This window comes from Channa argus, chromosome 22, assembly GCF_033026475.1.
Source record: "Channa argus isolate prfri chromosome 22, Channa argus male v1.0, whole genome shotgun sequence".
In the NCBI taxonomy this organism is placed as follows: Eukaryota; Metazoa; Chordata; class Actinopteri; order Anabantiformes; family Channidae; genus Channa; species Channa argus.
Window position 1 is genome coordinate 8,429,224 of NC_090218.1, and position 67,239 is coordinate 8,496,462.

At 40.4% G+C, this 67,239-nt stretch overlaps 2 protein-coding genes across 7 annotated transcripts; both read left to right on the forward strand.

Annotated features, from left to right (window-relative positions):
• Positions 1 to 415: 415 nt before the first annotated feature.
• On the forward strand, positions 416 to 32,139 carry aff4 (AF4/FMR2 family, member 4). 4 transcript variants are annotated; one of them, XM_067491921.1, is made up of 21 exons: positions 416 to 544; positions 13,842 to 13,971; positions 17,209 to 18,012; positions 18,344 to 18,382; positions 18,544 to 18,630; positions 18,971 to 18,998; positions 19,137 to 19,200; positions 19,475 to 19,567; positions 20,149 to 20,293; positions 20,393 to 21,146; positions 21,318 to 21,469; positions 22,297 to 22,382; positions 22,765 to 22,999; positions 23,455 to 23,552; positions 23,898 to 23,961; positions 24,395 to 24,531; positions 25,722 to 25,793; positions 25,991 to 26,084; positions 26,212 to 26,255; positions 26,554 to 26,774; positions 27,466 to 32,139. In XM_067491921.1, the coding sequence occupies exons 2-21, from the start codon at positions 13,846 to 13,848 to the stop codon at positions 27,591 to 27,593; spliced, it is 3,471 nt and encodes a 1,156-aa protein (XP_067348022.1). In that variant the 5' UTR covers positions 416 to 544; positions 13,842 to 13,845; the 3' UTR covers positions 27,594 to 32,139. The 4 variants fall into 4 exon arrangements, with proteins under 4 accessions (XP_067348022.1, XP_067348021.1, XP_067348024.1 ...); XM_067491920.1 differs by having other exon boundaries at positions 459 to 751; XM_067491919.1 differs by lacking the exon at positions 416 to 544 and adding an exon at positions 9,549 to 9,798.
• A 3,907-nt stretch (positions 32,140 to 36,046) lies between these two features.
• shroom1 (shroom family member 1) lies at positions 36,047 to 66,437 on the forward strand. Of its 3 annotated transcripts, XM_067492172.1 has the most exons (10): positions 36,047 to 36,249; positions 47,428 to 47,472; positions 55,217 to 58,094; positions 58,181 to 58,367; positions 58,593 to 58,645; positions 59,049 to 59,672; positions 59,875 to 60,450; positions 60,930 to 61,023; positions 61,518 to 61,790; positions 63,939 to 66,437. In XM_067492172.1, the coding sequence occupies exons 3-10, from the start codon at positions 55,435 to 55,437 to the stop codon at positions 64,191 to 64,193; spliced, it is 4,722 nt and encodes a 1,573-aa protein (XP_067348273.1). In that variant the 5' UTR covers positions 36,047 to 36,249; positions 47,428 to 47,472; positions 55,217 to 55,434; the 3' UTR covers positions 64,194 to 66,437. The 3 variants fall into 3 exon arrangements, with proteins under 3 accessions (XP_067348273.1, XP_067348271.1, XP_067348272.1); XM_067492170.1 differs by lacking the exon at positions 47,428 to 47,472; XM_067492171.1 differs by lacking the exons at positions 36,047 to 36,249; positions 47,428 to 47,472 and adding an exon at positions 53,210 to 53,408.
• Positions 66,438 to 67,239: the final 802 nt, after the last annotated feature.

Here is a 67,239-nt window from a genome sequence, read left to right on the forward strand (position 1 = left end):
TTGCTTTTTTTTTTTTTTTTTAATTACATTTCCGCCTGAACGTCATGTTTGGCCAACCTGTGCGTCACAGAATTGTTGCATTCACACTACATAGGAATTATAGCGATTGTTATATATCGTTAATTAGCATTACGCTTGATACATTGCCGCACGGCGACTGTAAGACTCCCTCATACAAATGTAAAGGGTTGCCTACTTTTGACATCGGTACACTGGAAAACAAAAATAGATTCTCTGTCAAATTTAAACGCTAATTTCCAAATAATAATAAATTGTCTGTTAATAAAACCCAAAAGATCTTTCCAAACGACCCGTCTTCCACGTTGGTCTAACAAGATAAACGTTCTCTGTCACGTTTACAAAGAAATCGCATGACTTTCTCTTTTCGTGTGTGATTGTTTTAACGTATTTCCAACTGCAACTGAAGGCAGCACCGCTTGATGCCATCCATGCATCCAGTTCTGTCTGTGGTACCTGCTGGCTACTTAACTTAGCTAGCAGCATTACCTATCAGTGACTTCTGTGCAGGAATAATATGATAAACGTAAGACTAAGATGATTTTATTGTGTTTTTCACTCGATGTACAGTTGCGTTTTGAGGAAAAGATGGAGACCACCCATTTGCTTTTAGTATTTTAGCTGTTGTAGCGTTTTGTTTAGTTCATTTTGCGTGTTACTGGAAGTGGAAAAGACAAAGAGAAAAGAGCTTTCCAATAGCTAGAATGGTTTGGGCCTAAAAAGAAGACAAGAGGTAAGGATGCTCCATACGGCAAAAGACTCTAAAGGCTGATTAACTGTACTTAGTGGGTATCTGGCGGTTGTAGCGGATGTTAATTGAAATTTCCGCGAAAAATCAATGGGTTTGACGCTAGCTAGCCGTTAGCCTAGCCTCCAGACCCTTGTAGCATGTTTGGCTAGCTAACATTACGCTAAAGCAAATATGCAGGTAGCTTGTGCTGTAGGTATCGTGTTAGCATCCTGCCTTTGATCTAGCTTTGTGCTCTGGTGGGATAAAATACGGATTGCTGAGAAAAACAAATAACGCTGTAAACAGACTCGTACGTGCTACCTTTTTATGTGTGTGCTAGTTTAGGCACACATAAAGGCAAACGTCGCAGTGGTTGGTGATGGTTCCTGTGATGTTAGCTAACAGGTCATGACGTCTGATGTTTATGTCGGTTTAGCCATGGTTGACATAAACTTCAACTTTAAGTTTGTTAACTGGCACGACTGTGTTTTAGAGACATAGTAGATGTAGTAATACATAGAAATGATAAACAAACAGTAGTTGCTCACCATTTATGGAAATAAACTTTATGAATTAACTAGAGTCTAACGTTAAATAAACAGTCGAAGTTGTGCAAATGAAATGTTTATTTTATTTGCCCGAATGTACTTGACGTGTTAGAAGTAGTATATTTAAACTAATTCGAGGCTCATAACCGTCGTCAGGTTGCTCACAGTGACCAGTAAAAACTTTTGGGTTGTTTTCCAGTAAGCACTGCCCATCATGTCCTGCTCTTACTATGTGAGATTACTGTCAGTGCTTCTCCTATCAGTCCCTGAAGGCTGACGAATTACCTCAGAATTGCTACAGTGCAGAATAGCAGCTCAACAGACTTATGTGTTTAACATTGGACTAGCAAATGGGCAGCTGAAGTGCTTCTTTAGGAAGCCATTTTATTTGCCACAGTTGGGAGGGGGGGAGGGCCAGAAAATACAAAAGTCCAGATTCACTCTCAGTATCACTGATCAATCAACAGCTTTGTCTTAGTTTCACATACTATTAATGGGGGGGCCTGAGGTCTTAAACTTACTTGGCACAGTAGGTGAAGATGGAGATTTTAGGCTGTTTGTGTTGTGGCTGCATTTTAAGCTGCAGATTGTTTGTTTCAATTTCATATGGACATAACAGGAGAAAATATTAGGCCTTCATAGTTAATTAAGACACAGAAAACATCCCCATAGTCGTTTAAACAGTGTCACTAACTACAGCATTTACAACATTAAGACACTAGTTTATTTAACATTGCCAGGTAAATATAATTTTCTGCTTAAAGTAGTATTGAAGTAAGGTCAGTCTATAATACGCTTTAAGTTTCAGGCTGTAACGGATGCTTGATATTGAAAATTGAATAATTAAAACAGCTTTACATAACTGTAGTATGCTCTCAGATGGATTTTTACAACATGTTATGAGAAAAGGTGGTCTAACTGTCATAGTACTTCATATTTATTTTTACTTTATAGAGTTTTACATTATGTTACTTTAAACAATTTTGTATTTGAATAAGGAGGATGGAGATGGAAGCAAGTGACTGCAAGATTATCGGGCTTGTGTTTTTGGATTAATTTTAACAGAGTGAGTGATGTTCAAAATGAGGTGACTCCTAAATGACAGTTTTGGTAAATTGTTGTAGTAATAAAATGGTTCAAAGCAACCAAAGTAAGAAGGTTATTGAAATACTTGTAATTGTTTGTTAAAAAGGTTCATAATAAGACTAATGTGGTCCATGTATAAAACCATGGAGATTTTCTACTTATTGTCTTGTGCTCCCTGTGATGCAGCTCGCAATAAAATCCTCTTCACTTCCTGTTTAGGCTCTGCTCTGTGGTTTTAGTGTAACTGTTTCCTCTGTAGCCAAGCAAAGGGCACATGTTCATGTTCTGTTGAGATGTTATGGTGACTTGTTTGTCCATTCCAGACAGAGGAGTGGGTTCATATTTTCTTTGGCTTAGACGTGACTATTGTACATTGTGGTAGTAGTGTAGCGTGGTCTTGCAGGTTGGATGTTTGAAATTATGCAACAGCTAGTTTTAGCCTGTTCAGCGACAATCAAGTGTACAAACTTCTCACTTAAAATGAATAAGCATTGGCTGAATTAACCAAATTGTTGAGATTACTACTTTATCTTGCCATCACAATCATCTGGTTTGTTTATTGTACAAAATCTCCAGTTAGTTTAGAACTCTGTCTTATTTCTTTTGCAAAGAGAACTTTGTACAAAGTTGTTTGAAGACTCTTTCAGAGCCTGTCAGTTTAATTAGCTCAAATCTAATCGGAAATCAGCAGCCCTTTTTTTTTTTTTTTTTTTTTTTAAATCTCTCCATACTGTTGCGCACACAGCAAAAAAATATGCTGCTCACTGTGTCCTGACCTCGTGCATTTGTTCTTCAGCTTTTGTTCTCTAGGACGTGAGTTAATCTCTCATGTGGCTACATGGTCCCGTGGAGGTGAAGCTCATTAAGGTCTTTTCATTTCACAGATCTGCCACGAGATACTGTCAAACAGGTCTGGAAATTATATTATCAGTAATAGCTTATTGCAGCGCTCGTACTTCCGATGCACTGCCATAAATTCAATTGCCATAACAATTTCCGAGGTAAAGTGCTGGGTAGGTGACATGAAAAGTAAAATATGAAAGTGTGAACAAGTAGTAATGCTTACATAAATAATCATGGATTTCATTATTCCTAACGTGAGGAACTAATGTAGTGCATGCACTGTAACGTGCAAACTTATGAATTATGCTATTTAATGTTCACCAACTGGTGATTTGCTTACTGTTTATGTTTAGCAATGGAATGTATCAAAGCATGTGGGGATGCAGAGGTTAATTTTGAGGCTCAGCATAGTAAGCTATAGTTTAGTGTTTCTATTTCTAGGTAGGACAGAAACTATAGTGTCAGATTTAGTCCAGACTGTTCACTGAGTAATAAACTTGTGACTGACATATGGAAAACTATGAAGCAATCCAAATTCCTCAGTAGAGATGGAGTAATGTTTGACCTTTTGTTGTTGTTATCTTGTGTGATAAATCTTGCTGCAGTATAAATTCGCATGGTGTCTGCAGTTTTAATGGCCTAGCTCATGTTTCAGCTGGGTAATCGTTATTAGAAGGTAAAATTACTGTGACTCAGGAGTGGTTACATGCCTTTCTTGGGCTGATAATGCAGAATGAAGTATTCTTGCTTCAGCTCTTAGTTCAACCTGAAATAACAACATCTAGGCTTGATCTGTAAAAGATGTATGTAACCATCAGCTACAATTGACGATGCTTTTGCAATTTAATGCAACTAACTGGGTTTCATTCCTGCACCTAGTACTCCTTTTATTAAAACAGTGGTCAAATATAATTCAGTACTTTAGCACCTCAAGGTGCTTTCACACCTTTGTGGCAAATGTTCCACTGTGAGACATGTCAGCCTCTGCTACTAAGACTTTTTTTAGAGTTTTAACATGACACAGGTTAACACTTTTTTACAGTTTTAGAACAAGAGCTATCCAAGATCCTAAAAGCCCAGTTAAATGTGCTGTACATGGAGATTTTTAAACTGTACTTACAAAATAGTATATTGAGTCAGGGCCTATGGCGCTATTGTAAATGTTAAACTTCACCATAGCTCACATATGAGTTAAGAGGGCCACGTAAAATATATCCTCATAAGCTTCATATCCAAGTGCCCAAATAAGTAGGCTCCTTGGAAAGGTGCCAAGATAATTTACGTTTGTGTGTGACACGTACTGTGAACGATTTGTGTCGAAAAAAGTGCCCTAAAGGTTTTTCCACTTGTGTCAGTGCAGCAAGTGAGAGCATTTCCATTTGATAAGGTAACAATCTTAGCTTTTAGGTTACAAAGGTGCCACCAACCTAGAGGCTTGCAGTTGAATTTCAAGCTGTACGTAGCGTCATCATTGAAATATTAAAACACTGCTAAATGAATGTGATTACTTGGTTTGTAGGTGAAGAAGTATCCCAGCACCAGGCTCTGATTGGTAAATGCTAGCAGTTCCCCTCCGATTCAGATAATGCATGCCTGCTGAGTGGAGACATTTCAGGCTGTGAGTCAGTTCAAAGCTTCAAACCTGCCTGAATGAATGGATATAAGCCGTTGTTTGGAGAACACGTCAATCAAGGCTTGGAGACCTGTTTTGATATGTTAATTGGAGCTAAGCTGAAGCCACAAACAAATATTGTCGAGCTTTTCACTGAAACAGGAACTAAGGAATTCTTACAAAACAATTAGCCTTAACCTAATTTTGCCATCCTCTTCCTCAAACATCCTCAGCTAAATTTTTTGACATTTGACATAATATTAATGTTTTTTACTCCTGTTCTGTAAATGAGAAGTTTCTACCACAGTGGTACTTTTTTTTTTTTTTAAAGTATCCTTAAAAAAGTAATTTGCTTGTGTAGTAAAGTGTTAATTCAGAATAAAAATTCAGTTTTCAGCAGTTTCTGATTATATTTGTCCTAACTGCATGGGGTCTTAACAGCACTCCTCCCCAAACAGCTGCTTATATGAGGCAGGTTTGCTCCATTTGAACGGACACTCCCTCTAGAATTCCTGCAGTCCACAGGTTTTTTTCAAAACCCCCACGGGTGGTGACACTGGCTGTAACCATTACCCAGAACTTGTATTTCAGATGCATTAAAGTGCTATTTTTACACTGCATCTATCAGATAAAGGGAATTCTTTAACAGGTGACTGGTTGGGGCTTGTTAACCAGAGGCAATATTTTGTTTAATATTGAAGGTTCTTCAAACGTTTGATCTTGTGTGGTCATCTTAGGCAGCACAGTGTGTCTCAAAGGTTGCAAGATTTCCAGCTCATCAGTATTACAATGCCTTTTATGTGCAGATACATTTCTGTTTAATGAGCTTGGAATATTCTTGGTTGTAAGCCAGCAAGAATAGTCACCTGCTTCTATTCATAAAAGTAAATTCCCTATAAAATTGATGTGCACAGAATAAGTGACCAGCCCACGGAAGTAAACAGAAATTAATAAGAAAATTGTTTTTTTAGATTACATTTCAAAAGAAAATGATTCAACACAACAGTAGTACATAAGACTAGTCAAAGGAAGTTTCCCAGTTTTGTGCTTCATCATTCTTTATCAGAGCTTTGTTTTCAGACTTGTTTTTACTCTTGTGCTCTTTGCAGTATCCTGTTTAACCACAATTAAACAGCACATCATACTGACTAGGTTACAAAAAAATGCAACCCAAGCAGTAATGTATGTTTTAGGGCAGCCGTGGTGCAGCAGGACCTTTGATTTCAGTCAGGGGAACTGGCACCTGGTCAGAGTGTACGGGAGGCACAACAGGAGACAAAATGTATGCTGCAGAAATCAGAGTTTTCTTTTATACATTAGGTCAAAGATGAGCCGCATGTAGCTGTTTCTGGCCTAGAGAAGTTTATGGTTCACGTGCTTGTTTGATAACTGCTTTAATCGATTAACAGAAAATGATCACCAGTTATTGCGACAGTTGATAAGTAATTGTTCAAGCAAAGTGAAACTCAAATAAGAAGCTTTGATTATTGTATTTGTCATATGTAATTGGAAACTGATTAATTGGTTGTCAAAATGAGACAATTGAAGGTATCATCTCTAGCTCTGCAGAGGAAAATCTCTGAAAAAGGATTGAAAAAGGCAAAAAATTTTAGGAACAAAACTAACATTTTGTATATATTACAAGCGTTAGAGGGTCCCAGAAAGTGGTAAAATGAACCCTGAAAGTGAGAGTACCTACAATTATAAGGGAGAAGGGAAATGGCATGGTTGTTGTCATTTGTGAGATGAGATAAGACCTTGCAACATGTGATAACACATTTGTTAACATGTGTCATCATCTTTTGTGGCTGATGAAAAGGTTTCCCATTTGTTAGAACCTGCACATTGGATACTATGCGCCGTCTCTTTAAGAGCCAGGACTGGTGCTTTGCCCTGTGCCCGGGGCATAATGGGGGGAGGGGGGGGAGGGGAGGTTGTTGACGGGAAGCTTAGCTCTGATTGGTTGGGGCTTGGCTGAGGGCAGTGACATCACATGGAGGAGAGGCCCTGTGGTGTAAAATAACATCTCCTTTTATGGGACAAGGTGGACCGTACCATTCTCAGAGAGAGAGGGGGAGGATGTATTCCCCCATCACTGCTGCCTCAGCGCTGCTGTCTTCCCGGTGGATCTTGTCCCTAATTGTCCTGTAAAGCTGTTTTGTAAATTTATATGATTGTAAGCCTGTCTTAGACTAAGCTTAGTTTTATGTAGAGTAATCCTCCTTTTAAACAATCTCTTACTTTTTCACTCTTTGCCTTAATCATCTTTATTTTATTCTATCGCTTCTGCATTATTATTAAATCAAAGACAAGTGAAGTAAATTAAACAGTGAAGTTGTGGGGGGAAATTAATTTAAAAAAGAATGTTTGCCTTTTAATTTAACTAGTATGTTTAACAAAATTATCTTTTACGTATTCCATTCTAATTACATTTACCTCTTAGTAATTTGCCAGCTTTTATCCAAAGAGACCTACAAGTGAGGTACAAAGTAGGCAGAAAAATCTGTCAGGAATAATAAGGTAAACGTTTTGATGTGGAACTGCAAGATTGGACCGATTGGATGTGTTTTTTGATAAGTTTGAATTCTATAAATATTTACAATCAAATTAGTTAAATATGTCAAGTAGGGTGGCTGTAGCTCACCTGGTAAGGCAGTTGAACATGGACTACAGGGTCAGGGGTTTGATTCCCACTCCTGGCTAAATGTTGAAGTGTCCTTAGGAGACACTGAACCCCAAGTTGGTCCTGGTGGGTCAGGTGAGCACATTGCATTGCCACCACCATCAGTGTGTGTGTGAATGGGAATCAACATGAGCTTTGGATAAAAGCGCTATATAAGCGACTATTTACCATTTACCAAGTCCATCAAATAGAATTTTCAAAATCAAGAGATGGAATACTAGCTACTGACATCCTTTAGCAGTTCAGCTGTTGTTTCTTTAGATCATGAAATAATTAAAACGTTGCTTTATTTACATATGTGGAAAAACAACCTAAATAAGCAAAAGGCCAGTTCATCAGAATACAGTGTTATGGATAACTAGGTGAAAACTAAGAACTAAACTTTAGTTTTAGCCGAGGCTGTTTCTCAAGCTGGATCGAGTGAAGCGGGTTAAATAAACGCTGCCAAGACAACATTGTGATGTCTGTCGGGCAGCCTGATGTAAAGAAGATGTCCGATACCAGGTGGTCCTTTATTTTAACTGAATGATGCCTTTCGGGTGAAATGTGTATAGGTGGCGTCTACTTTCTCATCTAAAGATGGGAAGATAGGCACTGATCGTTCTGTTAATACGCGGGCAAACGTAATATCGTGGCTCTTGTCACAGCCCCGCTGCTGCACAGACGGTGTTTTGTCAGTTTCTTTATTTTTTCATCATACTGATCCTCACTGTTGACGCTGAAAATGACAGACTGGATCAGCTGTCATTACTTGACATTAATTCTGGGACTGAAATGTTTTGTTGCACTGTGTGTCTGTGTGCTCTCAGTGGGGAAAACAGGCTTCAACACACCACCGCTGTGTGTACAGCTAAAGATTGTACACGAGTCAAGAGGCTTCGCTCATCACATACTGCAAACCTGATGAAAAAATTCTGACCGTCTTTGTGTAGTTGTAACCTGAGTAACACGTCTTACAAGAATGTCTCCGCATTTTATGTCTCCTTAAATCAGATTTATGATTTCGATAAACCAGTCAGATCAACTTTTAGTTCCTATTAGGACTTCTCAAACAAAAGTCTGTTGGAAACGAAGATGTGCCAAAATCAGCGCGCTCTTAATGTGTAAACATATATTTATTCAACTTGTGCTAACCAGTCATCTGCTTCTGTGTATACAGTATAAAACAATCTCTGGCCTCAACCTAGTGATTTGTTTTTGAGTTTTAGGTATTAAGAAAACTGTGAGAGCAGGTGGCAGTTTGTGCAAAACTGGGACAAACATGAAGGAGGCTCGTTGCCACAACACTAGACAAGGTTGAGACTTTAAATACATACCACTTAATATTATCTGTGACAGTTTGGAAATAATTTCTTTGTAGTACTGGATGAGTACATAGACGAGTAACAGGAATGACTCATTACTACGTACAGCATGTAAGGTACGTGACTGACAACTAGGATAGAAATAGGTGAAATCTGCAGTCAAGCTTGCAAGTAGGTTCCCCCCTAAACTGTGTAAATCCCCACCTGGTGTGAAGCATGGGGAATTCCCCCCCCACCCCACCCCCCATTTTGAAGATGAATTTTCAGGCCCTGATATCCATCATTACCATAACTGTGTTTTATTGTTGCATTGAGCCTTGTGCTTGCTTAAGCGCTTCCTTCAGATAATTCATATTCCTAATTAACTGCGGCTAAATGATTCCTCTGCTTCTTGCCGAGCAGTTTTTCCTCATGGCTGAAGTTTAAAATTGGCTCACCATTGTTCATTTAAGTTAAGAGGCACTGTTAGGACTGTCTGCTGCTCGTGTGAACAGAAGGAGCCAAATCTTTCTCCATTGTCCCATCTTTCACTCTTAACATTCACACACTCACCCATATACTTATCCACCCTCAACCCTCTTTTCACTTTAATCATTCTCACGCCAAGAGAAACAAAAGCTGAGGCTGCTTCTGTCGTTAGCTTCGCATGTGACTACCCCCGCTGTTTGCCGACGTGGTATCTCCCGAGAACAAGGAGTCACCTCCCCTCCCTAATTCAGATTTGTCTCCACTCCAAGGAAATACACTGTACCTTCGAGTTGAGTAAAGAAACTGTAGTTACTCTTGCAGCTGGAAGCCTACGGCCGATACTTTTAGAAAAGGGCCAGGCTGTCTTCCCTGAAGGAGGTTGGAGTAGAAATTTAGGCTGACAAGTAATGACGAGAATACTTTTGAATCCCTGGGAGATCCTCTGAACCCTCCTCCCCTCCTCCTTCCAATGTTTCAGTGGTTGGGGCCATGGCCTCTCAGTCAGGGTAAGAAATGCATAACTAGTTGGCTGCTTTACTTTTGTCTGTTGGTGTTGAGTAGAAATAAAGCACTTCCCTTTTCTACTCTCTCACTCTCTGGCTTTCTGTGTGTGTGTGTGTCTGTCTGTCTGTGTGTGTATACATACATACATACACACAAGTCCCAGTCAAATGTTTTCTGTTGGCCTTACATAATGGCTGTCACAGAAGGCCAGTCCTGTTTTCATGCTATTCAGATAACCATCAGTTCTTCCCCTTTTTTGCATGGGTTCAGAACATGGCCTAGCTCTCATTTTATGACTTAGAAAAAGGGAGATGAGCCGATTAATATAGGTACAGAGTGAACAGCTATTTCAACCCAACAGACTTTGACCTTTTTAGTCTGGCCCATACTGGTGCGGTATTAAGAGTAAACATAGCTGACCGGTACATTTTGATAGTAATCGGTATCAAGCTCGTGTTACATAAGATGTGATTTGCTTATGCAAACTTTTTGAAACTATCTGCATTGCTTACTTTTCTTTGCTGTGCTTTAAATCAACACTCCACTACAGCGCTCGGGCCCTGGATGCAGGCTTGGCCAAATATCCGAACCAGTGTTGATTTGTGATCTGTGCTTCTTATATTTTCACTTCTAAAGGAGTAAAATGGATGTCACGGTTTGCCTCAGGTGATTACCACACACAGCTGGTATTGGGATTAGCCACAAGTAGTCAACAGGTAAAGAGTGGCTGACTTTGAGCCACATTTTATGTCTTTGCTATTTTTGTTCTGCCATCTTAAAGGAATAAACAATACACTCAGTTTGGCCCATTTAATGGTGTATAGCTTACAATGCTTAGAAATTAAATTGGCAAGTATATTAGAAATACAGCCTGATATTAGCCAATTCTGGAGTATTATGTCTACAACTGGGCTCATCTTATCCACCATGCTGCAGAAGTTGCTTTGTCACGTTTCTTTCTCCATTGCATAATGTTTTTATGCAGTGACTACCCTGTTGTCTTTTTTGATGCTAGGCCACACTTCCACACACAAACCTCCCATCCACCATACAGTAAATAGTACATGTTTTGATGTGGGACAAAGTGGCAGTGAGTACAGAGGTTTAGTGGGTTGACAGTACTTCCAGGAGTCACACAAGTTCACGTGTGTGTGTGTGCATGTGTGTGTTGTCAGTGTTTTTGATTTGAACACGTTGGGAATCTGTTCTTGATATACAACCACTACAGAATGAACTTCTATTACATTTAGTCATTTAGGAGACGCTTTTATCCAAAGCGACTTACAAGTGATTAGCCCACTATGATAAAACAAGACTCAGCCCCACATTGTATTTCTTAAAAAAAGTCAGTGTTTTTCTATTTGGTCATCTTATGTAGAATTTTTGCTACAAATTAATAGAAAAGGTGTCTAGATATGAGTGGAACGTTTACAGTTACGTTGTAACTTTTTTCATTATTCATATAAAGGCTTTGTTGAACTGTGTTTTTATTTGCTTCTCCGTAACCTGGTTAGAGTTTTACTGCTGATCAAACTGCAGGCCAAATTAAAAACCAGTTCAGCTCAGATACTCGGTCCACATTCACACAGCCACATCATAACCCCAACAACAAGTTTTTCACATTCTTTACTCCATTTGGGCGCTTGGTGTACTTCCTTATTTATTCAAAACCAAAAGCAGGCTTTCCTTTTTTCATATGGAGTAGATATTAGTTTAACATGGGAAAAGCGAGCTTATGATTAATTTTTCATTTTTACCAAGATAAATTCTTGGGAGATACAACACTTGTCAGTAAAGTTATAATTATAAGAAACATCTGGCTGTTAAACTCTATAATGTATACACCCACATTGTTGAACCCAGTAACAATTGATCCTCCTATTTGCTGACACAGTAAGAATGGGTGTAACGCTGTAAGAACCAACAGATAAGGCCAATTAGTTTGGCAATGTACATAAGCAATGTTTACAAATGATTATGGGCCTGAGGCCTTTGATAATTTAGCACTCTAACAGTGGTCCGCTCACACATGCCGTCCTCCTCCAAAACATCAACAGACTCATGTCCATGCTTATGTAGTACCGGCAATACTAAAAACAACCTTGGAACATCATGATTTAGTGTCATATGTCTGAATACAATTGGTGAAACTTTTACTCCAGGCTATGACATCAGCTTTAGCATAAACCGCATGCGTGTGTAAGTATTTAAACAAAATAATTAACATCATGCAAAATGTGCTAGTTGCAGTAAATCTTCCACGCTTAGATTGAGTAGATGTGGAGTTGTTGCAAGTTTATATTCTTTCCCTCTAAAAGTGTGGTTTTTCCACAGCGTTCAGTCCAAACTGTGGTCACTCAGCAAAGGCAAACAAAAGTCCAGAAATGATAGCAGTGAAGGTGGTTATGAATAGCCCAGATCCTTTTTTTGAAAACTTTATTTCTTCACGGCCCCGTCTGATGAAACGGATGCGAGTGGCGCGTCGCTTCTTGAACTTTGGTTTAACGTGTGTAAATCATATTGTCTGCTATGAGTAACAACTGATACTTTAGTTGGGTGCTGATGATGTTAAAACAGGCATAAGCTTAGTGAAGGGCTTGGTTGGGAAATGACTGTTGAGATTCACTGATAAGCTTTCGGATAGCCAGTCAGAAGTTGCAGCGAACTTGGAACCCAACTGTTTTGGGCTCATTAGCTGCCACTTTTGTAAGAATATTAGATGATTGTGGGTCCTTATCAGTTTTGATGTTTTGGATGTGTCACTTCTGACTTGAAACTCACAGTTTCAATTTCCTAATCTAACTTGTCTTTCACAGCTGTAGTGTGACTTTCCTGTGTGTGTAGGGTTTTATTTTCTTTGGCAGGAATCTTCTGCTCATCTATTTATCTTGTCATTCATACCCAGTAAAGGTTTGAAGCACCTTTTGCGCTGTGTTTATAATCTAGGAGGTGGCTGCTGCATAATCGCACTCTATCAACAGCCTTAAAATCATTGTCACCTGCAAGCTTTAGGCAGAGCGAGAGGTGACACGCCTGACTGATAATTTGCTTGTAGCTTTTGTCGTTGCTTTCTGTTGAACAAAGTGTACATTTAGTTTTTTGTCAGGCTGGCTCTGCCCTATGAAGACTAACTTGTTCCCTTGTTTTGATATCCCAGATACCACCCAGCAGAACGTTTCGTGGGACGTTTTAAAGACCTTCTGCGTTTCCTTTTGTTGTTTGAGCAGTTTTATCACATGTTCGTGTGTTTAGTATTGTTTCTGTCTGTGGTGTGAATCCATGCATCTTTTTTAGGATACTTCCCCTAAATAGCTTTTTTTTTTTTTTTTTGTTTGCACCACACACATTATGTTCAGAAGGACATTGAGGACAGAGAGATGTGTTTTTGCACCAGTAAAGGAGGCAGTGGCTTCAAGGTGCAATTTGATAGCAGTAGCTTTTTTTAATTCTCTTAACAACCTCTTATTATTTTTATGCTATTCCTGTGAAGAATGTGATATTCTTTGGATGTGATGTTAATGAGTGTTAAACAAGAGCTTTCACTGTCTTTTCCAAAACACCTGTATTGTAAGAAGTAGGACATCATTGCAGAAGAAGTAGGCTACTCCACAGTGTCTAGACTGTCCTAAACCTATTAGAGACTACTTTCTCTGCAGATCATCTGTGTGATCCACCCTGTTGATGGTGTGTGTGGTGACATTAATGATGGTCTTGTTTGTGGCTAGCCAGAAAAAGAAAAAAAAACACACAACTTGAACTAGACACAGGAAAATGGCAGCCAGACCGTGTCATTTTTTGTGAATAGTTTAAAACTTTTATCAGTTGGTGTAACTTTGCAAGCTTTATCATAGCACAGGAAAACTAAAGATTAGCAGTGTTACTAAACTCAGGATCTAGGTAAATACTTAAAGACTTGTTACGTGTTTCCTTCAATGGCCTCGCTTTCATAATAGTGCAGTGACATCACAAATCTATTGTCTCCTTTTTTGTGTGTATTTATTTATTTTGTATTAATGCTGACATGTTGTTCTGCTTGCGCTTTTAGCAACATGAACCGTGAGGACCGGAATGTGCTCCGAATGAAAGAAAGAGAAAGGAGAAATCAAGAAATCCAACAGGGAGGAGGAGAGGCCTTTCCAGCAAATTCCCCTCTCTTTCCTGAACCCTACAAAGTGGTAGGTTTATGTACGTCTCTCAGTCAGTGTTAACATGTAGGTCTCATTGATTAGTCAGGTTAGAGGAATTTGTGGTTGAGACAGGAAGGGACAACTACTCATACTACCAGAAGTACAGCTTTGTCATAACTCATTTCAGTGGCTTTACGTTTTTTCCCTGCTTTGTTAAAAGATGAATGTTTAGCTTCAGGCTTGGTCGTTTTTGTGTATGCTTTATGTAGTTTGATTCAATTCCCGCATTGCTTGTCTGAAAATTCCTTTTTACTTTTACGTCAGTTAGTCACTACAGGAAAAATCTTAACAAAAAAGGTTTTGTTAGCTCCCTAATTGAAAAAAATGACAAAAATTCAAAGTTTTTTTTTTCTTTGCTAGTAATACCCCCATTTTGACAAACATAAACTAGGGGCCAGAGCCAGCAGAGAGCTGGTTCAACTAGCTCTGACCCAGCTCTAAACCGGCTCGGAGCTGTTTCCGCTAGTGACCCTTGTAAGAACTGCTTTGCTTCTCCACAGACTAGAGAGCCACCTCAGAGCGGAGTGGCCACTGTCATTAAGTCACTGTAGATGTCAGAGCTTTCCCAGCAAAACTGACGCTAAGCACAACAAGAAGCACTACGATCTATACAAACTGTAATTATCTAATTATATAACATTGTTTCTTAGAATAATGAATGTCTACAGTGTTAATGTTAGCCTCTATTAGCCTTAGCCTTTAGCTAAATAACTAGCATCAACTGTGCTGGTGTCAATCACATTCCAGTTATACAAATCTAGTAAATGATACTCAGATTTCTAAACTTTACATCAAAGCTTTAGTTGATTTTGTTGGTCCCAGTAATCCCACCTCCAGTTCTTGGTTCTAGATCAGCAAAGAGTGGTGCCATTCTCGAACAAGTTTTCCTGCCCAAGAGCCAGTTCTTGTCCTGTCTAATTGCAAAGAACTGCTTCAAAATTAGGCACTGGCTCTGAACCAGCCCTGAAACTGGCTCAGTGGAAAAGAGGTATATGACTTTCAAGATCCTTCTTTCTTTAGTTTTATGTCCAGCTGATGGAGTGAAAGTTAAGTAGGGCAGCGTTTGGATAAATAGCCGTATGAAAGTTGTTAAATGCGACACAAGCCCTTCTGACAATATAGTCCACCTTTTTTCAGACTGTATGCTCTCACATCGAGACTGACAAACTACAAAAAAGTTAGGTAAATTGACAACAGCTGTTTTTTGTTTAGCTCGTTTTTTTTTTTTTTTTTTTTTTTTAGTGCAACTGTACTAAGTAAACACAAGATCATGGCAGCTTGCCTTCCACCTGTGTCTTCTTTCTGTGTTCACACACACATAGATGTAGGCCAGCCAACTCCCAGCTCCTCCTCAGCCACTATAATCATAAAGAGGATTTTCGTTCTCTGCTCCTGTCTAATCTTTGCCACTAACTAGATTGAGCAGGGGTAAGAGGCTCCTCTCCTTAGTTAGAGCTAGCCATCAAAGTGGTGGGGAAGAATGTGTCCTGACAGGTTGGGGATAGAAAGGGTACCAAAGGTGAGTGATAAGTGCTGGCCTGTGTGTTTAGGTGGACAAAGAAGTGAAAAGTAAAACGCTGAGTTTGAATGAGGAAAGGCCACTGACCTTTGCAAAAGAAAAAGGCTTTTGCAGTAAATAATTTCTTTTTCCACGTTGGCTCTGTTTTTACAAAATGCTTTTAAGAAAAGAAACAGTGACATGATGTCTCCGGCTTGACTGAGTAACCCCCCCTCACATTTCACTAAGTGGAAGTTTGCTGTGTTCTGCTGTAAAGGCCATGCGTGCGCGCAGCTGCAGCTGTGGCCTCAGATGTAGACCAGCAGAGTAGTAACATTTTATGGTGCCGAGTTCATTCGAATGTAACTAATTTCTGAGGCTGACGCATATATATATTTTAAAAATAAAGATGCCACCGATATGAATGTCAAAAAGGTATTTTCAACAAACTGTTGAGGTCTGACCAACTGCAGAAACATCCATGTTTGCATTTTGACTGTCTCGAGAAGCATAAAGATGGGGCAAATTGGACCTGTAACGAATCTCACACTGATGAAAGGTGGAGGGGAAATCTGCATCAGTGTTTTGCGCTCATCATTTTTTGTTATTATTATTTTGACGTTTTACTGCCTCAGGGTTTGTGTTTCTTTTGTCAGTCAGTAACCAAAACAATGTTTCTGCAGTCAACACAATTTTTTCCTAAAAAAGGTTCCCAAGATTGTTTCAGTGGACAAAAAGAGCCACGTGGAAAAAGTTGTCAGTTTTTTTTTTTATTTTTATTTTTTTTTGCAAATGTTCATTACAATATGTACAAATTTGAATACAACTTTGTTTTGACAAAGTATTTCGTAAACACACTGTAAATGATCTGGTAACAGCGAGGTTTGTAGTAGCTTTTCCACTGGAGGGTTAATACGTCATAACAAAGCAAGTCATTTATGCTCATACTCCCGAATGAAACTAACCGCCCCCATTAATAAAAGTCGGTGATGCTACAGCTGCACACATATGAGCCAGGCCATGCTAGCAGGATGTAGTGCACACCATGACCAAGCTAGTTCCACTTCCTGCTACAGATAACGACTTGTGTCCTCACCTTCTGTGTGAATCTGTCAGACAAAGTACAAGTCTCTGTGGTTGCCTGTGAAACTGGATAGTCTGTGGAGGTTGATTGGTGGCAGGTTCCCTGGGACTCGCAGCATCAAAGTGATTGATTAACCTCTGTGTTGGGTAGACCCTTATCTGAGTTCACAGACGGGTGTGGGCTGATTTGGCCTCAGCTTGAACAAACTGTGTGATTAGGCCTCTCTCTCTCTGTTCATGTTGTATGTAATGGGTCATTTTTATATATTTTTTCCCTTCTTTCTGGTTTTTAAGGCAAACTGGGGAGACACAGGTTTAAAAAAAAAATTATGTATTTTTTTTATTTTATTGGATTAAAATCTGCATCTTTGCTGTGCACATTTTGGTTCTATTTAAGTTTCTGTTCAGTACTGATAACCTTTACTGCATTTTCAGTGTTTTTATTGAAAAGCCAAGTGTGGATACTGTGCCCATAATGACTGTTCTGTCTTTTTTCCACATTCCCTCTGTTCATTTCTCTCATTTACTTTCTTCTTAATTAATTGATTTTCTGGTATCTTTCTCTAATTCTGTTTTTTCTTTTTCTTCGTCATCACACTGTCCTCTGCCCCACCTTCTCCTTTCCCACTGTCTTCTCTGTTTAGTCCAGCAAAGAAGATAAGTTGTCCAGCCGTATTCAGAGCATGCTGGGCAATTACGACGAAATGAAAGAGCCTATTGGTGACACACTTCCAAAGCTTGGCGGTAAACCTTCTAACAGTTCGTCTTCCTCTGAGGAAAAGTCAGGCCCACCGTTGTTTGGTGGGGACCAGCGTGGTGTCAGTGGCGGTGGCAGCAGCCAGAGCAGTAAGTGGACTCCTATTGGCTCTGCGGCAGGTGGATCTTCATCCCAGTCCCAGAAACGCTCAGGTCTTCAGGGTGGGCACGGCAGCCAGCGGGGCAACGGTGGCAGTAGCAGCAGCAGCAGTAGCCAAAGACACGGAGGTGAAGTGCGGGAAAAGAAGACCAGTAAACACAGTGTAGGGTCAGAGCACTCAAAATCGCACACATCAAGTCCAGCCAAGGGCTCTTTGAGTTCCTCCAGCAGCAACAGCCACTCAAGGAGCTCCTTGTCTACCGAGCAGCCCCACAGCAAGGAGCGCTTCCGCTCCAAGTCTCCACGAGACAGAGAGGCCAACTGGGACTCGCCCTCCCGAGTTCATACGTCCTTTAGCAGTGGACAGCACTCAAGTCAGGCCTTTCCCCCATCTCTCATGTCCAAACCCAGCTCCATGCAACAGAAGCCCACAGCATATGTGCGGCCTATGGACGGCCAGGAAACGGCAGAACCCAAGAGCTCACAAGCAGAAAGCTACAGTGGACAGTCGCACAGCAGCACCATGGGTGAGATGAAGTCCAATGGCAAGGCCTCACTTTCCAAACTCAAGATCCCCACACAGCCTGTAGAGGTAAGGGTTGGTCTAGCTTTGCTTAATTTACTCTCATGCAGATAACTATCACTACTCAGTAAAGGGTATTTTTTTAAGGTAGTTTGTTAATTATAAATCTATAGTAGTGGAAGTTCCGTGAGCATGAATTTACAATGATGATTAATACAATGATGTATCAATTATTAAGTCACCTTAAAGTGTTACACGCGGTCTGACCGAACTCCCAGGCCCCGTAAAATGCCTATAGAATGACTCGCGGACATCGAAATAGAACTTACCTCTCGCCTGCTACACTGACATCATGTTGATCCCGAACACATGTGCTGAGCATGGTGTTTTCTGTCTTTAGGGATCTGGGGATGCCAACTGTGTGGATGAAATTCTGAAGGTATGTACATAATTACATTTTGGTAAAAATGACTCGATTCTACGGAATTGAGTCAGTGAAAGTGGGCATCACAGTGCTTACACCTGTGACAACTCATTTATTCTTTTTTCCTGTGTGGTTTTATATATTTTTTTATTTATTTATTTTATTCTGTCTTTCAGGAAATGACTCAGTCGTGGCCCCCTCCACTGACAGCTATCCACACCCCCTGCAAAACAGAGCCCTCCAAGTTTCCATTCCCTACGAAGGTCAGCATGGCTCCCCTGGTAGATTCTAATGATTATGTGTCATGATGAATTAATGAGGCGTAATTATTTGCTTATTACTTGTGTGTGGTGCAGACAGACCTTACACTACACATGGGATAAATCCAGAGAAACTTTTTTTTTTGGTAGTGGTCTGCAGAGATGGGATAAATATTTAATCTGATACTTCATTTACCTCTTGCATGTAAACATAAATGGCCACAAACACATTGATTTACATTTTTTTTTAGCTCCAGATTGATCAGACAGAATTTATAGAAAAGGTTTTAAAAAACAAAATAACAAGTTCAGTTTGTTTTGTTGTTTTGTGTTTTCGAATCAGGAGTCGCACCCTTTTCCAAGTGGACATAGTGAGTATTGCACACATTTCAAATCCATACCTTGACACGAATGGTCCATTATACTGTAAATTTGTACATTTTATCTTTCTAACGTCAAATATTTAACGGCATACATGTTGCTCATGTGTCCCTGCCTTGTGTTTTTAGAGCGAGGCAGCTCTTCTAAGAGTTCCAGCAGTCACCAGCCCAAAGCTTGTGAAGATCAACCCACGTACGTACCTAATTTTTTCCTTTTCCTTGTTTCTCATTTTGGGTTTGTAGGGGGGTTTTTTTGTTTGTTTGTTTGTTCATTTTTTTTTTTTTTTTTAATTCAGGCACCAGAGAGCAAGGCACAAAACCAAATATTTATGATGAGTTAAGAAGCCTAAAGTAATCAGACATGCATTGATTGCATAGCCTGTAGTCCTACTGACATGGCCCTTACTCCCAACCGGCAGCAGTTACGCTGCTGTAATAGAATTGAAAGAGTTATTTGTGTATTTCAGGATGCTAGAAGATGACCTGAAGCTAAGCAGCAGTGAAGACAGTGATGTTGAACAGGATTCTGCCAAGAATGTCTCAAGAAATACGTCAGCAAGGTAAAGCACAAAGCACAGTAAACTTGGATGCACCTTAAAACCTGGTAGAAATCTGGACACAAGTTAGAATTTTTAAGTCTGTATTTTACTTGCCAATTTATTTAATGTGTTATGTTCCTTATCCCATAGAAGACGGCAAGGTTTAGTAAGTTTCTCTCCTGTGTATTGTGTATTTTACGTATTGTTTCAGGGCTTTTGAGACATGGTCTCTCCTGACAATCTGTTTTGATCACAGATTTTAATATATATAAATTTATTATCCAGCTTATGTTGTAGTGTTGGGTGTTTTTGAACTATAGAAATCAAAAAGTCTTGGCCAAATAGAAAGTCAAATAAAATTAACTTTGGTAAAACAAAACAACTTGGCAATTAATGGCATTCGGATTTGCCATAAGTTTGGAAAGTTGGTTTGGACAGGTGATAGTGTAAAGACTTGTGGGATCTCAAGGTGTCCACCTTTACATGAACAAGGCTTGAAAACACTGGTTAGGATACAGTTGTTAGTATGCTCAATGTGACCCCTAACTGCAATGTGCAAAAATAATAATTAATAATTTTATTTAACTCTTCTGTAACAACAGCAATAACAGTGAAGAAGCGGATCAATCAAGGGATGACTCCAGCAGCCACAGTGGCTCTGAGAGCAGCTCGGGCTCAGACAGTGAGAGTGAAAGCAGCACGACAGACAGCGAAGCCAATGAGCCCCCGCGACCCGCATCACCAGAAGTAATGACATGACTGTCACATTCTACATTAATGATCACACACAGTTTTTGCTTACAAAGACAATTTATCACTTCTGTTTGTTGTCTTTTACCCATTCAGCCCGAAGAACCCATGGCCAACAAGTGGCAGCTGGACAACTGGTTCAAGAAGGCTAAACAGTTCTCCCCAGCGTCTCCAGTGGACAACAATAATGTTCCCACCAAATGCAAGAAAGAGGGCAGAGATAACAGCTCAGGGCGTGGCTATGGTAGCCAGGGAGGGGGGTCAAAAGACTCTGCGGTACCCACCCCCAGCAGGGACCTACGGGCGGCACAAAAAGGTGCAGAGGGTGGCCGTGGCCGGCAGAAATCCCCGGCCCAGAGCGAGGGTAGCACAAATCCACGAATCCGTGTGGGTAAAAAACAACCTAAGAAGTCTGATAAGCCTCCAGTGGTGGAGGAACCTAAAGGGGGGCTGCGAGTGGAGAGCGAACCAGCTCCAGAGATACCGCCTCATCGGCCCAAAGCTGCTACTAAGGGTTCACGGAAACCAAGCATCAAAAAAGAGCCCAAATCCTCTCCGAGGCCCACCACAGCTGCTGTCACCGCTACAGATAAACGCAAGGCCAAGGCACCCACTAAGACTTCTCAGAAGTCTCGAGAGTTTGTCGATACAGACTCTTCATCATCAGACTCTGAGGGAAATGACAGCATTCCATCGTCGTCGCAGACGCCCAAGTACACAGAGAGTATCAGGACTCCTGTGTGTGTGTTTTCTCCAATGGAAGAGAAAGAGCTGCTGTCTCCACTCAGCGACCCGGAGGAGCGCTACCCTGCAAGGCCGCCACAGCAGCAGGTTTTACTAGTAAAAATAGGTTAGTCCAAAACGCTGATAGGCAAAGTAAATCTTACAATAAAGTAACACAAATTCCCTCTGTAGTATGTGCTCTTCTTTTTTACGCTAGATGCAGAGCACGTGTTTACTTTGGACCAAGCAAAACCTTAGCGACCCTTCCTTTTCCCTTTCCTTTTTTTTTTTCTTGTAGATCTCACCTTGTTGTCTAGGATCCCAGGGCGGCCCTACAAGGAGCCTGTGGAGATCAAAGTGGAGCGGGATGACTCTCTAGACAAGGACAGCAAAGACTTTAGCAAGCAAAGCTCTGAGAAGAGCTCCAACAAGGCAAAGAGGAAACACAAGGTAGAGTCATTTTGAGTGTGTTTACATGCACTCAAGAAATGTGTTTATTAGAAATCCACATATAGGTGCAGCTAAAGATTAATCAGATTTATTTTTGAAGCCTGTCTTACAGATTTTAACTTTGTAGTGAAAATGCTGCTTCATGATTTTGTTTTCTTTGGCTGTGTTCATGCTGCTATGGTGCTGCAGGGAGAGAGAGGGGAGAGATCCACAGTGCGAACTGTCTGAATTAAAAAAAATAAAAAATCCCCAGGGAAAGTGACTTATGTTATTATGTAATATTTTCTGTTGGACTTTGAGTTAAAAACGAGGCGGCCTCACTCCGTTAATGATCACTCCCTCGTTCTTTTACTCAGCTGCCTGTAACCTGCATCTGCAACCGTTTGTTACACAAATGCACTGTCAGAGAAAGCAGATTAGAAACCTGGTTACACATATACATGGCAGAGAAATCGTTTTTCTCTGGAAAATTCTGCTGTGAGAAAGCATTTCGCTAATCCCTTACCTCAGTTTCAGAAACCCGGTTTCGCATTTGACGGTAAAGAAATCAGCTTTCCTGAGAAAGCTGACTGTTGCCTGGTTACTTAAGTTTATGTAAACGCACTGCATGTGTGTTCCTTTTACTTCAACATCATAAACACGTTTTCCAAGACAGGATATCTTGCAGTCATGTTTGAATGTAACAGCAGATTGCTGGAATAATGTTGGACTGTACGTTGGTAGAGTGCTAGGTTTCAATTTTATATAAATCTTCCGATCAGTTGCTGTAGCATTTGCACACTCCAATAAATCTCTCTTAATGTGTCCGTGCTTTTTGTTTTCTTTAGAATGATGAAGAAGGCACCAAGCCAGAGAGCAAGCGATGCAAGATAGAGGAAAAGTCTCTATCTCATCACAAAAACAGCAGTAAAGAGTGAGTATTCTTCTTTTTCCTTCTGCTTTTAATTTACAGTAAACCCTGAGCACACCAGGAATACGTCGTGTGATAGCAGGACTTCAGTTTGCCCTGGCAAAATGAAGATTGCCAGATGTTTCTTTCTCTATTCTTATAACTCTCAAAATAAACCCCATAAAGTCTAATAAGCATCATAAAATCAAAGCAATAAAGCTCAGTGAGGTTGCTTGTTTTAATGTGCCCCTGTTAACCTTTATCCTAACGTCATCTGTGCCGTGTTCTTGGTGTTAAGTTATGTGGAACCTTTAATATTTCAGTGGAATAATGTAGAGCTGCCACAATAGGCCTTTTAAATGATATAAAAACGCATATATTGCATTGATGATTTATATCGCACCAGGTCTAAGAGGTCTTTGGAGAAGAAAGAGGAGCCGGTCCCCTCTCCTTCCATCTCAGGTCCACAGCGGACGCCCAAGGCAGAGCAACCGAGTCGGAGGAGGACAGTAAGCCAGTCCTCCACATCTTTGTCCAGTGGGACGGGAAGCGGAAAAGAAGGCAGCCACAGCACGAAGGGCAACTCGACCTCCAAACACAGAAAAGGAGAGGACAAGGGACGCAGCACACGCGATGGCAAGGTGGGTGCGGGCAACGTTATTGCCGGGCATTTGCTGTCCGTGTGAATACCTGGCAAGTGCTGTGAACGCTGCCGAGTGTGAGTGTAATCTTTCTGTGCAGTATGCCTGCGGGAACTTTACTAACGGAGCAAGCATAGGAAAAGAAAGGTTGTTGCTGGGGGAAGACTGGGCGTGTTCAAGAACGTAGTTTGTGTATGTGTGCACTTTATGTGCGTATTAGTGCAGAAGATTTACATTTTTTGTATATAATAGAAGTCACTAATGAGTCCGTATTTACGCCACGTCGCTAACCTGCAGCTAACCACTGCAGACTGATATGCCCATAGAGCACACTACATTTCAAGCACATTTCCCACCTTCCAATTGCCACCCTTTTCTACATTTTATCATCCACTTCAAACACAAGGCCCCCTTTTTTCTGAAACTTTATTCCCTCTCGCATGCTCTCTCCACAGGAGAAATCCTCAAAGGGCTGCGATAACCAGCTGGCTGTGCCCCCACTCTCCACGGAGGGCTCCAAGTCTCAGAGATCCAAGCTGGTGTTTGAGGACAGGTAAGAGGAGCTCTTTCGACTGTGGATAACCCCCCTCAGCAGGACACACAGAAAGAACTGCTGTGGAGATCTAGAGTTGCCTTTGATGCATAAAATTGTACGGGATTGCGGGGGGTCATGAATAGATGTGCCTGCATGCAGGAAAGATTATGTAAATTTCCATTCTTAAGGGCTCGCTGTGGGGAGTCTGTCCTTTTCATGCTGCGGAAAAGAAAACAACATAGTTTTGCTTCTTTTTTTTTCATTTGAGAAGTTGGATTTTTATCAAAGAAATCATGTTTAAGGAGATTGGAGAATGTTTTTATTGCCATTAACTTAGTTTTTCTGTTAATAATTTTGTTTCAGAGTCCATTCAGCAGATCACTACTTACAGGAGGCCAAGAAACTTAAACACAATGCCGATGCACTGGTGAGAATCTAATTGCTGTAACTAAGATGTTACAATTGTTGCATAAATGAACATATCGATGTCCATCAATGCTGAACTGTCGTGATTGTCTGTTTATTTACTCAAGATTCAGTTTCCTATGCCAAATTTCTTTCTTTGTGCTCTCACAGTTTGTGAGCTTTACGTCAAAATACGAAAGGGAAAACTGTAAAATACCTTCGTTAACATTTTGTTAAAGATCCAAAAAAGTATAATTGACTAATCTGTTGCCAGTGTCATTGAGTTAAAAGATAGCCTTGTGTAATCTACAGTCACGTGTGGATAGCATTTAGCCCCCCCCCCCCCCGGCTGTTGAAACAGTTTGACAAGGAAATGCAGTATGTGACTCAATAGGTTAAATACTGTCCAAAACTAATAAACTAAATAAAACTTTTTTTTCCTTTTTCTTTCACAGTTGGACCGTTTTGAGAAAGCGGTTTACTACCTGGATGCTGTTGTGTCTTTTATTGAATGTGGTAATGCTCTGGAGAAGAGTGCCCAGGAGGCCAAGTCTCCCTTCCCCATGTATGCTGAAACAGTGGAGCTCATCAAGTAAGGAGAAAAAATAATTACCGTCATCCTTGTCACAGAACTGCAATTTAAAGGGGAACAGCAGTGTGTTTACAGACTGATCGTTGGAGACCACTGCTTTGTAGAGAAGTTGTGTAAAGCTTTTTGAGGGAGCTGTGCAAAGTCTGAATTGTCGTAACATTTGGTTGACCATTTGGGGCTAAAGACTGGAGTGACAAAGGCGTGAGCTTGTCAACTCACTGAATGAACTGTCAAAGGGCAAGTTGCATTTTGGAAAATGTAGGCATCAAAATTCAACAAGGATCAAGCTGCACTGAGTGAGTCAGCTGAGGCCACTAGTCTCTTATTGTAACCACACCTACAAGGATGAGGTGAAAGGGTATAAAATTGTCTTAAGTTGAAGCCTGGATGTTAGGTAGAAACAATGGGCTAAACAAGGCATAGAAATTGTAACACTTTAATATTTTATATCAGAAATCAGAATAAACCAGCTATTTCATAATACCAATAAATGCAAAGAAATGTATAATAGTCAAATTCAGATAAAGCAGAGTTCCTTCAAATCTGACCAATTCAAACTACTTCTACTAACTCCCTACTGTGGAGAGATTTGTGCTAGTAGACGACATTTTCTTATTCATTCTCTCTCAGAAATCCAGAATGCTCAGGTCTGAGTGCCTCTGCTGGGCTGGGAGTGGATCAGTTTCAGCAGATAAGGCCCTGTATTCTGGCTTTGTCCTTCCATTTTGGCCCTTTAGCAAACACGCGAGTGATTATGTCTCTGACATTCTTTTGGTAGTAGCCCCAAAGCTCCCAAGACTGATCCATACCTCCCATAGATCTTTCCAGCTGAAGGTAAAAAAAAAAAAAAAAATGATCCCAAGATGTTGGCTCATGAGCTGATCTCCCCTTTGTTTTCAACAACATAATTAACTCTGATCACTTGATGGAAAAACGCAGCCTCCTACCTATAAAGCAGAAAAATTGGGGAAGAATTTCTATAATGTACTGGGGCTGCTCTAACTATGCTGTTAGCACCTTTTTGACTTTTGTCTTTAAGGTGAGCTGTAGTTGGCCCGAATTTAGTTTGCTTTGCCTTTTTAAAACCAGAAGAGTCTCTCCTCTGTGTAGTGCAGAAAATCAGCGAAACACACTTCCAAACCAAATAGCTTCCCCTAAAGGCTAACTGTTTGTTTTGTCTGTACACTCAGATACACTATGAAGTTGAAAAGCTACATGGCCCCAGATGCCACTTCAGCAGACAAGAGGCTAGCTGTGCTTTGGTAAGTATGGTGACTGACAAAGGTCTTACATTTCCAGTGCATGTGCTGAAGGTGTTGTCTTGTCCGTGGGCTTCAACTCACAGTACTGAAGGTGCTTGCCATTTGATTCTATCGTGTATTTAAACGTGACACAATCTGTGGTCATGCCCTTCTTTTCAGAGGAGTTTTAGATCATTATTTACCATTTCCCTTTCCAGCCTACGATGCCAATCCCTCCTCTACCTGCGGTTATTCAAGCTGAGGAAAGACAGCGCACTAAAGTACTCGAAAACACTCACTGAACACTTGAAGGTACGTTTGTTTCCAGCAGACCGAAATCTACTTTTACTTGGCAAACCCTAAGACAAAATATTAATTTCATGTGCATGTGTTAACCCGCTTTCTCTCTGTACATCACGCTCTGATTTTGTTTCTGCAGAATTCTCTGAGTAACACCCAGGCTCCCTCTCCTGGAATGGGAAAGTAAGTCATGTCCTCCAGAATCTGTGGGGAAATTAAAAGTAAATGTAAAGGGGACATTTGTGTTTTCCACACTGTGAGGGGGGGATGTTAAGGAAAACTACTCTACTTAAAAGCAAATTTGGCGTTTTTAAAGTATGAGAACTCTGCAGTAAGTTCATAGGCAGCAATTCCATAAATTCTTGCTATCAACGATTTTCTATTTGTGTACCTTGTGCCATTTCTAAAAGTAACATTTACCTAACTGCTTCTAAGCCTCTACTGACCAGTCATCACCATGTTGGTACGTTTCCCAATGCAGTAAGGCAGCAGGTATGCCCTCTCCAGTGTCTCCCAAACTATCCCCTGGCACGGCCGGTGGCTACTCGTCAGTCAGCAGCAGCAGCAGTAGTGCCAGCTCTTCTGTGACCATACCTCAGCGTATTCACCAGATGGCTGCCAGCTATGTCCAGGTCACCTCCAACTTCCTGTACGCCACCGAGGTCTGGGACCAGGCTGAGCAACTATCCAAGGAGCAGAAAGGTAAGATTTTCCGTCATGTTTTTTTTTTTTTTTAATTATTGTTTTGCCTTTCTGTTAGCTTAGGTAGAGCCTGGTCATTGAGGATCTCTGCCCTACCCACTGCCTTGATACTACCTTGATCACGTGTTTTCAGTCAGTCAAACGTGGGAACATACCATCTTAGATGAGAATTGAGTGGGGGAAGATACAGTGAATTGGTATCTTCCAGGTTCCGAGTAGCGGCCCCTGAGGCCAGGATTGCCCACAGAGGTAGAGGTTACCAACTACAGTCTTAGTAAGGTGCTCAACTCTGTCATTTAAATTAAGCTTTTGTCGTCTTTTTGATATTACTTAGCTAGTCCCTCCAACTTAACCCACCATGAAATCAAAATATTCTATGTAAGCATGTAGGTATACTTCTCCACAAGGATTATTGACTAATTATGTGTAAAACAGACCACGTGGAATCAGTAGTTCATTTAGAAACTGGCAGCAGTTTGGTGTAATATAAAAAATATGACTCCCAGTTTTACATATTAGAGCATTTACATTTTATCACCTTCATTGCTTGAATGTCTGCGATCTATCAAACACAAATTAAATTGTTAGTATTTGTGTTTGTGAGAGGGAATAAGATCCCGACTTTAAACTTGGCTCATTATTAATGGCTTTTAAGTTGATGTTGCTCCTGTCTCTGTGTCTCCTTTCTCAGAGTTCTTCTTGGAGTTGGACAAGGTGATGAGTCCTCTGATCTTTAACACCAGCACCATGACAGAGCTGGTGCGTTACACACGGCAGGGCCTACATTGGCTGCGCCTGGACGCAAAGCTTATTCCCTAGCAAGGACTCGCCCCATGCAGACTGCTTCCACACACATCCACACCTCAGCCTCTTGTGTTCAGCAGCATGTGCTCAAAGACACATTCTTGACCCCAGTGAGACACAAACACAGTTATGTACTGTATGCACACAGACACACACACACATTTAGGGCTGGGTATCACAAAAATAAAAATTTGGTACAGATTCCGACCCCTTCAGTTCAATACGGTTCCCGCTCAATAGTTTTCTTGACGTATATTTAATAAAATCATTATTGACAAAAACGAAACTTGCATTCCAACTTACCAAGCATACGACTCGGGTTTTACCCTGTTCTTGGCAACTGGCAGAGAAGCTTGCTTATTTAACAGCTGTTATAATGAGCAATTTTTATGGACTTGTTACTTGTGAATGCACTTACACACGTTGCACGTGAGCCATGTCTCACCTCAGCTCGGCTGTCTGTTCTCCTCCTCAGCTGGTGTGTGTGTGTGTGTGCGGCACTGAGTCCTGCCCACAAACACACACACGGCAAAGATGGAAAGGACACACCCCATATTTAACCCCACGACTATATTTTCTGAACCGGATTATCTCACTTTCTGCGTTCTTCCACTACTAATAGGCTCAAACGCTGAGAATCCATCAGCATTCCTACTCGGTGTCGCACTTGCATGCCCAAACTGTTTTTAACCTTCACACACACTCTAATTTTTAGTCGCACATCTGAAACTCTTGCACTGTCCAGCGTTGCTTAGGGATTAAACTTTGCTTTTGTTGACAAGGAATTTTTCAATACACGATAGGATGGAAGCAGTTCGGTTGGTGCCATGAATGTATTGAAGTTCAATACCCAGCCCTACACACAGTCCACCTCTCCGCCTCCTAAACACACACACACACACACACACACACACACACACACACACACACACACATTATGAACTCCTCAGACATATCTCCAACACTGTGTCCATTTTCTACACCAGCTTGCCAAATATAAACACTGAGCAACTTAGAAACATGTCATACCTTCGACGGCACCACACAGGGAGAAGCATCCAAACTGCAACGCCACGCTTCATACTGAATATCGACATTCTTACGAAACCTTTCAAGGCCGTGTTTTTATCTCTCTGGCTTGAAAGTGCGGAAATGTTTATTATAAAGACACTAAAAATGGGGTTTGGTTTATAGGCTACTTTGGCTTTTTCTTTTACTTTGATTCACCAAAGTACCTCCGACAAACACCAAAGGTGCTTTAAAATGAAGGTTTCTCTTTATGGTTTTTGTGCCTTGTATGTGAGCTACAGGAACAGTCATTTGTCATATTTGAATAATTGTATTTTTATTTAATCTTTCCTGTCTTTTTGGTTTTTGTTTGTATGCCAACAGTTGTGATTTTTAGCCATTTAATAATTATTGGTAGCTGGCAACAAAGAATTTTTTTTTTTTTTTTTTTTTTTTTTTTTTTTTTTTTTAATATGTTGCAGCCTTTCAGTTTTTAATGAAGCCCCACATTTCAGAATAAAGGTGGTGGTGGGCATCACTTATTAAGCTAGAGGTTAAGGCACTAGAGGTTCAACTTGTATGCCTGCGAAATTTAAGGACTTAGAGCTACTGTGCACTGCAAATTATTACTTCTGACACACATTTTTATACATGTTATATTTATCAGTGTATTCGTCACCTTGTGTTTCAGAATCACAAACTACTTTTATTCCTGTCCGATATGGAAATGCTGGTCAAATGTTAGTCTTTATTGGATGTTAGGAGCAGTGATCACTAGTGTGAGCATTCGGGCTCTTAGCCTTAAGAAATTGGCCACGTTAATGTTCTCTCTAAGAGATTTGTTGCTTCTCTGAAGCTCCACAATACAAGTCGCCTCACTCATAAATGGTTTTAAATGTGTAGCTTGATGATTCATTGAGAAATTTCCTCCCAAGGAGTCACTTCCAGACAGTGTTATTCTTTTCCGATTCCCCTCGCTTGCTCAGTATATTTTTCTAAGGAACAGCAGGGAGTGTCTTTTTAAGTATTGAAGATTCACGTATACAATGCAGATATTTACATTGCAGTTTATAATTACTGGGCCTGTGTGACCAATAATTTGACAACGTCATCTAAAAGGAAAGATGCTGTTTATAGAAGAAAACCCATCAGTGACGCAGACTAGCAGTGTTGCATATATAACTTATTATGTTTTTGTTTTTTTTTTTGTTTTTTAAAGAACTCAAATTAGAAGTATAACAGCTAATATAGATTTTATTATATATATATATATATATATATATATATATATATATATACCAAGCAGTTGTTTTCCTTCTGGCCAAGCAGAGGTATAACTTTACAAATGCATATGTTTAAAACAGGGTGCAGCAGGGCTTATAAGATGCAAAGTATTTGTATATGAAATTGTTCCTATTTAAAATTTAATCATACTTGTATTACAAGACAGTGGGTAATAAACGCGTCAGGTAGTTGTTAATATGGTTGAGCAGGTGGGCCAGAAACGACAGTAACTGTGTGCGTCAGCTGTCCAGATGTGAACATTTCTGTTATTTAAAAGCCTCATCGAAACAGACAGTGGTTAAAAATGAAGACATTAACATTGCACCCAGGATTTTAGTGGACCTTTCTGGAGTTTTGCAATGCTTAATGACATGAAGGACTGTCCTTTCTTGTTACTTTCAGGCCTATTCCTACGAAAACATGCTGGAAATTCTAAAACCTGGGCTGAATTGTATACGTGGAAAACAATTGGCTGATTAATGTCCTTGACGGCGGATACGTTTGAACAACACTAAAAGTGCCAGGATGTGAAAGAACTGTGTGATTCTTTACTTTTCTAGCACTTTGTCGGTGTTTTAAACCTTAAATTTTTTAATTTATTTTTTTACACCATCTTGACAAAATGAATCCTAATGATTACGGTTTGGCCCAGGTTTGACCTGTTTTGTGTGTTTTTATGTTTTCTTGCCTGGCTCCCTGACCTTTATTGTAGGAGGGGATACTGTTATTTCCTCTTGCACTTGAAAAACAGAAAGTCAGAGGAGGTATTATTTTAATCTATGCAGGATTTTTTACAAAAAAAAAAGGATCAGTTTCTGTGGAAACAAAGACATTATTTTTAGGCTTGGGATTTTTTTCCCCACCTTTTTTTTTTCTTTTCTTTTTTTCTTTTTTTTTTCCTGCCTCAGCGAGAAACCGATTTAACTCAGTCCAATGCCTTTAGCTTTTGCAATTTTGTGTACTGGTTTAGTATATAATATGTGTATATAGATCTGTTTTTATAACCAAACACAGATGGCTTGAGCCATTTTGTACTTAAAGCCGGAGGCCACTTTTCTCATAGGAATTCCTCTGTGGGTTTTGCCAGCCCAGTCAATGTCTTCATACACTGGTACACTTTGTAAGTACAGGTCTGCGCCTTGTGTTCCCTACACTATCTTATAGTCAGATGTACAAATTAGCATTAGATTCATTTAACTGTTTGCTACTCACAATTATTTATTTTTCTGCCCCTTTTGCTTAATGTTTTTTTTTTTTTTTCTATTTTGCCTTTATAATGAGCACCATTTTATGAAATAAGAAGATGTAAATGTTTTGGGGTTGTTTATGATGAGATTTCATTGTAAGTAATTAATATTCTAACTTGAAAGAATCCAGGGTAACATTTTTTTTTCTTTTTTTTTTTTTGCCATTTATTAGGACTTGCATGTTTCTATTTAAATACAAATGTATAAATTGTAAATGTAACATTTCTTTTGAGGGTGAATTTCTACTACAGGATAAAATTTTTATTAAATTTAAAAATGCTGTAAATACATTTGTGAGATACTTTATGCAATCCCCCCCCCCCATTTGTGGGCTTTTTGTGTTCTTCTTCCACGCTCCTAGAGATGACATCCCAGTCTCCTAAACTCTGTATATCAAGTTGATTTCTCTCTCATTCTATTACCGTGCTTGTATACTTTGTCTTCTGCTTTACTGTCTCAGTGTCATGTCACCACATAATCATTAATGTCTCTAGATCCAAGTGTGACTATTTTGTCTTCTCTGTATTTGATATGGAGGCGTGTACTTTTCACGAAATGTATATTGCTGATTTCATGGGATGGACGGGTGGCATGTACAGCCTGTTATGTAAAACCACATCTGTTTCTTCCTCATGAGAGAGATGTATTTACTGACCCTTTTAAACAATTGGTCCAACATGTCTTTTGAAACAGAGGTATTTCTCTACGCATCAGAACAGTTGTAGCAGTTTATACAGTATGTTGAGTGACACCTTTTTTCTAAACGTCGTCTCTGAAGTGAGACCAGCAGCATACGCTATGTAAAATAGTCTAAATTGGATTAGTTTTAAGAGAACCGATGATAAAGATGCTATATATGATGGATGCAATATGATTAAAGGTACTCCTTGAGTTTGACCTTCAAACTTAGGTTATGTAATTTAAAAGCATTCTTGTGAAGTGAGTATTAATTGTGACTAATGAGAGTCTGTCCTGAATATTCTTTGTATTTTGCCGTATTGAGAATAAAATATATATATGGATATGTTTAATGGAGGCTCATTAATTTTGATTTAATTTGAGGAAAGCAAATGTGTAACGCGTGCATGGAGTGTTCCTATGGGCCAGGAGTCATTGTTCACATTTTGCTTGTTTGACCACAAAGCAGTGCAAGTTGACTCGCTAGGACTAAAAGTATTTTTAATCGCGCACGAATGGCTAGAAACCAAAAGGAAACACCCCAAAACACACACACACACACACGCACAATGTCCAACAACAGGGATTAGAGAGCTAGAAATGTTCACACAGTGACTAGAAACAGAGACACAACATCCAAAATCGGTGACTAAAAACAGACCTGAAAAGCCTGAAGACTGCCAGAAGTGACTAAAGGCAAAAACAACGTCCCAAAGGCAAATATAAAAAGACCACAAACATACTCCAAACGCCTACAGAGAAAAGGTGGGGGAGCCCTCCCCCCTGTCTGTACTCAAGGCCCCATTTTCTCATGATCCATCCACAGTGTAATGCATTGGAAAGTGTGCCAACTGAAAGAAATGTTCTGCTCTGTGCCTTAGGACAGACTGTGAAAAAAAAAAAAACTTATATAATGAGCAGTCATGGAAGAAGTACTCAGGTCATTTAAATAAAAGCCATCAGTACTACAGTGTAGAAATACTCTTCAGGCAGAATGGCTCACTTCACATCAATAAATATGATATTTCAGTAAGTATGCCAGAGTTAGCCAGAAGGCTATTTTTAATCTGCATTTCCTGCACAGATGTTAAAAGTCACCGTAAACGCAACAAAAAGAGTTATGTAATTACAAAACATATTAACATTCAATAAAAAGTACCGTGTGCTGAAAAATTACAACCGAAACACAACAGCGAGCATCCACCAACAGGAAATATAAATATTAAATAATAATGTATTCTGATTTCGAATGGTGGTGGGATTAAGATTCCAGTCAGAAGCAGCTCGAACAGAAAGAGCTGTTTGGCCAAACAAGCTAAAGGGCATTTAGCTTGTCCCCTAAAGGGAATAATACAGTGCCCCCCCCCTGGCTGCACCAGTGGTTCTGCTATGATCAGTTGTTCGTATAATAAACTGACCAAGTGGAGGACATGACAGACAATGAATAATTTTATAAATATGATAAAAAAATTATCATATTTGACCATGTTTTCCCAGCTGAGTAATCTTTATTTCTGTAATATCGAACAATGATGATAAGTGTTTTTTACAGTTCATTTTGATTGTAAAGGCTTTAGGGGTGTAGTACGAGCTCGTGACCAAATGATCAAACAGCAGTACATCACGTGTGACTAGACCATGAAACGCATCTTTGCTTTCTCGGGTGACATTTGATGTCGAATGTGTCTAAAGTTAGAAAGGCTGGATTTGATCCGATCACAGACCAGTTTTACAAGTGAATTAAATGACATTTTAGAATCAATTCAAACAGCAACACGCTTGGAGCTGGACACAACCTGCAGCCTCCCTCTGGACGCCAGGCATCAGACATCAGGTTCAACACTGGAGTTACTTTTCAACTTGGTGAAGAACATTGTAGAGACGAGCACAAGAACAATATTAGCCTCTAAAATATAATGAATTCAAAGTGGGAAGGTGAAGAAACTTTATTGTATTATTGCAAGGCATGTGGATGTTATAAAAGAAAGTAGCACACTAAGGAAGGTACATTTCAGTATTGTTGTACACATCAGTGAGTATTAACACTGCAAGTGGTGAGATTATCATTCTTTGCAGTAGTCAGTAAAATAGTTGATGTATTTTTATATCAGCATTGTATCATGTCTTTAAATACAGAGTACATGGTGAATGATTTGGCCTCTTAGAAATGAACAGAACCCTTTGGATTTAGACCAGTTACACTGGGCCTGCAGCCGGTTCAAAGAGTGACCTTCAGTTTCTGGATTTCTTGAGGCCACAGTAGCCCGTTTCAGATTTGCTACACAGGTGCAGTTTACAGCAGCAGTGTGTGAGCGATCATTTGACTCTGACCCGTGACAGCACGGGTTTAAACAAGTCCTAAGCTTCAAAGCGAACGACAGAGTTACATTATACGGGGTATAATGTTGTGACGGCTGACAACTGGCTTCAGTTCTCAGTCAAGAAATTGCCACCAAGTGGTCATTAGTGATACTGTCATTGCTGTCATCTTATCAGTTTTAGGCGTTTGGTAGTTATGTCTTGTCTTTACAATCACTGTGATTGTTGGGAGCACTGAGAGCAGTATAATACCAATTTCCTTTTTTTTCTTTTTTTTTTAATCAATTTCATCAATTTCATTTTCATACATTTTGAAGCCTTCTCAGATTATGGCAAAAGCTTAAAACAAACTATCTTGGCTAAGTATTGGTTTAAAGTTTGATTCAAGTCAGAGTAGAAATACTCATATTTAGACATACTCCAGTACAGCTGAAAGGCAATGTTATTATTATTATTATTTATGTATGTTATGAGAAAAATGTACTCATAAATGTACTTTTATGTACGCATAAAATTAAAAGTACTCTATTATGCATGCTCTGTCAGAGTTAACGTATTTATGTACTGTATTATGGTATTGATTTACCATAACGCTTTAACGTTCATGTCAACTTTGGTTGACTTTGGTCAGCTGTACTACATTCTACTTCCTATTTACCTGTAGTTTTTCAGCTCTGCTCTGCAAACTTACATTGGTAATTGAAGATGCTAAGTAAAAGGAGTGAATTAAGAAAAGTACACTGTAAAGCTTAAGTGTAAGGCATAGAATAAAATAAATAAAGAATACTTCAGGAAAGTACAAGTTCGTGCCATTGTGTTTCTTACTAATTAAAAGCCATTTTATGTGTAAAAACACCTTCTGAGATCTGAGATTGTATAACGAATTACAACAATTAAACAAAGGTATTCCAACTAGTTTACGTAGCTTTGCATTGCAGAGCCTCTTACAAATGATTAGCTGCTTCCAATCCAAAACTGTGCAGCCCTGAGAACATTAACTCTCATGTAGAATCTGACAGGTTTTGTTATTTTTCTTTTACACTTTGTATGTTTGCTTTGCTTTTAGTTTTTGTAGTTTTGTTAGTTTTTACTCACAGTTGTATTTAAAAGGTGAGCATTCTCACTGATGAGCCTGTAAAAAGCAAAAAGCTAATTTCTAAAGAATTTTTCCATCTTTTGATTTGTTTTTTACTCCTACCTCATTACATTTTGAAGCAAAACATTAAAACATTAATGTACCAATAATACATTTCTTTAGTCATATCCATGTAACAAAATAGTGGCCCACATTTTTTAGCTTTACAAAAGTAAAGGTAAAACTTTATGAAAAGAATAAGCAGAGGTTAACAACAAGGCCAGTTTAATAATTTTGTTAAAGGGAAAGAAAAGAAGTCTTAGCAACAAAATGTACGTAAAGCAGCCTTTTAAACGTAAAAGTATTGGTTGGGCAGAATGGCTCCTAATTATTAGGCTATATGATAATATTTTAGTGTCACTTTAATGTTGCAATATACTTGTTCTTTCAAATGTAATATAGTAAGACACTGCAAAAGATGGAAATGCTTAAATTATGTAAATGTACATGTACATAGTTACTTTATACCACAGCATTTAATACTTTAAGGGCCTAATGTTTTGCAGTTTTAGATTTTCCGTCAATGTAATCTACTTGAAACCGGTGATGGTTCAGGTCAGAAAGAATTACTTCCTCCATCACTGATTAAAATCCTGTCCCTTCGGTTTCAGCTACAGCCTCTTTTTAGTCAAGCACATCAAAACAACACAGCGACGTTCCAGGTTTCGCTGCTCCGCCATTAACACTGACCCACCAATGGGATGTCGTGTTTTGCCCAAGGTGCCCGCCTCCCGCCGCATCTGATTGGTCGACGTGTTTCCCATTACCTTTCATCCACTTGTCTCTCTCTCTCTCTCTCTCTCTCTCTCCGGGGAGTAAAGGTAAGCTAACTGCGCCGGGGGAAAAAAGGAAATCTCATTACCAGCGGGGGTGCGCGACAAGGCAGGCGGGTGGCTAAAAGTAAACTCAGGTCGCCAGTTTATGAGTGTATTTCACTGCTGCTCAGACGGGGAGAAGAGTAACCCGAGAGGACGACAAGTTGAACCCAAGGCAACGGCAGGTACGTGAAGGCGACTTCGCTAGGCAGCAGGTGCGATGGCTCAGTTTCGGGCTGTCAACTGTCAACATGTTGCTCGCTGTTCAACGCGGAGGGACGCAGCTTTGTCCAACTGAATTAGCTTCTCTCTTTAAGTTTGGAAAAGTTGTCCCTGCTGACGGTGACAAAGCTGCAGTTCAAGTCTGTTTCGAGCTAATGCCAGAGAACAAACAGTTGTTGTTGCTCTTTGTGACAGAATATCACATAATCCGTGTCTCTAGAATCTAGTACTGATTACTTTGGAGACATACTGTCCATTTTCAGGTATTTCCTAGCGTCCTAAAATGTCCCTCTGGTGAATATAGTGCTTATACGTTACAGTAAGCTTTTAAAATTATATATAATAGTCATAAAGTTAAAATGACAAACTGTCTTTTTTGTGGGGGGGGTGATTGGATAAAAAAGACACCTAAAGACACGTGACTTTTTCTTTATTCTCTTATTTGTCCTTGTCTGAGCGAACAACTAATAGACTAGTGAAGAAAAATTAATGAAATAAATAATGAAATAAAGGTGTATGCAGGTCGTGTAAATAAGTCTTTCAGTGGTGCTGTTTGCCTTTATCATCTGTTGGGCCTTTTTTTTTTCTTTTTTTTTAGCCTATTTGTGACGTTTTGTCCAAGTCGCTCAATTCCACAGTCACAGACATGACAAATAACAATTTGGATAATTGTGTCATAAAAGCAAACTGCTCTGTTTATAGCCTAAAGCCTAAATATTTTGCACTCTTGGTGGGACAAAGTATGCTTTAAAACAATCCAGATAAATGAAAATGATAGTTTGTTGCATCCCTCTAATGGCTAGTGGGGACAGGAGGGAGACAAACAAACCGAACTACTGTTATTGCAGCATTTGGTTGCCATTGGCATTGGCATTTTTTTGTGCGTGTTGTACATTCCTTATGTGGCATCCGTTGAGTGTTAGTGCTGTAAGAACAATCCCTAAACTATGTCCATCCACTTTATACCCGTCCCTGAATTATGCACATGAGGGCCTTTCTAGCTAATGACTGGGCTATGTTTTATTTAAAGTGGGAACAAAAGGCCAGATACACCAGATACTGGTGTTTTGTGCTGGGGCTGAAACTTAAGCACTCGTGCGGTGCGTTGGTCCGATGGTGGGAGCTGCAGGCGCACACTGGCCTCTCTGTGCCCCTGGCCGCTGACCCTGCTCGACCACCGCTGCACCCACAGAGGCAAGACCTGCAGGCTGCAAAGAGACCCTTTTTATCCCACAGATGTTAATGCAGAGGAGATGAGCATGTGGTTGGAAGACATGGATATTTACACAGACGGTGACAAGACATGTGAATCGAGGGAGGCAGAAACGCATACACACAAAAAGCAGGCCTCCACCTTCGACATGCAGGTACCCTCATAAACAGCGGGAGATCTGAAACGCATCTTATGTTGCACTTTTTAGTTTGGATGAAGTACTGAGTCACAGACGCGCTGCATGATAATTTGACTCAAAGTTAAAACGTGCTGACTGCACATTTGGTAATTGTAGCATATAAAGATGGAGGCAGAGAGTAAATAAGGTAGGAAGCCAAAACAAATGATGGAGGCAAATAAAAGGACAAGGCTTTAAGATAGTGGGGCACAAAGCCTGTGGGCCATACATGTAAACTTACCCTGGGTGTTGTATCATATCTTTCAGTCTCTGTCTTTCTTCTGCTCCTAAATGTCTGCATAGTATGGTTTACTGTGAAAAAGGCTGTTCCTGTTTTGGGACTAAATTAAGTGAGGTGTTGTTTGACTTGATGGGGCTGGTCGTTTTTCTAAAGCGCGGAAACGTACTTGTACGACATGTGATTGTGTGCTTACAATACAAAGTATGTTTACATCCTTTCAGTGACCTTTCACACAGCCCATCTCTGCAAGGATGAACTAACAGGTTTCACCTGACATTGGTAAGGTTAAATCAGGTTGTGATACGTCGTGTTCATTTCTGAATACGCTGGAGGCGCTATAGCAATGGTTACATGACATTTGAAAACGTGAAGAATGACATCCAGGTGAAACGGTGGATTTGCTGTGAAATAAATTTTAGACGGGGGAAAAAAAATTAATCTAAATTAATCCCAGAGATAAAGCAGCTAAAATGAAGACAGAACTTTGCTGAATGACTTAATCTGCTCTAATTAAATCACTTCCTATTGTTTCGCTTTGAGCTCTGTTGAAGATGTGAGAGTACTAGACGTTACCAGCTTGTTGGTTTCTTTTTAGTCCTACCTGTATTGTTCGTTTTCCTGTAATGGAATGATAATCTTGCTGTAATCCTACCTCTTCCTTTGTTACCCCACATGACGTGAGGCTTTCATTGGTGCATTTGCTTTTTTTGAAAATAAATGCATCTTGCATTTATTTGCATGCATCTGATTACTCATTACAGTAAGGACTTGGAATTCAGTGGCGTTTTCACAGTGAAATAATTGACCCGACCTGGGTGTAATCAGATGAAAGAAGGTACTGGTAACTGTATCATGTGTCAACTACTAGCGTGTGACTGTAAAAACCAGCAGATGTAGTGTCTTCACAAGAATGTGAGAGGAATTAACTTAACAGGAATAATTATAGTGGTCACAAAGAGACCTTTTAATATAAAAAGAATGTGCTTGTAAGACTGCAGCTGACTAAAAATTGCCTTGTTGACCAAAGTCCATCAGACTCAGACAAGGACGACATCTATTTAGGACGACATATTGTCGATACTGGAGATAAGACTGGGACATTATGTCTTGCTGAAGTAACTGTATATTTTGGATTACATCATGTTATAAGATAATATTTAAACTGGTGATAACGTGGTGACGAGTTAGCATAAGGCATGCTGTTCTGCTATGTGAAAGTCACCGTGACGTCACTTTATTTCTGAAAGTAATGCTGGTGGAAAACACGATAAAATGATGGCTGCATGTGTTTAGGGGGATTAATGCACAGGTAAATCAGGTAAGTGTGAATGCACTACCGAAGAGGGCACAGGCCAGGCCACAGGGGTCAAGTTGGTGTTCACATGTTGTTTTAAAGAATTCTGTTCAAGAGATGCAGAAACCGAGGTAAAAAGACTCAAAACTGATGAAAAAGGCTTAAAGTTATCAAAAACAGACACAAATCATCAAAAAAAAAATAGAGGTAAAACTTCCCAAGAAAATGTAAAATTACTACAAAAAGCCTCCCTACAATCAGAAAGACTTCCCTGCCTGGCTGGTTGACACATTTTCTCATAATTCCATGCAGGTACGTAGCTACATAGCTCATTTGCAGTAACCAACGGGAAGGTCACTTTAAACAGTAACAAGGGCTTAGAGGAGAAAGAAAACAGCATGCTTGAGATGCAATGTTCATGTTGAAAATTCCCCAAAGCTTTTCTTAAGTACGTATGAGCCAACCAGGGTTTCCTCTATTTTTTGTTTATGTTGTGTATTGTAAGGCTAATTTGATGAAGTACATGTATAAACATTCTGATGATGTCATTAATGACATCATATGGCTTTGATGTTTGCCGTTTATAGTTTGCCCTTGTAAGTTACCTTTTATAAGTTTGTTGTTGTGGAAGGAAACGATGTATACCAATGATTTTGTTGCAAGAGAGTTCAGTTCCGCTCAGCTACTGAAAGGAACAGACGTGGACCACAAGAGAGACGGGAACTGGAGCAAAGGAACTGACTACAAGGTGGAAGCGAAAGGTTCAGTGTGAAGCTGTGGAGGCGAACCGTTTCTAACCGAGTTCTGTGGGTTTAGCCATACTTTGGGAAACGTTTTTGATGAAACTGTTCAAAGTTGGTCATACAACGATCGAAATATGAACAGTAAATAACAACATGTTAAAAAGAGGGATTGATAATTGAGGCAAAAGCTCCAGTTACTAATTATCACTTTATATTTATGTTGATTTTTCTTTTCAGTTTCACAGAAGAAAACAGGGAACAGTGTGCTGCATTGAAGTGAATGTAATGTGGCTCAGTATGAGGCAGAGATGCAAAAGGAATATACTTATTCACGGTTTTTATTCAGTTTCGCTGCCCTCATCAGTTCCTGTTTTACAAAGCTCTTCAACCCAACTGGACCTGCTTAGCACAAAACAGCAGATAGGCCCAGTCAGCTGATGAAACATAAGTGGAGCATTGCACAGCTAAGAAGCTAAAGTTTGTAGCTAAAAGAATATGAACCTTTTTCTCCAATGGCCAAAAGCACATCTCTATGTAAATGCTTGTGTCTGCTGGACTTACTTACTAAAATAGTTGTGATGTGATACTTTGATATCTATTTAATTTCAATTCAGTGGCATTACATTTCATCGCTAAAGAGTCAGTAAGTCAGTCTTGTTACAGAGTCAAGTATTGGTTTAGTTTTTTCCTGTTCGCTGTCACACCCTTTTGCATGACTGATTGATTCATTGTCACACACTCGCAGCCTTTGCCGGCCAATTTCCTGACCTTTTGTTTCATCTCCTCAGTTATGTCCGAGCTCTTCCCTGCAGGCAGGGGTCTTTTTTCTTTTTACCTGGGTTTGACCAGTCAGTTGCCTGCAGCCAATCTTTTGTCAGGGGAACAGAAAGGCCTCTTCAGATAGATGTGAAGGAGACAAATGAATGCCAGAGGTTATCTCGGGCTCATACGTGACTCCCTGAGGGCAGCCTGGCAAGCGTGTATGGTTATGTGTGTATGTCTGCCTATTCTGGTTATCTGACATGACTACACCTACACTATTGTAGGATTGTAGGCAGTGTGATATGTCATTAATGTGTCAGGGTGTGCGAATCAAATTTAGATAGGCAGCTTAAATAAATAGTTAACCAATTTATTATTTATTTAATTTTTTTTAAAAGAATATCTGTCGCAGCAGACAAAAAAAAACTGCAGCAGTGTCGCAGTTACAATAAGAAGGAACTACGCCTGCCCTCTGGAGCTTTCTAATAAACAAAAATGTTACATTTTCCTGGTTTAGAAACATGTTGAGTGCATTTAAACTTGGCAATCAAAGCTATGACAAGTGGCTGCTGGCAAAAAATGACTTGACTGAGTGGCAGTGCCTTGAAAAAATCAAGGCCTTCCGATAAGTCACAGGGAGGGAGAGGTGGCAATGAGAGAGAATATCTTTTGCCTGGGTTTGAAAGTCCAACTATAGGGTTTGTGTACTGTACCTTCACAATAAAAAGTGCCAGCAGGTCTGCTGAAGGGCCCCGTTTCATAGCCACTGATGAAAAGGTGCGAGTGAGGGGTTGTCACTGAGACTTGAACCGACCATGGATGCTGTAATATTGACTAATAAAAGAGGCATTTACAGTTGTCTGACATGACTGGAAGTAGAGGTGTGTGTGTGTGTGTGTGTGTGTTTGTTTGTGTATGTGTGTGTGTCCATTGGAAAATGGAATGGTTTTGACACCTGGGTTGTGTCTGTTTTTTATTTGGACTATTAATTGGTTATTAAAAATAATCCATAACTTGGATTAATTTAAAGTAGGGTCAAAATATTGGTCTTACTCTTTAGTTATCCAAATAGACCGACAAGTGGTCATTACATTAAGTGTACATTCAGTACATACTTCGAACCTTTGAGAATTTAGTTTCATGCCACTTAAGACTAATGTTTCATTAATTTTGGAGCATTATTTTGACATTATTTCGATTACATTTTCGCATGTAATAGATATAATTAATTGAACAGATATTCAGCAGACTGATCGTGGAAATAATTTAGATTTGAAGTACCAAATCAAGTATCTACAGTCTGACAAGACCAAGGCAGAAAGATACAAGAAAAATGTAGCATGCAGTCAGCTCAGACTGTTTTGTATATTATTAGCAGTAATAATAGAAATAGTGGAAACAAACATTTTCCCATTTTAAATGGCCTGACAATACAGGAGTCTGTATACAGTATTTCTAACGTTTTGACTACCACACTTCATTTTTCTCTCCCGGGTTTCAAAGTCCACAGTGTGTTGCACAGTTTACTGGTGAATTTTAATCTCTGTGTGATTTGTTTTACAGCCTTAAATCTCCCCTTAACTCCACCGCCCCTCCTCCTCCCGCCCCTCCTCCTCCTTCGACCCCCCCCCGGAGGTCGGAAACCTCTGCTGTCTGTAGTAAAATGAGCCCCTTGTGATCAGCTCCCCAAAATTACCCACGGAGAAAGACACAATGGATGTTAAAACTCATTTGACTCCTGAGTGTGATGATCAGTACTATTAAGTTTCCGTATAAGTTTCAAAAGCTGGACAGTTAAAAAGTTTAATCTCACCAGAAGTGTTGATACAATGAGAGATCATCTCCAGCCTGCCGTTTATAGCCTGATGTGTAGGTGGGTTTCCGTAATTATTAGCACATTATACATTTTGTTATATCAGTGGAGCTCCAACATGTGCCCTACCAATTGATAATACCTAGGTGGAGGTGGGGTGAATGCAAAAAATGCATTTTATTATTACAGTGCAGCGTAGCAAAGAACTACTGTAGAGTATATCGGATAAAATAATAATTTTCTTTTTCATTGTTAGATCATTTTCATTGTATAGCTTTCTGCTGCATAAAGCAAACTTCTCAGGGGCAAAGCGCTTATCCGGGATTACTAGTTTGAGAGAATTATCAGGGGGAAAAATGTTGGCCGTGCTACATTGATCATCTGCTTCTTAATGGCGTGAAGAATGACAAAAGCAGCTAAATGCTAAGTCAGGGTTCACCTGGACTTCCATTTATGCGATTCCAAGAGCTGCTTAAATTTCAGAAAGTGCTGCTTTTTTGTGCAGTATAGTTTTTTCAAAATTTCCACTTAGTCTATTTTATTCTGCATGTATTTTACAGAATTCTTCCCCTTTAGAGCTGATGTGAAGACTGAGCGAGAAAGTGATTGGCTGCATTTGGCTTCATAGATATGATGGGCGTTACACAGGCTTTGTTGCACAACATGTTAATTTAATTAATGATATACGGTTAGGTTTCTTTTTCTAATTGATCTGTCGTTGGCTTTGTTTTGTAGAGGTGTCCCTAGCTGATCGCTACTGGGTCAGATCCGGGCATATTTTAAAGGATTGGTGTTAACTAAAGTAAAGCCGATCAAATGCAGATCCGTCTTTACTTTTACCCTGCTGCAGCAGTTTTTAACCTGAAGTTGGAGACCGTTGGGTTAAGAAGTAGAAGGCGGTCGGGGAGGTACACAGAGTGGAGCAGTACAGAAAAGAGCTTCTGCTGTATTTACCTGATATGATCACAATGCTCATTAACCGTATGTGCAACAAAATTCACCAGTAATTTATTAGACAACCGCTAAACAGAAATGTAATGTCTTTGCTGCTTCGCCCACGGTCAAATCACTGATGCCGCCTTTTTCACCCCATGCACCTAAATGAGGGGCTACACAGTAATGCTGGGCTTGTTGAAGTAATTTTAGTGAATCATTGTGAACAAGCTCAAAAACACACACCGTACTTTTACGAGTTCCCTTCCTGCGATGACGTGATTGCAACAATTAATTCAACTAGTTCCCCTGTGAATTCTGTGTTAACCTTGCAGTTTAAAAAATCATCATTAAAAACATCTGTCACAAAATCAGGAAAAAAAGGTTGGTTGAATCCCAGAGGAACTGATTTATGCAGCGGTCGCCTCTTACTGTGGATGAATATGTTGTTCAGCAGGATTTTTTATCTAAATTAACTTACTGGGAGTTAGGGAATGCATTATGTCAGTGAGTGTCATAGCTCCGATCATCAAATGATATTAGCTTTTTTTTCCTAATCGAATTCAAGCAATAAATAACCCAGCAAGATTCACTGTATATTTCACCACAATTGCAAAATGTTTTTGCCATCAAAATGGAAGATTTAGCAAAAACGGATTGAGTTTAAAAGCTCATCAGCAGCCTCCGCCTTAATTTTTAAAGTCTCAAAAATAGTGTCTGTCCACTAACTGTGATAGTGTGAATTGATTTGCCTAGTTATTTTCTTTCTTAACCAGGTGAATAAAAAAAGCAAAGTAAAGATTTATCTGTCAGATGAAACATCCACTCTAGTCTTAAATAGTAAAACTCAGCAATAGTTAAATGAGAAAGAAACATGTAGGATCCCTTTTACCCACAAGAAACCCTTGACTTCATCTGCTTAATTATGGATCATCACTTCCACTTGGATTATTCTAGTCCAGATCTGCCAAAGGTAATTTTGCAAAAAATTTAAAAGTGAAAAATGTTGGTCACTTGAGTTTGGTTAATTTTACCTGATGTTTGGAGTGTGTTAATCTGATGTTGCTCGTCCGTGGCCACAAGTAGATTGTAAGAATCTGAATTGTAAAAAATATGTCTTGTCTCAGATCTGTTCTTGACAGCAGTGGCAGACATGTTGGGGGAAGTGCAGGAGGTGAATATTAACCACTTGTCCTAACACAGTGTGTCTCTGTCCGTCTGGCAGGTTAGTTTGCAATTCAAATCTCTGGTGCAACACAAGCAAATGTTTCGTTGTTGTTCGTCTGCTGCTGGTGCTGCTCTGCACAGCAGCATGTTGTGTATCTCTTCTGTGCTTTTCATGCGTCTCTTAAAGGAGTCTGCTAAGTATAAAAGGAGAGTTTAAAAACACACCTGCTCACTTTCATTATCCTGTAGTGGACCCAGTTTCAAAGGGAGTTCACTGGGAAGGTGTTTCCCTTTAGAACTGGTCCGTGTATAGCTTCTACTGTATTACTATCCATGGCCTACAAGTGTCCATTCATTCACTGTAATTGCCTGGTATTAGATGGGCCAAGGGAGCAGTAAGGCCAGACGAGGAATGCTGTTGTCTTGGAGCCCAGCCGGTCATTTAGTACTGTAACCTGACTTTAGCCACTCCAGGAGGTCGAACGATTACAGGACGGGAAAACACCCAGTTCTAATTATGTAGTCTGTGTCTCAAGGTGAATAGGGTAGTGTGGCCTTCTGTGACTGCAGGAGGGAATGTTTTTAGTGAAACACGGTGTGAAATAAAGAAACCAGGGCCATGGCCACAGTGCTTTCAGCTGATGAAATGACTGTTTGAAGAAGCCCTGCTTAAATCAGATTATCATGCAACTAAATCCAGCTTGCTCTATGTCATTCATTGTTCTTGCTAAACATTTATTTTCAACTCATGCGTTAACGATTGGTGCGTAGGCGCTTAAAACTTACCCATGGTGCGTTATTAACCTGGCACTTCTTCCCTTGCATATTCCCCTCACTTAAGGATTAAATATCTAATTAAGTCATTATGTAATGGGTATTGGTACTAAAACTTTGTCCTTATGATATAACAAAGCCTCATGATATGAAATAATCAAGTTGTCTTACTAAATATGAATAGCCTGCCTGTTTTTCCGTTCATTGCATACGTGACATTAAAAAAAGCTAAACAAATTTGAGTGGTATTTGGATGGTTAAAAGGTCAATTACTCCGTAGTTACTCTGTTACCCTGTAGATAGAGCTACACTGATTAGTCATCAGAGAGTTTATCTTTGACAATTGTAATTACCAATCACAATTATGGTTGTTTTCAAATACACATGGCTAAAATGAAGGGATTCCATGGTACTGCAGGTAATAATGAGCTGAATAACTTCATACAAAACGAGACATTTGCAGACATCACCTTGGAGTCTATTGCACAGATGGTTGGATGGATTTTGTTTTAATTTGTGGATAAACAAATAACATTTAATGAAAATCATCATTTAGAGATTTTTAATAATGGAAAAATGGGTATTTGCATTTATTTTCTTTGAAACTCTTAAGTCCCCACGTTGCTTTATCGATTCCACCCCACAGGTTTATGTTCCTGTGATCCTTCTGTATGCACAGTTGTTTGTTCTACCAGGAAGTGTCCTGCAGACTGTCCTCTTATCAGGTATGTTCACCTGCTGCCTCCACAGGGCAATAGATGCCGGGTGAGATCATTGCACAGATGAATGTCAGTTATATAAGAGATACTTGAATAGAGCAGGTTACCTGATGCTGTTTTGAGCACAGATTTCAGTGTTTTGAATTATGGCGTTGGATTTGGGAGCAGACAGCGTCTTTGCTGTTTGCTCAAACATGTCGACATGAGCACTAACGATGCCATTGTGTTATAACTGCTTACCCAACTGAATCTCATACAGTAAGTTGCTGATTATTTGAATTCAATTTGCATGTTTAGTTTTAAGGTGCGCTGTGTACAAAATCTAGCATGAGGGCTTTACCTGCTGTAGCTGCGGTAGATGCTTATCAAGCGCATTCCTTTCCATGTGCCAAGCACCCAAACCAACCAACCAGTAATAAGACACAGAGGGTCCAGAGTGCCACGCTGATGGTCACCATGCGCACTCGGTATAGACGGATTAATCATTGTCAAAATACTCACATGTTCTGTTCCTGTTCTGTGTAACACGACAGTCACACTTACACAATGAACTGTTCTCTGAGGCTAGTGAGGGCGATGATGCTGATGATGGTTATTGCATTAAACTTTGGCCCTTGCAATCTTAGCTCTTAGATTAGCCTTTTAGCAAGTTTTTTTTAAATTAAATAAAATTGCTTTAGTATTTCGGAACATATTTCACTCTAATTACTCCATTTAACTAATACAAGTGTCCTAACTTGGAAGGCATCACCATACTCTTTTGAATGCATCATCTGGGGATGATTCATCATCTGCTCTACCTCAGTGTCAGTATAGAAGCCCTCGAGGAAATTAAGGAGTATATACTAAGGCAAAAATCAGATATTTCCTTGTTCATGGTCCTACAGTATAATTTCAGACTGTGTGCATGAGATTTCCAATAACTACGTAACACTGTTTGCATAGAAGCCATAACATGGTAAAGGTCATTAGTTTCACAGCCAACACAACCTTTAAATTGTTGTAGCGATGATTGTGTTTTTCTCATAATATAACAATATATTGTTCCCGTTCAGGGGTCGCCATGGGTGAAATCCTGCATTTGTTGTGTATCAGCGGTGCCCGACCATAACCCATTGTATAACAGGCTAGAGATCATTTCTGCAGCCCTGCAGGGTAGAGAAGACTGAGCGTTAGTGCTTCATCCCTCAAAACTAAAATACTAGAGGATTTGTAATATTGTTTGGATAAAACGAGCACTATAAAGGAGCCATGGTGTGTTCTGGGAAACAGTGATGGTCTCTTTTTTTTTTTTTTTTTTTCAGGGATCACAGATATTGCAAGATGCAAAACAATGGGATGATATCCAGGTGAACACCATACTGGGCTCAACATTATGTGTCCTGCATTTTTTCTCTTCAAGGACAACATTCTTCTGTTATGATTGCGTCAATGAGACCCTTTCCCCTTCAGAAAAGGACGTAGGCCATTTGTTGTGTGTGTGTTTATTTTTTTCGTTGGTTTATTCTGCGGTGTTTGTTAACAGTTTCCTGCCAGGTCAGGTCTCTTCTTCCTCACTTTCTGTGTTTTTTCTTTTCTTTTTTTCTTTTCATACATTCCTTTTCCTTGACCCGCCTGCTCCCTTGATTTTGGAATTTTCTCTCTTAATTCTTAATGTCCTGGTTTGTAGAGATCCAGTGAGATGCTGTATCTTGGGCATGACACTAGTAGTTACCATCTTTCATCAAGAAAAGCTTGGTTTTGCTTCTGCACAAAGTGCAAGACAAATTTGCTGATGTTGTTATGATGCTGCATAATTTTGTTCATCTATAAAACAGGGTACAAGGTGGCACGTTAACAGCATCTAGTTTTTTTATATAGTGCCATCCTGGTTCGTGGTTATCCAATTGCTGCCATAATTGCCCATTTATAATCATTTTACCTTTGACTTTGACCCAGTTTATTAAGGTAATTCTTAGAAAAATCTGTGCTGCAAGGATGAACATGCACACATACATGCACACAGTGAAACCCGCCTTCAGTTTTGCACTGTTTGAATGCAAAGGAATTCCTACAGTATCCAGTTGTCCTCACAGTGACTAGATCATATTGCAGCCCTCTGGGGGGTTCCTTAATACAAAAGTAATTGTCTTCTCAGAAGCCACTTGAAAGTACTAAGAAGTTTATCATTCACAGAAGCCTGTGTTCATTTTTTTGTCTAATGCTGGCAGGCATGATGCAGTTCCTGGTTAATGGTTGACCCAGGAGGATACAATTTTTTTTTCTTTTTTTTTAATTAAAGAGTGTGTTATTTTATACTGTTATTGACCTTGTTGCATTGTGTGAGTGTGTGTGTGTGTCATTATGTAACTATTAATTGCTTAACTGAAACCTACATGCTGTACAGATAGCAGGGCTGCAAATAAAAGTGTGTGTTACATTTGCACACAACATGCATTTGTGTGAACAGTTAGGTGTGTTCACATTCACTATTAAATGAAGTAGACTGAATATTAATATTGTTAAATTAAGTATTTGGGAAAGATTATTAGAGGAATGTAGAGCTTATTAGAGTGTGACAGCTTGTCTTGGTCAGCTAAAGGCTTTAGACGCAGTTGTGAGCACTGCCCAGCAACATGCAGTCACAGTTTCCTTCTCCTGCACACATGGACACAGTTATAGCTCTGTCTTTTTCTGTGCTTAACACAGACACACACACAGCAGAAATTGCACTGCAGCCATTGGTGATAATTCTGCATGGCAACACGACCTTCCCTTTCCCTCTACTAGATGCTCAACACCCGGCCATTTCCACCTTTTCAAAAACAGCTTCCTCTCTGTTTCTGTTTGATCGAAGACAATGGGAGTCATGTCTTTCAGGTCCTGTGGGAGACTTGATCCAGAAGTGAAGTCATACCCGGGCATTTGTGCATTTGTGATTCCTCCTTTGCCCATTTTATCCTCACATTAGAAAGGATTTCTGGTTTGAAAATGAAAATAGCAAGTCAAGATGCAGAATTATAGTTTTAGCTTAGGAAGCAAATCAGTGGTTGATAATGGAGGATCACATTTTGAGTTGGTAAAGGATATAATAACTCATGTTCCAATGAAGGCCTAATCCAATGGAATTAATAATTAATAATAGTGTGCAAGTGTGAGTGGTTTCTGTAGGTTGAGGTTAGTGTATAATATCCTACTTCTGTAGCTTTGTTCCACTTTGGGGTCAGAGGTATCTGATGCAGTTGTTTGGTATTCTGGTCTGTCAGTATAATCTTTATCAGGACAACTAAAGTTCAAACATTTCCTTTCCTAGCAGGAGATGTGTTCAAATGTCTGTGTCTGCATACTGTACAACCAAAGAACACGTCCTCCTCTTGTTCCATGGACCATGGAGCCAAAACAATGCAGGAAACATCATTTTGACTCCATGGTGCATCGTGCTTGCAAAGACAGAGCTACCCTACGAAAACATTTTTATTAAAATGACCATTTAGGGAATTGCCATCCAAAGGGTATGCGATTTGCCCAGTTAGTGTTGTCTCAGTAACTCTAATCAATACTGTAAAACCTAAAGTGATATTCTGTAATATTATAGGTAGATTTGAAAGAGATTTTGGAAGTAGCTGAAAAGTAGACTATGTCTACCACAGGCATTTTTTACCTCACATGTATAATTATTAAACTTCAAAAGATCAATGGTTTTCAGCTTGTCCGTTCAGGGGTCGTGGCCACGGTGGAACGTGTTCCGCACGTTGATTTGGCATACGTTTTTTTATGCCGGATGCCCTTCCTGCCGCAACCCTCCTATTTTTATCAGAGCGGCACCAAAGTCACTCTTGGTGGCTGGGCGGAGCCACGCCTGGTGGGGTGGGATTCAAACCCGTGACTCTCTGCATCCCAACCCAATGCTCTACCACTGATCCTCCAGGCCCCCCCTACATGTCTAATTATTAAAGTTAATAAATCTCTCTGCAGTATTATTTGTATTTAGTATTTTATTGGTCACTTGGCTGGGACAAATAAAATCCACCTTGGAAAAACCATCTCCTAGGCCTGAATGCTTGTTATTTGGCTCGTCCTACTGAGGAACATGGATTCATTAACAGGTATTATTATTATTAAAGTTAATGAAACTGTAGAAGCAGGCTTACTGAAAAAACCTCATTTAACTCTATGAAGCTATTTGTTACCAAGTGGCTTACTTCCAACTCTGTTACCATGTTATAAGTCACGGGTTTTCCCCCGTAGTTGTAGGGAGAAACCTAACCTGTTTCCCATTTGGATTCAGCTCAGCCCTCCATCTTCCCGGACTCTATCCAAAGACTGATTACGTCTGGTGTTCACAAATCCACCGATCACCATGTAAAGTTCCTCAGTAGGCCGAGCTAGATAACATGGCCTAAGAGCTGGTCCTACCAATATAGACTTGATTTGTTAAAGCCAAGTGACAAATAATTATCAGACTGCAGGAAAAAGTTAGCTGCTACACAAAGCTGTCAAGATCCAAATAAAACAGTCTTGCTTGCATTGAACAACAGGGAGTAAAAAACAGACTATGGACTAGTCTAATTGATTTTTCTGAACGGGCGCCCAAGTTAAAGTTAATATGTGGCCATTTTAAGTCATATTAAAGGAGTGAGTACCCTAAAATATCATTTATTCAAATAATCATAATTGAAAAGCTTCATATGATGTTTATGTAAAATTTACACATGGTAAAAGATTCTGCTAGAGCTGAAGCAATGCTGATGTTGGAGTGGCTTTAAACTGACCTGCCTGCACCTGCTGTGTTCACAGCTCAACAGAACAGATCCCATGTTCTAGGCTGGCAAGGTGCGTACTGACACTGACACTGCTAGCTCAGCTAGAACAGTCAGTGAGTCCCAAACGGCCTTAAATGTTCCTCTAGTGACTTTAAGCTGCACCAGCTAAGACAACAACAACTGTTCATGGCTGCTCAGCTGACTACCATCTGTAGCAGCTACAAAGGGTGGTGCTCAGTCAGTCGGCATCATGTCTTTCCCATTATGTCACCCTCAGTCTCGCAGTCGCCCTCCTCCCTCTCGACTGTTGTATTATGCTGGATGAGAGGCTCCTTTTTGAAATTGAGGGTGTAGTTACATTGTAATTAAACCAGTGGTAATTACATGCCCATGGGTTTTGACCAGTGAAACCTTTACTGGGATCAAAACCAATCCATTTACCTCCTCAGTCAGCTGTCCGAAGCAAAATCATTGGTTTTTACCTGCTAGTTGGCTGGTTATGATGGAATCAACCACTTATGTTTCATTTTATCTTGTTGTCTCTGTCTCACCTTTGTCCTCCCTGTTTTTAGTTTACATCTTGTTTTGTACAGTACTTGCATCTTATCCTCCCAAGGTTCTGTCTTACATCTTTGTGTGCATTTTCTCAGACGCATTGTGGTCCAGTCTTGTGGCTCCATGTTGAAGGTCATGCTGGAACACATAATTGATTTTTTTATTTATTTATTTATTTATTTTTTAAATGCCCCCCTGCCTCTCCCCAACCTCTCCATTCAGTGTTCACTCTCCCATTCATTTGTTTTATACATCTTTATGTCTTTGGCTTTCAAATGTTCCTCACCATGTGAGGTTACTTTTAAACATACTGACTTCTAATTGTCAAAGCTTAGTCTTTTCTCTGTGTCCACCATGACATAGCTGTGCTCAGTTGCCGGGCAGAAAGTGGTCATGAGCTTATCCTTGTTTTTAACCCTTTATTCAATCCTGACCCCGGTTGTTGAGTTATTTTGTAATCATGCATTTAATCGATTTCAACGCTACATCCTAATTAATAAAAATAATAAATAATAAAAAACATTAAGGTTTTGGAATCTGACGGTGTTACAAGCAAGTTTGTGTGGTGCAACAGTGCATTTAAAGCTCTCATAATGATTTCCTCTGATTTTAATTTGATAGCAAGTGCTGATAGGTTAGTGGTCCCTAAAATGGCCTTGAATAATGAGCCCTGCATGCCCATTCCATTCTAATTATTTCTAAGTTGGTTTGTTCCTTGTACACCAAACATACTGTAAACTTCATCTAATTAAAAACAGGTCCGTGTATGGCAACTTTAATTAACTCTATTGAATTTGTCGAATGAAGTGTGATCCAAAAAAAACATCTAAAAAGAAATTATATATATATATATATTTATATAAATATATATATATATATATATATATATATATATATATATATATATATATATATATATATATATATATATATATATATATATATATATATATATATATATATATATATATATATATATATATATATATAAATATATATATAAAAAATAAAAGCCACAACATTGATACTGATGGTCTTAATATTATCATGGAGGATAGGGGCCAGCATGGCTACGCTGAGCAGTCAAATATCCAGGCATGACAGTCCTGCTCCTTGTATGCCTGCCATCCACCCCCAGTCACCTCTTTGCAGCCTGAATTCCTTTATTAAATATAGCAGTTCATTCATTTAATTCCACGTTTTAAATGGAACAGGATTTCTGTTGTTTACCTGGGAAGAGATGTTGATGAGGATGGTGGCCTTCACCCTTTCTGCGGCTGGATAATGAATACCTGTGCAACATTTTTATAACTATTAGGTCTTTGAAACACAATTCATGTGTTTAAAGTACAAAGCGGAGAGTGGTAGATGTAAAAGGGGGGGAGGAGGGTGATGGTAGGGGATAGTTAGTCTTTGTGACAGTTGTTTTTACTTGGGTGGAGGCTGGGAGGTCACCCATCCACCCACCAGTCCCACCACCACTGCCCCCTCCTCTGCTCTGTCCTCCCCTCCTGCCTTGGCTATTCTCCATGTGCCGGGCTCAGGGCCTTGGGAATGAATGGCGCCCGGGCTCTGCTCCGTCTTTGAAGCCAGCCAGGAATGCGAGGCCTCTTTTTTTTTTTTTTTTTTTTTTTTTTTTTTCCCCCTCTCTGTCTGTTGTTGAGGCGGCCGGCAGCATTAGCAGCTATCTGCAGCAGTGAAATATTCCCTCCGCTGTGCTCATTGTGCATCGAAGAACCGGACGTCATCGGCTGTCCAATCAGTGGCTCCCACCAGGCAGCCTTGGGTCTCGGTGGGGGGAGAATATACCGCTAGAAGTCTTCCCTCTAATATCTGGCTCTCCTGGTTACTTGGTCTAGTCCCTCTTTAGAGGTAGAAAGATGTTCCCATAGAGAAACAAGGATGGACTAATCCTTATTCAGGTTGAAACTTAGGAACTTATTTCTTTCTAGGATGGACACCAGTAAAGTCAGTGACTTTAAGTTTGGGTGAGTTTTTTTGTTTTTGTTTGTTTGTTTAGTTTTTTCTATTTGTTTCTTGCTAGGGGTGCTCTCTAAACTTTATAACCGTTCATTCAAACCAGTCTGCAGGAGTTTGATCTCTGAGTTGTTCCTAGCCTGCCTCGCTGTTTTCGCTGTTGATCAAGTTACAACTTGAGTTCAACTTTCCTGCTGTCATTGTTCAGTTCTCTTGTCTCCTGTTGTTGTAGTTTGCGTGTGAGGGTATTTGTCTGGGCCGGTCACCCCCTGCCTCAGCCTCCCTCCCTCGCTCTCTCCTCTCTGTACATTTTGTCACTGCCTGTCCCCTCCATCACTTCCACTTGAGCGCTCCCCTGTTTGGGAGCCTCTCACTGTTCGCAGGGGGAAGAGGGCTGCAAACCACACACACAGACACGCCACAGATCGGAAGGCCCTTCATAAACACATGGAATCCCCTTTTAATACTGTAGTTTCAAAGGCTCGTGGGAGCTGGGTTTTGTGTGTATGCAAAGCGACCACCTAGGATCATCTTTCACTCAGGTTTTTTAGCTAAGCCAACAAACTTGCCAATACTAAGAACATTTTAATAATTGGAATTAATTACAATATAAAGGGGTTTACAGTTGTCTGCTGTCATTTTTTGTTGGTTGGGATTTCTTTCATGGGCAAATCTAAAAAGAAAAGAGTGTAAATAATTTAATTGGTTTATTCTAAATGTGCAAACTTTTATGCATCATCAGTTGTAACACCAACACTGTGGAAACCACTGTTAACTGTAACAGGCTTCCATGTGGTAAAGAATTACAGGAATTTTATATCTGCAAATTATTGTATTCTCTGCATTCTGACAGTAAATAGAGGAACTACAGTGAAGAAATCCCTTTTAAGATAATGTATTCAACACAAACTGAAATTAGAATAGACGTACATCAGTATTAAGCAGTCCATAAATGTATCCAAATCTTAATAAATGAGTGCTGCGGCAGAGTTTTAAAGTGTTACATTATAGGGATTCATTTGACATAAATGTATAACGCTACACTACGATGCCCTATATATTATAAAGTGATATGTGAAGTATAAGATGGACCAGGACAAGGAGTCATACATCTGTCTTGTGACCTAATCTTCCCATATTTCTACTGCTCCATATGAAATTCCTGACATTTTTTTCATGCACGCTGCCGTGTGCTCTGCCAGCCTCAACGTTACTGACTTACTAAACAAAAAACAAGCAACAGGAAACTGTGTGAGCTGTGAAATGAAAATCACATAAATTGTTAGCTTCACATACTGTTAGTAGTGTTGAATATAGTGCAAGTGGACGTGGATAAACTTAAACCAGGCAATTATTAGTTAATATATGTAAAAGTTCTTAACCTACTCTGATATTTTTAATTGCCATGTCGTGTAAGTGAACGATAAGCATAACATATAAGAGATGGAGTGAAATTTCTCACTTGAGAAAATGTAAAACGTGTCACTCACGGCTTCCTTAAGCAGAAAGCACTTTCATGAAAAGTGCAACGTACGAATACACTTTTCTTCAGTGTTCTCATTCAGCCACGTGTGTCAGTAATCTAGTGGACATGCTAAAACACACTGGCAGCAGGGTTCTTGTGACTACACAAAGCCTTGTGATATACTGATTATCTGTCATTCACTGAGCTTTTCAATTGCGTTTTTAAAACCTATTTTGCCAAACAATTTCACTCATGAGCAGTCATTTGCCTCAGATGAATAACTGCAGCCTGTGTCCTGAGTTAAGATTGCCGGCTGATAACCAGTCTGTGCTGTGTTTGTGTTTCCTCCCTCAGGAGCTACTGAAACAGCTTTGGAGAGGCTTTTAATAAACAGAAAGGAGGCAGGAAAATGGCCTAATTAGCCAGGAGTGAAGCAAACAACCTGGTGCAAATGTGTTGGTGGTAATTTCCCCAGTTTCACCCACGAGGCAGACGAATGCATCAGAGAACATACGCGTACGACACATTAACAAAGCCTGCCCTTCCCTTCCTGCCGTCCACCGTGGCCCTCCATGGATTCTTACAGCTTCCAATTTGAGAGAATGAGCAACGTGGATCTGCATCCTCTGAGCGTGCCGATCAGCCGGCTCTCCCCTGCCAAGTCCAACAGCAGCATTGTTGACCAACTTGCCCACCATCAGCACGGTAAAGGAGACTCTGCCTACAGCTCCTTTTCTGGTGGTTCCACTGCCCCAGACTTCCCTTCTCCCTTTCTCACAGATGACCTACAGTCCAGCTCCTTCAGCCACTATGCTGATCTGAAGTATGTTAAGTCCATTTATCATCCATCCCAGGTACTGCACTCTGATTCAAAGACCATGGACCAGCTCTATCGCTCTGTAGAAGCTATTTCTCAGCAATATTGCACCAGCACTAACGTAAACCACCACAATGCCAATGCCAGCTTACACACAAATAACAAAATGCTATCTAAAGAAGAGGTGCCTTTGGGAAATTCATCCCAAAATGCTTATGCTCGTGTCCATCCCCCTCCAGTCCCAGCACGCCTGGATAGTTTCACGGCCACAAAAAACCTGGAGAACAGCAACGTGCACCACCAACAGCCACAGACTCAGCTACCGCCTAGACCCTATGGTCGACTCTACGCACCGCCCCATGGTATGAACCTTACGAGAACTGAAACACCAAACCCACATATAGGGGACTCTAGCTTAAATTCTGACCCGGTGTGCTCAGTTTGGAGGGACTCCCAACAACAGCAACCACCAAGCTACCACCCCCACCTCCAGCATCATGATCAGACTAGAGTGCCGTTGACCCAAGAATGCCTTTTCTCGGATAGCAAAGCTGCGCCTGAGCAGCAGAAGTCAACAAGCATCTTAAGTCGATCACCTCCCCGAAGCACAAGCCAGCCCGAGCACTTGAAACCCAGACAGCGCTTAACCAGTAATGGAGACCATCACAACAAGCCTTGCGGTAGCCATTTTGAGAGTCGGCGAAAAAGAGCACACTCGGCTCACGATGGGCTTGGGTCAGAGCAAATGCAAAGCAGCCCCTGGAATGCTGATTTTATCAACAGCAGCATACAGCATAAGGGTCAGTTCTACTATGTTACAGGAATGTTTAAGCTGTCTGATTCTGGTATAAGGACACACTCTGCATCTTTGTGTGGGTCCGAAGCTGCGAGTGACAGCTCCGAGGTGTTGGAAAAGTACCAACTCAAAGAAAAGCAAAGAAGCCACAGCACAATGGATAATTTGTTTAGACCTTTCCAAGGGAGCTCTCGGACTTCCAGTTGTACGATTCCAGATGAGAGAGAGACTTTCATGTCTGCGCCCCAGGAGAAGAACCTGTCCTCCTGGAGTCAGAATCAGGAGAATCATAGACCATCACTCATCTCGACACAGTCCTCTGGAAGCCTTGACTCATTAGAAGATGTGGACATGATGGAGAGTCGAGACATCAGCCGTCACACTGCCACTAACCCTATATTCTACTGTGGGCCTGACAGAAACAGCCCCCCGCATGCAATTGTGCAAACAAACGAACTGACTAAATCGATAAGCAACGGACAACCAAATCAGCACAACAGAGAGGAGCAAGCAAAGAGAGGGAAACGGCAGCCTTTGGGTGATGTGGCAAGTGAAAGGATAAACAAAGAAACCACACCACTCCTATACCACCTAACTGGGGCCAACAGGGCAGCGTTACAACTTAAAAAGGATCCTGATTTCAGTCAAAAAAGCATGGAACCAGTCCTTAACAAGACAAGACAGAGAGATGTGGCAATAGACGATAATGAGAGATCTTTACAAGGTGACACAAGCAGCAATGATGGAGGCAATGTTGAATCTGTTGCCTGTAACACTTTGGACGACTCCTATAAAAAGTACTACAAAGAGAAGCTGAAAGATGCCCAGTCTAAAGTCCTGAGGGAGACATCATTTAAAAGGAGAGACCTGCAGCTGTCGTGGCCGCACTGTATCAGGCCAAAACTTGAGCTGAGGCCTACAGTGATTCATTCTTTCTCCTCATCACAGGACTCTGAAACTTCCACAGACACACTAACTCCTTCTGTCACTTCTGAGGAGACGGAGAAGGGAAGCATCAAGGAAGAGGCAATGGAGAATCAGAAGAAAATGGAGAAAGACACTGAAAAGGAAAACGGGAGGCCAGCAAATGTAGCCCAGCCCCAAGTGGCACGCGTTGGAGGTAGGAAGAGACTGACTCCAGAGCAAAAGAAGATGTGTTACTCTGAGCCAGAGAAACTCAACCAGCTTGGAAGCACCCCCAGCCACTCTGCTTGCCGCTCCTTTGGCAATGAAAGCGACAACATGTTTGCAGCTGAATGTCAAGGAGAGGAGCGTGAGCAGCACAGAGAACAGGGGCTGGTTGCAGCACGTAGGAAGATGTTTGAGACTAGAGGTCGAGCCCTTTCAGCCTCAAGTGCCTCAAAGACTAACCTGAAAAATCTGCAACACAAGGCCCTCGTTGAGTACATGGAGCGAAAGACTGGACAGAAATTGGCAGAGCCGCAGCAACCAGCATCCCAGCTTCTACCTCCAGCCAGACAGAGGCACTCTCTTGGGGAAAAACCATTTGACTGGGGTTCCAGGCCTCTATCAGGAAATCATGAAGGCAAAAATGCAAAGAAAGTGAACAGACCCCACTCTGCAGGGCGTATCCTTGATTCCTCCACCAGCTCCATCAGGTATGAGACGGACACACAGAGAGCAGGAAAAACAGTTTGATGCATTTTTCATCAAGCATTCAAAGTGTTTCATTTTCACCAAACAGGTATGCACAGTTCTTCTCAGCACAGTCTTGTTCAGGCCAGTATGCTGGCCAGTCAAATCAGCCCAGATGGAGGGAGAGCCAGGGTCCATCTCAGGTGAAGTCTGCCTCAGTGGAGAGTCTCTTGGACCAGCCAGAACCACTTAGTTTCTTGAGGAACAGATCTACATCCACGCCACATGCATTTCAGGTAAGTCTTTCTTAATTGAGATATCCTCTATAAATAGGTATAACACCTTAACTTTACATTTTCACTTATTCTAAAGGCCACAGTCGACTGTTTATTTTACCAGAAAGCATCTAGTCTATATCTAATTGTCCAGTCGAATGTTTGTTTGTTTTTTAAGTCATGTGTAGCTTTTGCTGTGTGGGACTAATTTCACACTTATAATTGTTGTCTTTTCTGGGTCTGCAGAATGATGACTGTGAGGGGGATCCACTGCCAGTTAATGCTACGAAAACCAGGAGGTATGTACCAGCACTGCAGACAGACTGGGGCATTTTTGTTGGTTTTAGGTCACGAGAGTATTGGGTTAGTAACGTGTGCGACTACAAATCTCAACTTGATTTCCTTGTGGTTCTGGAAAGTCAACACCCGCCTGCTCCTGCAAACCAGCATTCCTTTCAAAAGACTTATGCATAGACTGCAAAATAAAACCATTTTCAAGGAGTTGCCCGACTTCTCATAACTATGCTGTGATGTTTTGGAATGTCAAATTACATTTCTATGATGCATTTGTTTTCACCCTCAGAACATGTACATACCAAACGTTTTTGTTTTCATTTAAAAGGCAAAGACTTCTAAAATAATAAATGTTTATATGGTATGCATGGATTATGGAATACATTTAACACTGAATGTCAACTTCAGTCCCCAGAAAAATGCCACTGAGGATCACTTGGTAAAGCCAGAACCTGAGGGCTGGCAGCTTGTCCGTGTGGTTGCACAGCGGGGGAAGTCCATGGAAGAACTTGGGGCTTCAAAAATAAACAAAACTTCTGGTCTGAGTAAAAGTTCTGAACAGCTGGATCAACTTTGGAGCAGGTCGACTAGACAGGCAGGACCAGACAGAGATGTACCATTCATTGTTGAAGCCAGAGGAACCAAGGGGCAAGAGAGAGGAAGAAAGAAACAACCTCTAGTGGAGGTGGGAAAAGAAATGGAGATGGTTATTCATAAGAACACTCAGGGACAGAACCAAACCCAGAATAAGCCCTTGTTCAAGCAGAACTCAGAACCCCAGGAGATTGCAACAGCAGGAACAAGGAGTTCGAGTAGACCCACATCCCCAGCCCCCTGCTCCTCTTTGCGGGGCAGAGTTCACTCCGGATCTCCTGGATCTCAGGGCCCTGTCACAGATGAGTTCAGGTCCAGTGACACCTCATCTAATCCACCGTCTCCCAGAGCTCTGGAGACCAGCGAAAGGGAGATCAAATCCACATCCTCCACCCCCACTCGGACAAAGCTTCCTTTTGACAACAGGCCCTGCTTCAGGTAAGTTGATATTTGTTTCCTGCATGAAACAATTTGATTAATGGCCCCTACCACAACAGACTGGCAATTGTTGTACTCTATCTGTATGTATCACCTGTAGACCACCTCACTACGCCACACTAAAGCAAACGCTTAGCAGGTGCTTGTGATTCTGCAAATATAATTATGGGCAGGTCTTAATCACAATTTGTTAAACTTACAGTAAAACCAGAACGTCTCCTTCTGTGAGTGGCTCAGAGCGAGAGCAGTCAGTGGATGAACCCATTGACGACGCCCTACCACATGAGGTATCTCTGAGCTGTGGTGTTACCACAGATCCATCGCTGTGGATACTCCCTCCCGAAGAAGAGATCAAAAAGGACGTCCATACTGCCCCACAGACCGATGAAAATTCCTACAGCTCAGCTCCAGAAACACAGACAAGTGAAACCTCTGTGTCTCCTTGCATCTCCGTCTCCGACGCAGTTGTCAATCAGCAGGTGGAAGAGGAGAAGAGTCCAGAAATAGAAGATGAGAAGTTGGGAGACACCCAGGAGGTGAAGAGGAGGGGGGCACCAGAGGGAGAGACGGAGAATCTGGAGAGGCCTGCTGACAGTCCTCAGTGGGAAGAACTTGTAGAGGAAGTGGTCAAAGCCGACCAGTCACTGGCCAGAGTGCTTTGTCCGCTGGCAAATCGTAAGACGGCGCTAATGCTGATGGAGCAGCTGCTGTCCGAGGACACGCTGCTGATGGAGGAGCACTACAAGAAGAAACAGGAGCAGAGAGATGCTGCGGAAAGGTGAATGTTAATGCCATGGATTATAACCGCAGTTGTGTTATTAATTAACTCCACCAAACCTAAGAATGCAAATCTAGTGGCCTCTTGATAGCATGTTACTGCCTCTGATAGAGACAAACAAATTATTGTAAAATGATAAATGCAGCACAGAAAATAGGTGTAAACTAATTTGCCATAGAAATTTAAGGAATTTCCCAAATCTTGGATTTTCCATTCTGTCAGGTGACTACATAAACTTGCATTCACCCAGCTGTGTATGTGGAGAGAGTAATCCATCCCACTGACGCCTTTTAAAATATGACGTGGTGTTGGTGCAGATAAGACCAAATGAATTCAACTTCCCAGATTAACGCTTCTCTGTGAAACTCTGTGCCTTGCTGAGGATGCACGGAACACAGTAGCCTGTATGTGGCACAGATGTGATGAGAATTAACTACAAGCAGAAACCGTTGCCTAAATGCTTCATTGTCTTTTTCTAGTACTGAAGCAGTCGAAGGGATTCAACCATGTCCTGACGGCCTTAAACCTCCGTGTACGGAGGTGCTGAGCAAAACTGACATCACTGAGAAAAAGGTAATTAACAATTTATGAAATTGGTAAATGTTTTTCATAGGAATTAAAGCATAAATTCGAATTTATTTAAACACGAGAGGAAAGAGGAAAAACAAAGCGCTTTAAAGCCATATATTCTACTGTGGTCTCATTGTGCTTTTCCCTTTTTAAAACATTAACTTGGTGGTGACGTTACAGTATATTGTTACCATCTGGATGCCATTTGGCATGTAAGTGGGCTCATTTTAAGCAGAGACGTGTGGCTCTTATCACACGATGTACTGTCTGCCTCTTATCAGAGCGTCTTCCTCTGCTCTAATGTTTGGCTTAGCAGATAGCTGACTGCCCTGAACGTTACATTTTTTTTTTTTTACAACTTTATTCCTAATCCCAGGACATAACATCTATCAGATATTAAGATTATAAATCCTATAAGTGACAAATGTTTTTGGTTTCCAATGTGATTTCTTATTCTACATATCACACACGCTGCTTCTCTGTGCTTGAATTAACAGCGTCGGTTAGTGACGTATATTGAGGAGCGTCTGCGTTCGCTGAAAGAGACGCACGCCGCTCTCCAGAGGGAGGTTCAGGAAAACGTGGCCCGTGGGGAGTCTCTGCAGGTGCTGGTCCGTGACCGGTGTCTGCCCGTGGAGCAGGAGAGGTACACCCTGTTCATAGGAGACCTGGAGAGGGTGGTCAGCCTGCTGTTGTGCCTCTCTGCACGGCTGGCCAGGGTGCAGAACTCCCTGAGCACCGTGGACCAGCACACGGATGCTGATGAAAGGGTGAGGAACCAAAGTGGCTTTGCTCTGCGGATCAACAGGCTTTTAAATTAGGTCTTGAAAGTCTGTGGCAAGAGCATTTTCTTTTCAACAGTGCATCTATCTTCTAGATTGATTTAATTCTCCTTTTATTATTGTTTTCTATATGCAAATCTTGAAACTGGAGAATAATATATTGGTTTTGTAGAATATGACCCATGTTAGTGCGTCCGGTGGCAGAACTTAAAAAACTGACACAATCTTTTTTTTTTTTTTTTTTGCATCATTCATTTTATCTCTCTCTCTCTCTCTCTCAATAGATAGATAGATAGATAGATAGATAGATAGATAGATAGATAGATAGATAATGTTTTTGTTTTGTGACTTATGAGTAGCGGTGTAAAATAAAAAAGTACATATTCTTAAGTACTATACTCCAGTAAAATGCGTCGTCTTCGTCTTCTCTACATCTCAGAGGCAAATATTCCATTCATTCAGTTTTATTTATATAGCACCAAATCACAACGGCTCCACAGCACGACTTAAAGTAATCAAAGTTATAAATATTATATACAAAACTTGTGATCATCAAAACCTGGGACAAGGCTGTTTTAAAATCTGCTCCATTTTTAAAAGCTGCTCCTATTAAACTTTATATTCTAAACATATCATATTCATTCATGTGAAATACGATATACCTCAATAAACAATAATTTTACTTTTGGCATATTTTGAGCATTTGTACTTTTACTTACATGTAGGAATCGATCTAAATCTGTTGTTGCTGCCTCTTGTTGCTTTGTCTTCCCTCATAGTGAAAAGCATTGTTATTGTGGATGAGTGTGAGGCCCTCTATGTCCTATATTTCTTAAGGGTATCTTCCTCCATTACACCTATAAATAAGATGTGATAAAAATGTGCTGATGTACTACAGTGCACCGCCATGTGCTTTGGATATTATGATCCCATTTTAGCTCCTGTACCTGCCTTAAAGCTGTTTACACATACACACTCATACATGTGAGTTAAAGCATACTGTCAGCATGCAGCCCCAGGGGGAAACACAATGTCATGGAACCTTATGTGTCTCATGATTCACTGCTGCTCATTTAAAAAAAAAAAAAAAAAAAAAGACAGGACGACCATCAGAAGTGCATGGCTGCGCCCGTGCCCTCAGCTGTACTCTCCTTCTGTTTACTTTAGAACAGCAAACAGGCCACTTGGGAAAAGTTGAAGGGCAACTTTAATAGAGTCGAGGTTTCTCACTGGGTGGAATTCAAAAAATGCTGTAATGTTTATCTGTGTTAAATTGCCAATTTTTTTAAATTTTTTTTTGTTTTTGCTTATCTGTGTTTGCGTCAGAAGATTATTTCTGATAAACCACCATTTGATATACTGTGCTTCACTTTAAGTCGTTTTTTTTTTTTTTGTTTTTTTTTTTTTTAAATGGTTTTATATAGTGACAAAAACCTTCAAAGATTTCAAAATACTGCCTCTGAGATATCGCACATAGTTATGTCACAGGATCGGACTTGGGCTCTGTGCTTTGTTTTCCCTCTGAATCTCCTTTTTCCATTATGTGTCCCATTATTTTCAGCGTCAATTCATGTGTGCATGGATGCATTCGATTTCTAGATTTATCCCTGAAAGGCCTCTTTGTTAGTTTGTCCGTCTGTAAAAGCCCCGCTGAATGTCGTGGGCTTGTTAGAGCCTCATTTGTTTTCTTGCTTTTTATCAGCAGCTCTGGTATTTACACTGAGTCACCGAAACTCCAGCCGGGTTTCGATGACATTTGTATCTTCCCTGCCCTCTGTTGACACAAGGAAACACTGCACCTCTGGCCGTTGGGAAAAAAAAAAAATCATCAGAATAACTCACAGCTCGAATGTCATATTTCCTTTAAATGAAAACAAAAATCTGACACTTGGGGTTGGAAAGTTAGGCTTCTGATGTGATTAATTTTCATATGCTACTATTCGATATCTAGATTGTCCAACCTTTTATGCCTATAGTGGATATTCTATTCAGAACATATGCATTGCAAGAAATGTACATCAGAATATGGATGACATTTCAGAGACAACCCTAAGTCTTGTCCCCCAGTGTGATTATCTGCATGTATTCTCTATATCAGGTATGACTTATTATCTTCCTCTTCCTCTCTCCACTCAGCAATCTCTGGACAGTCGCCACCGTCTGCTGTGCAAACAGCGGGAAGACGCCAAAGATCTGAAGGACAACCTGGACCGGCGGGAGAACCTGGTCTCCACCTTCCTGTCACGCCAGCTGTCTGCCGAGGAGCTGCAGGACTACCGGCGCTTCGTTCAGACCAAGGCCTCGCTGCTCATCCGGCAAAAGGACCTGGAGGAGAAGCAGATGCTGGTAGAGGAGCAGCTGGAGGCGCTTTCCAACAGCCTGAATCTGTGAGGGGGAGAGAGGCAACAAATACTCTGGATTTCTATTTTCATTCTTTACCCGTCTCGAAAGAAGACCTGTACTGAGTTCTGGCTGTGCTGTGCGTGCTCAGTTTGCCACCTAGAGACGCGGAACATGGATTATAAGCCCTTTTACTTTCTCCTGTCCATTGAAAGCACTGACTGGGCTACAGGGGAACCCACTCTGCTCTCCTCTTGTCACCACAGGCTTTATATAAGATGAGTAATAAAGACTTACAGTGAAGCCTTTCCGTCGCCTGCAGAGGATGCCCAGAAGGCTTCCCCGACTTTTACTCTGCACAACCTGCAGTTTGCATCTGAACACTTTCTCCTTATGTTGTACATGTTCGCTTTGATTTGAAGCAGACCGAACTGTCCTCCTGTGTGCCTTCGCATTAGTGATGCTGTAGAACACTTATTTTTCATTAGCACTGCTGTGTGGAAACTTTGCACGTCCCGTTAGCAATTCAGCAACCGTTCTTCACTTTTCATTAAAACACTAGCTCTAGAGTCTCGTCTGTGCCCCTGTGGAAACCTGTTATAAGCTTTAAGATTGTATTTTGACCAGTGAGAAGGCTTCAGTCAAAGAGTGTACCCTTAGAGGGGGCAGTGTACTGTGCTGTGCCAGTGAAATGGACAATAGATGTAGTAGATTTAATCTTGTTTTGGTCATGGTTTTGTTTTATGTTTTTCAAATTTAAGGCACTAAAAACCAAAAAAGGTGAACGAAAAAGCACTTTGTAATGATGCATATGATACACACGCACAGTTCTTCAAATCAGATTTGTTTTTGAAATGCTGTCAAGCCTTATTCCATCCATTTAAACAACATTTCTATTATTATTATTATTTTTAATTTTTTTTTGGGTCATTCTTCCTAAATAAGAATTTTGAAATATGTACATGTGACCGGTACATGAGTAACACCCAGCAACATTAATGCTTGTGTACAAACACTTCTTTTTTAGCTAATTTCCTACTTTATCGTAGTAAGTCTTGATGATTCATGCTGGAACAGTTGCTCGTAGAGGTGCTAAACCTCTTTAAAGCAGATTAGAAATAAGCAGCAATTATATCACTGAGTATTTTCTCCCAATGTTCCTTTGTTGCAGAGGTGACACGTGATACTTGAAACACTCTTTCACAAAAGAAAAGGCCACAATCTTCACTTCAGGTGTCTTACACTAATTGTCTGCTCTCCGCATGCACAGCCTAGGCCCCCAGTAGGCACATGCAATCTTTAGGTTTATTCAAATTGATATTATACAATTTTACTTTCTCTTCAACTTTTAAACAATATTTTTAAGGTGCAAGTTTTTCCTCTTTAAAATTTGTCGTTAGGTTTTATAGTTTTGTGATGAAGGAACCTGATTCATTTGACAGTGGCATGAGTTGCCCTACATTAGAATGTGTGTGTCTGAGATCCTGATGGTTTTAATTTTGTAGAGGTTGTAGAGTTGTATAAAACAAAGACAGATGTCGTGGTGGTGTCTTGTGTTGACTTTGGTTAGTTTTCCATAAAACTAAAAGTTTACAAAATGATCAAAATGTTAAATATTGTCCCTCAGGAAATTCTTACCTGTTGGTTGAACAACCACAAACAGTTCTCCTCAGAAACTGGAAACCATTTAACGCTGAGAGATATTTCCACCACCACTTCTCCATTTCTCTGGAGATTTATTCCGCCCCCACCCCCCAGGTCAGTTTGCTAAACAAATGTATGTTTGTTTTGGCCTTTGCGTTGATGCGGGGCTGAAGGGTCACAAAGACTCATGTTTTTCCCTGCAGCCTGCTGGGATTCTAAAAGTATGGAAAAGATCAACATTTTGGTGAAAGTGAGGAGCAAAAGGACGCAGCACATGGATACATGCTCATTTTTATTGTTGCCATGTGTGCACACAAACATTTGACAGCTTCCTGAGTCATTTCTCCTTCCTGTCATTCAGTCGAAGGCAGCAGCCACCGAAAACGGTCCTGTTTTTTGAGTGGGATTGTGTATTTGTCCACTTTTGTTTCAAACACTGGGAGACACGTGACGGTCGATATGAGGAAAGACAATGCATCTCAGTGGCGGAATTAGAGCAGAGACGTCTCTAAATCAACTGTGTCTGCTTTATTTCACACCATTTTTTTTCTTTTTCTTTTTTTTGTTGAGAGTTTGAATTGTGTTTTTGTGCCAGTTTGGAGTTATAAATTCCACATTGTAATATTGTGAATAAATTAAGCTCTCCCTCTCCTTTTGTCTCCGTTTTTTCTTTTTAAGCTTTTTTTTTATTCAAACAAGTAGTAGAAGTACACAAATGCAATACTCAATTAAGTATTTACCTTTACCAAAAAAAAAATAAAAAATACTCTTGTGCAAATACAAATACCACTTTAAAGTCTTTACCCAAACGTATGTGCTCTAAAGTACAAAACTACAAGTGCTTTACCAAAAATACTTTAATGTACTTTAAATGGAATTAAATTTGATCCCATTGATGGCATAAATGTACAAGTCAAAACCAGACGTATTCAACGAAATGTCAAAGGTTGAACATCACAACAAAGAAATGTCATAGTAACTTATTAACAATAAGGGCCTTATCTAGCAACTTGGAGTAGAAACAAAAACAGAACAGTACTTGAGTAAATGTACAACCTCTGATAAGCATGTATTGAACCTGAACAGTAGCAGTACAAAAAACAGATTACCTGTCCTCTCAAAAAGTCCACAGTAGTGGCAGTTTTTCAGGTCTAACTTTACTTCCCAGAGTTCAGCTCTGCCCTCTGCAGGCACATCAACACACATCCTCTGGAAATCCAGTCATTACGGCCCCTGAACTGCAGGAACACTGGTGCAATCAGCAAAAGTAGTATATTCTTGTAGTGGTGTAAAAGTAACAAAGTGGTAACAAAGTACCCATTTGCTTCTCCCTCCTCTCTGCTCTCTTTCATGCCTGCCTGCTCTAATTTGTCCAGCCCAGCACTGGAGTGTCATTCAGTTTGTGAGCAATAACAAATTCTTATGAAAAGATTGTACGAAATGTACTGAGGGG

Bases quoted from the DNA above. Each gene is read 5' to 3' on its own strand.
- aff4 (XM_067491919.1), top strand. The intron at 19,201-19,474 runs GTACGTACCTAA...TGTGTATTTCAG, and splicing joins GCTTGTGAAGATCAACCCAC to GATGCTAGAAGATGACCTGA. The intron at 21,147-21,317 runs GTTAGTCCAAAA...TTTTTCTTGTAG, and splicing joins GGTTTTACTAGTAAAAATAG to ATCTCACCTTGTTGTCTAGG.
- shroom1 (XM_067492172.1), top strand. From the start codon at position 55,435: ATGGATTCTTACAGCTTCCAATTTGAGAGAATGAGCAACGTGGATCTG. The intron at 58,646-59,048 runs GTATGTACCAGC...TGTCAACTTCAG, and splicing joins AATGCTACGAAAACCAGGAG to TCCCCAGAAAAATGCCACTG. The intron at 59,673-59,874 runs GTAAGTTGATAT...TTAAACTTACAG, and splicing joins GACAACAGGCCCTGCTTCAG to TAAAACCAGAACGTCTCCTT.